This window comes from Rousettus aegyptiacus, unplaced genomic scaffold, assembly GCF_014176215.1.
Source record: "Rousettus aegyptiacus isolate mRouAeg1 unplaced genomic scaffold, mRouAeg1.p scaffold_m13_p_16, whole genome shotgun sequence".
NCBI classification, from domain to species: Eukaryota; Metazoa; Chordata; class Mammalia; order Chiroptera; family Pteropodidae; genus Rousettus; species Rousettus aegyptiacus.
The window spans coordinates 11016663-11075183 of record NW_023416291.1 but is presented as its reverse complement, the minus strand read 5'-3'; the positions used below and the strand labels follow the sequence as shown (position 1 = coordinate 11075183).

Below are 58521 nucleotides of genomic sequence, written 5' to 3'. Positions count from 1 at the left end.
AGGACCGCGTGGAGCGCTCGCAGCGCACGGAGCCGCCGAAACGCCACGCAGCACCCTGCTGGGCCGCGGGGCCCGCCGGCGGGGGCGCAGGGCCCGCGCGGCCCCGGAGCGCCTTTCGTGGGAAGGAGCCTCACTTCTGGGAAGGGACAGGGAGCTGTCAATCAGCGAGGGAGGGAGCGCACCGGCTCCGGGTGATGTCAGCGGATCAGCTGCTCGCTAACAAAGAGGGGGGATCGCAGGAGAAAGTTGCGGCGGCGGCGGCCTCGGCGGCACCGCGGAGCCCCGCGGGCGAGGGGCAGGTGGGCGAAGGGCGGCGGGGCGGCCGCGGCAGCCGCCGCCGAAGGCCGAGGCACTGAGAGGGCCGCAGGGGGAGGCAGCGGAGCCAGCCCCGACTGCTCCTCCTCTTCCTCCTCCTCCTCCAAACTCGCCGGGCTCAGCCCCAGCGCTCGCCCAGCCTCCGGAGCGCCCGGAGCGACGCGAGGCAGCCGCGCGGCCGCGAGCCGGACAGGGGCCCCCGCCGCCATGGACAGCGACGACGAGATGGTGGAGGAGGCGGTGGAAGGTACAAGCCTTTCTCTGGGGCCGGGAGCAGGCGCGGAAGGAGTGGCGCGCGGCGACCGGCGCGGCGCCGGGCCCCGCGGCCGCCGCCGTCCCCGCGGCTCCGCCGGGGGCCCGACAGGCACCGCCACGCCGCCGGGGGCGCGCTCGGCGCGGCGGGGCGCAGGCCGGGCCGCGGGGCGCACCGCCGCTCCGCGCCGCCGGCCGCAGCCTGCATCCCGTCCTCGGAGTGCGAACCCTGCGCGCGCCCAGGCCTGCGCCCTGGCGCGGGGGGAAGGTGGGGGTGCGCAGGCGGGCAGCCCCCCGCGCCCCGCGGTCCGCGCGGAGCGGCGCCCCCGCACGCCTTTGGCAGCCCCGCGCCCCGCTCCGGCCGCCGGCCCTTCCCTTCCGCTCGCCCCTGCGACCCGCGGCGACCGCGGCCGCGTCCGGGCGGGTCCCCCCGGCGCGGGGCGCGGGGCCCAGCCTGGCACGTGGCAGCCGCGGCGCGGGCGGCCGCTGCTCCGAAAACATGAAATCATTGCAGGGCAAGGGACGGCGCGCCCGACCCGGGGCTTGAACGCGCGCCGGCCGCGAGCGGGGCCCTCCCCGCCGCTGTCCCCGAGCGAACTCGGTCGCAGCGCCCCCTCCCCCTCCCTGCTTCCCAGCCGGGCGCCGCCGCCGCCACGCGGTGCAGGCGCGCCGCGAGCCCGGACCGAAATTGCTGGGTGACACTTAACTTTCTGAATTCCGTGCAGTTGGCTGTGGGTGATATCACCGCCTCGGTGTCGTGTTTCTCCGCCCCTTCTCCTCTAGCGCCCCTCCCCCGACTTTTCTCGCCACTTTGTTTTGCTGAGTTTCTCCACCTTTTTTTTTTTTTTTTTTTTGCTAGTTCTAAAAAGCGAGGTAGGGACGTTATACAATCTCGTTGTTTGTATCATGAGATGATTTTGTAACAGCGAACGCTGGAAAATACTTTTTAGGGTATTTATTTATTTTATTTCACCCAGACAGTGCGTCGTGATGTTTTGCAATGTAGTGTGGTATTATTCCAGAATATTTTCAGTTACGCATCTAAGTAAACGATTTTTAGCTTTTGGTTGAATCTGGTTTCTCTCTCATTTGCATAAACAAGTTCTTATAAATAAATGGTAAAGAGAAGCAACGTGGCAGCGCCGTACAAATGCATAAGCATACGTAGTTATTGCTACATGGGGAGAAATTGTTATCTTTTCATAAAACCTAATTGACTCCTTTTGCAGTGCTCCAGAGGGCTTAGGATGAGATTAAGTGGAATAATATTTCTGAATTCTCTAAAAGGTATCCATTATAATATAGCTATTAAAACTTTTTTTAAAATCCATCTTCGAAGAGTTTTTGCTGTCGTTTTAATTTTGCAATATTGTGAACTCACCAAACTGTTTACCTTTCGTAAGTAAGCCAATTTGGGGGGGGGCGGGGAGGAGGTTTCCTGAGCCCTCAAGATATTGAGTCTATCCTTTAGAAGTCTTTTTAAAATTTAAGTGATTGACTTCTTGTGCTTTCACATTGTAAAGGATAAATGGAAACAAATGCTGTTCTCAGACTGTCAGGGCTTACTCTCATCCTTCAAAGTTTACTTTTACTTGTGCTTGTAAAATTTTAATGCAAACCCTTGATCGTGCTCAGTGTTCCCCAGATTAAACTACTCTCCCCTTTGAGGCTGTCTGGAAATATAAGGGCCAGTTGTCCATGGTCGCCAGGCTCTTTACAGAATGTAAACAAGCAGGTTTAGAAATGTATCAGTGTTGGTTTTGAACTTGTCCAATTGATAGAAGCAAAGACTTTTTTATATAAACAAGCAAAGTTCTGTTATATAGGGTGACCGTATACATTGTTGTCCAAAATCAGAACATGTGTCAGAGTGAGATCACTATAATACTTATACTGATAAAACAAAAACAAACTCATAGATACAGAGAACGGATCGGTGGTTACCAGAGGGGAAGGGGGTGGGAGGTGATGGAGATCAATTGCAGAGTAATAGATAGGGATTATCTATTTTAGGGGGTGATCACTTTGTAGTTTACACAGAAAGATTATAATATTATAAACCTGAAACTTTTATATATATATGTTTATGCTGGGACAACTGGCTTAAGCCTTGAGCATCCAGGACACATGATCACTCAGTTATACCTAAGCATAAACAATTAGAATAACACAGAATCTTTAAAAGTCCTTAGAAACATCTAAGGCTCAAACTTAAGCAGCACCTAAAGTATGCGGGTATGCATGCGGTAAACCATCCCAGTGGGCTTTTCTCCAGCCATTCTTGGCCTTTTTAGTGCCATCTGTAATAGCCTGTATTTAACATATAATACATGCATGGAGGACTCGTATAAAGCGAGTCTAAATACCTTGATATTTAAGTGCCAACTAACCTACCTCTCTCCGTAAACAAAGCCTCTGTTCTCAGTAGTTTTATTGTGTTTGCTATTATTATTGTTGTTGTTGTTGTTGTTTAGTTCTTATTTTGTGCAGGCTCTGTGCTGAATGTTTCACACGCATGATCCACTCAGTCTTAGGAGGTGGATACTAATATTATCCTAATTTTACAAAGGATGATATTGAAGCACAGAGAAGTTAAGAATTTATCTAAGGATACTCGGTGGGGTTGGAGACAGGCTTGGGCCTCCAGAGCCCCGCCCTACCATACCCAGCAGTCTCCTTACATTTTTCTTATTTTTGATTTTTAATGAGTCATCAAATATATGAAATTCTTGGTAACCGAGCCTGGAAGCAACAGTTAAAGATTATGTCAGTATCACTCTTTATCAGTGGTAACTCTTTAGAGGTTGGTTCTGATGGGGTTCAGTGACTTTCAAAAAATATATTTGAGGAAAGAGAATTTTAACTTACAGTCTCAGCAGCAGACATCCTTTTTTTTTTTTTTTCTTTTTTTCCTCCTAAGAAGTTTACTCTGGGGAAGTAATGGGTGTGTTCAGGACTTGAATCGAAATGCCTTTTGTCACCTCATATACATTTCGGTTCCTTATCAGGGTGGAACCGAGCCCTGGTAAAGTTCTAAACTCTGGATGAATTCCCAAGGGGAGCTGGGTGGAGGGAGCCTCTGTGTGCACGAGGTCTGAGCTCCTTTGGGAAGAGCGCCAGCCCTGGGCCTGAGCGGCCTGAAACCTCACCTGAGCTCCTGTTGTGTTTTAAAAAACTCTTTGAGGCTCAGCTCATTGGTTCAGTGGGAAGTGAGGCTTAGCTTTGGGAACAGAAATATTTATTACTAGATCTATGTCTTTGTCTATCTACACATAGAAAGATGACTACAATGTGGTCTCTGATACAATTTCAAATTAATATAGCATATCTCAACAGATGAATTACAGTGGTTGAGAGGAAGTAAAAATTACCTCCAGCCAGGGGAAGGAGATAGGAAAAGAGTTCCCAGAAGAGATGATATGGAGTTGGGTGCAGGTGACAAGGCAACTTTGTGAGTAAAGACGCAGAAGCATGGAGTTATGCAAGCGGGTGCGGAGGTGAGGCATTTGGTTCTGTTGTAAGAGAGGGCCCAGAAGGAGGGTGGAGCAGGAACAGGCGGCTGTGTCATAGGCCGAGGACAGGGACTGTGTGCTGGAAGCCATGGGAAGACTTGGGGGACGCGAGAGCTGGGAAAGACGGCATCAGAGCTCTGCTCTGGGAGATGAACGGGCAGTGGTGGGCAGGAGAGACCATCACCCAGAAGGCTCTTTGCAGTAGGTCCTGATGTGCACTCGTGACGGTAGGAAAAAAATGGAAAGGCCTGGAAACATGCAGGAGACCCTCGGGAAGAATACTCAAAAAAGGAGAAATAACAAAAGCCCCAGAGCTAAGGAACCGGAATGAACACAAGCATCTCAGTGTTCCCCTTCCCTAAGCCCCTCAAAATGTCAAAGATATTTTCACCGTCTCCCCACTCTCTTATCCTGCCTGTCTCTAATAAGCCTGATTGTGCCCTGTACTTAGGGAAAACGCATGCTAAATGGACCGGCAACACCCTCGTCTCCTGGCCACGCCTTAAAACCATGACCCTTACAGCTCATCATTGAGCTCTTACAAAGAATTATTCTCATGAAATCAAATTGTGTTTTTAACAACCAGTATAAATGCATTATCATGGGGGCGTGTTCCTTGCAGTAAATAGAATAAGCTTGCCTTTTATTATTATTACTTTTTTAAAGCAGCTCTATTCTACGAAACCAACAATGCGTGTAAGAGTCTCTTGTTCTGAAGGAAACAGATACCCACACCCACACACACACACACACTCGGATCTCCTGTGAGCAAGCCGGAGGCAGTAAGCAGCCGAGTGTCTGATCCCGAGGGAATTCACCTTGCCCAGGTGCACAGACACACACCTGGCCCTCGTCAGGTTACGGAAAAAACTCAGCGGTACCCCGAGGGAAAAATGTCACTTTCTAGTCGTTCAGCAGAGAGCGATCTCAGTAGAGAGTGATCTTTAGCACAAAGTGAAAAAGTAGACTTGCGAGACTGCTACATTTTTTTCCCCTTTCTCTATCTTGTATAAATATTTGAAATCATGCTGCGGACAGATAGACAGCACGTGACCTGGGATGGCAGCATCAACAGAGCGGTCATTCCAGTGAGTTCGCCTTGAAGTTTGACCTGGTGTTCAGCCTCCAGTGAGTGAGAACGGCCCGGCTGTTTGCTGATGGCGCATTTTACGGATTGCCCTCACTCCAGTTGGGTAACACTCGGAAGGGATGGGGATTTGTAACCAGGATACGCCATTGAAATGCTGGTGTCTCTGTGAGGACTGTCTTCACTACAAAACCTCTTGCACTTTTCTACCTGGGTCCTGGGCACACCTACCTGTTTAGAGGTACCTGAGCCCACCGTCAGCAGGGAAGAAAGGGATTTCTGCTGATTTGAGAGAAAGGGAATGGAAAGACTTGGGGCCGGACTTTCAGCATTCGGAAGCACGGTCAGGGCTGTGGGGCTTCCTGCAAGACATGCAGTATCGACTCCCTTGCCTGTAGGATTGGCACTTAGGAGATTGCTGTGTAGTTTAAATTAGAGAAAAGGACGTGTAGCCCAGTGCCAGATGCATAGGAAGTTCTATGTTTCTTCTCTGTATATCGATATCCTCTCCTTTACATTGACTAATACCGACAAGGCAGATATGACATGCTCTATTATCCAGATGGCATTTGAACAAGAGTTGGACCAGAAGCTCTTCTAGCACAAATGTCGAAGGAGACATGAGGGCATGCAACCCAGCCTCTTCTCTACTTTTTTTTTCCTTTGGAACGTCTCTTTGTTATTTTCCTGTCTGGGTTGTTTTACATAGAAGCTTCTACTGCTGTTTAACAGCTCTTGGCTGTTAAACATTCAGAGTGGCAGTCTTGAACTGTTCACCGGTCCTGTTCATCGATCACATTGACCTCCTTTGGGGAGAACACAGCAAACAGGCCAACAAGGGGTCCTGCGTTGGTCTGAGAGAGGAAGACTCAGAACTTGCTCACAACAGAGAACCGAACGCCTTTAGAATGGCAGGGAAGAGCCGTATATCCAAGTACCTCCTTCTGACGTCGCCGGAGACATGGCCATCCGGCCATCCGGCATCAGGCAGCAGCTCTTGTCTGTTCCTCCCTCTTCCAGGGGCCGGAGAAGGGGATGGGCCCCCCTCCCTGCACTTAGAAAGAGGCGTTGAGGCAAGCATCCTTCACGGAGTGAGAGTGATGTTTTTGCTTTCATCTCAGTTGGAATCAGCACTGTCCCTTGCGTGCTTTGGGTGTGTGAGATATGGAACTTTCAGTTTTCTCGAACATCTGAATGTCATGGCTGAGGGTGCACCTGCAGTGCCTTATTCAGAAATAGGACAGGACCGTTGTGACCGGGGGAAGGTGGGTGTGAATTTACACTGGAGTTTCCCCCCGCGCCTCAGTGTTCATGGTTATCATAACATTTCTCTTGATCTAAAGTAGAATAACACATGTCATCCAACATTAACTTTTTAAAGTCTGAAATATGTGAACTGCTTCCTATGGGGAAAGCATTTTCAACGAATTAGTAAATACTTCAATATGAGGCTAAAATGATTATTCTGATATTTATACCTAAATCAAAAGTGAAATGCTAAATTCATAGGAATGTTAATGGACAAATTTAATTTGATCCCAATAACATTTCATAAAAGAAAGCTTTTAGCTATATACTGAGTGATTTTTTTTTTATGAAAAGCAAAAAGAAATTTAATTTATTTTAATGAGAGAAATGTCAGCAGTAGATACTTAGAAAATAATTGTCCAAATTATTTCATATGACTCAAATGTCATTGAATTATGTCACATACAGTTTGTTTTCAAGCGAGAAGAAAGCAATTATGGCCTGTTTCCCTCTTGACCATTAAGTTTCTGGCCCTCAGTAGAAAAAAATTATGTTAAGAGGAAAAGAACTATGTCGGTTGTGTTTTATTTAAGTAGTCATGTTTTATTGCAATATATTCTAGGTAACTCATTCTATACGGTCAGGTGTAGCAATAAAACAGTGTATCTGTTGTTATTTTATGCTTATGTGATAATACAATAAAAAATGAAGAGCTGTTCTGTCCTCCCTGAGAGCATTTACTTACCATCTCTCCCAAGGAATGATATTCTTTTATCCCTTTAGAAGAAATCGTTTTAGGAGACTAAAGAGTTCACGGTGGTGATACGATTTGTGTTTTCTTTTATGTCCGTGAGCCACATGGAAGCCACATGGAAGTGTTAAATGTCATTGCATTGCACACAGCATTTTCATCCATGACCCAGGTCCTTAACCCAGGAAGAAGCCAGCTCTGCTTTTGGTCTCACCCAGCTCTGCAAAATCAGCTCGCCACCACTGCGGTGACTGCTGGGTTTTGTGAAATATGTAGATAATGTTAAAAAAAAAAAAAACCTAAACACTGACCGTAAACATAAGAGTTGGAAGACACCAGTCTATGGACTCGGGCAGAACCAGCAGCTTCAAGATCGCAGTGTACTAACTGCGGCTCGTGTTCAGAAGCATCCCTTAAATGGCCCTGTGGACGCTTCTAGCTAAACTTGAAGCACAAACCCTTGTGACAAGGTGGTAGAGGGTATGTGACAAGGTTGTTACTGAACGTTCAAAGCTGGAAGATTTTGTAAAATAAAGCAGTAAGTTCTGAGTTAAGCTTGAATTCAAGCTTAGAAGGACTCCGGGTTCATGTCTTAGCACAATGAGGTGTTTAAATAGTAGGGCATTTTTAGGGACATGGCTATGCCCCTTGTTCGACTCTAACAAATAGCAGTGGGGATTTCAGAACTCACCTGGCTAGCTGTCCTCTACTCCACACTATATAATAATATGTAAAATTATTTGTATATTAATTTTAGAATTGGATGACTTTTTGCAAAGACAGTGTATCTAACACTAGACTGTAAAGTGGTGCTGTCTCAACTGCATTTCTGTTAAGCATGAGTTTGGGGGGCCTTAATTCCAAATGTGAGAAGAACCACGTGGGGAAGTTCTTGGTAAATTCAAACAGGCACTGCAGATGTTATTATTGATAAGAACTCTCAGTCCCCAGGAAAACGCAAGCTTATTTTTGGTTCGTATCCTGAAATGTGTCTGAGTCTCTCTGTTGTGGACCCGTCCGTCCGTTCACAAAGTGTACAGAACAGTCGGGGTGACACACCGCCCATGCGGGGAGCTGGAAAGCCGCTGCTGCATTCACTGGGCAGGGAAGGGGACCCCTGTGGCTGTTCGGGGGGGTACGCATCGAAGATGTTAAGGTTTGCCTTGTGGTTCCCTTTCTCCAGGGCACCTGGATGACGATGGATTACCACACGGGTTCTGCTCAGTCACCTACTCGTCCACGGACAGGTTCGAGGGGAACTTTGTTCACGGAGAAAAGAACGGACGGGGGAAATTCTTCTTCTTTGATGGCAGGTAGCACTCTTGTTTTGTTTTGTTTTGTTTTTGTTTTGTTTTGTTTCGTTGGGGAGGGGGAGGTACCAAATTATTTGAAGGAATGATATAAATGAAAGAATTTAAGTGGATGTTTTGGTACAACTTACAGAAAATGTAAAAGCAACCGAGACGTGCACGCATGCATCCCTATGGGGACCAGAAAAGTCATCCCCGTGGTTACGGGGAGGCCGGCCTAAGGCTTAGCTCGGTCGTCACTGTTTCCTAGGGCATGGTTGTCAAAGAGATGCTCTGCCGGGCCAAGTTCATGGCCCCCATCTTGCACAATGTGGTTGGGTGGTCACTCACTTCTTTGATGGATTTCACCTGCTCATTCGGATAATGGGTCTCCATGAAATCACACAGTAGGGTCGTCTGTGTCAGGCGCTGGTGCGTGCAGTTCCGGTTGTGGCCGACTCACACCTTTTCCCGAGTGTGCCGCACACGCCCTCGCCATCAGCCCGCTGTCGGTCCTCACGGGCTGGTTTCTTGCCATCTGGAGGGAAGATTCAGCCACCTCGTTGGTTCTGCAGCCTCATCGGTCTCTCAGCACGTTCCCTCTCCTCGCGAGACTGGTCAGGAAAACATCTCGCCAGGTTCTGCAAAGCCACATCACCGCGGTCCAGGTAGACACAGGAGGTGAACGGCTCCGGCCTCACAGGGTCGTCAGGGCTCGCCCCGAGACAGCTGCACTTCTTGTGTGATGCCTTCCAGCCGCTGTCAGCCCCAGCGTTTTCCTCTAGTTAAAATCTTTTCCCCAGCAGTGTTCTTGTTACTTCGCCTTCACCTCCTGTCTGAGGATACTGTGGGGCGGAAGCTCCTTACCCCCTTGGGATCCCCGGAGTGCCTGTAGGACTTTTCTCTTTGCGTGGGCTCTCTTTTCCAACGACGTTGAAACCCTGTCACCTTCAGAAATGAAGCGTGGCCGCGTGGCGTTCTCAAGCATTCAGAGGCACCCAGGGTCACGGAAGGGCCAGCTCCTCTAGGCCACTTGGTTGGGTCATACAGATGTGGGTTCAGCGAAAGCAGGTTACGGAATTTCGTGGGACATAGCGCCACTTCCCAAACTCCTTGCCTTGGTAATAATCTGAAACTTCCTAAACCTCGGAATTCCTTTGGGAAAAGAAACGTCTAAGCTGGCGATTGAAGGGTGGCAATCGGGGACTGGCTTGTGACCCAGAATCCCTTTTCTGGAGATGGAGTAGGTTGTTTTCAAAAATATTAACAGTTTCTCAGGCCGTCAAACCATCTAATATAAGGAGGGGTGAAGAAACGAATAAACCCATCATAGAGCTTTTGTAAAATTTCATTTTAATTATTCATTCTAACCTTCTCTTTCCCATTGTCCCCAACTCCACACCCCACTTTTTATTTTTATGGCAGAGCTTTGCTTGTAAACTGGGCATTTGAAATGGTCAGATAATCTAACACCCCCCCTCCCACCCTTTTTTTTTGGCCCTGCTTTGAATGCCTGCTGGATACCTGAGTTCCACAGAGGACACCTTCAAGATCTGATACCCGTGTTTTCTTCTCGCATGATCCCTTTACCTGTCCAGAGGGACTCTTTTCCTATTTCCATAGCCGTTAATTTATTGCTCTCTTCTGGAAAGTGGCCATTTTTACCTCGCGCTGCAATTATTCTTTGATCCATTCAACAAATACCGTTTATGCAAACGTCTCATTTCCCGTACAGAACAGAGGTTTCCTTGAGGGCAGAATCTGGTCTGTGTCATCCCCTGCGCCTCGCAGCACTTTGCCTTGATTTGACACTTTAAAAAAATTCTTGCTGAATGAGTGTGGGAGCTGAAAGAGAGTAGAATTCACCCAGAACACACACACACACACACGCACGCACAGGGAGTCATGCTTTAAATCTAGCAGTCTGAGGATCAGAGCAAGTAACTGGCTCCGGGAAAACAGTCCAGCAGGTGTGGTCGAATTCAGTGTTGGTCACTTGATTGCTTCACAGCCCTGAAGCACAGAGTGTTGACGGGCTGGACGGAGCTTCGGAACCAGGTGCCAAGCATGAGGCAGGTACGTGGTAGCTCCAAAACGCTGATCCCCTTGGCCCCAGGGGCGCTGCCGAGGGCCTGAGACGTCCTAGAACCTCCCTTCCTCTGTCAGGCTAACCACTTCTGCCTCCAAACAGCTTCACCCAGGCACCCCAGTGTGTCGTACAGTTGCAATAATTTGCTTGTGTGTCAAGACATGAAAAAGCTGAAGCACTAGGCCAGGCTGAGACATGAAGCCAATAACTACCTGTGGGAAAGAAATTTGTGGGTTGTTTTTTTTTCTTTCTGAGGTACCAGTTCACCAGTTTTCATAGCAACCACTCAAAACCCTGCAGAGACTTACATCAAATGGTAGCGTCAAAGAACCATGGCGTTAGTGAGGCCCCCCGAGAGGTCGCCGTTGTTAGCTTTCTTCTGGTAGGTGAGGACCGACGCCTCCGGGGAAGAGAGTGGGTATCCCCGCTTCTATGGCACGAGATGCAGCGAGGTGGGGCCAGGTTCCCATCCCCTTCCTTCTTAAGCCCAGACATCCGTTAAAAAGAGTCTCTGTGAAAATTAGTGGGAGAGTCTGATGACTGGAAAAAAAGGTCGTGCATTTGATTCGGTCTTTCGAAGGGGGATGCAGGATTCGGTCCGGGAGAAGCCAGTTTTCTCTACCTGGAGCAGCACCCTGATTTACATTTGTCTGTTAATTTTTCTCCCTATCACCACTCCCAATTTTTAGGGTCTGATGTGTTAGGTGAAATAAAGTGAGAACTCAGCACCTTTCCTGCCAGTTTGGTTTAAAAAAAAAAAAAATCCCCCAAAAAGGCTGAAATTAAGGTTTTGAAATAAAAAGCGAGGAAACGAAAAGTTTCTGTTAGAGTTTTAAAAAGCTGTTCCACCCTGCAGTGCTGGCTTAGGTTCCCACCGAAGGCTTCGTTCGCAATGGTGGGACCCTGTGTTTGCAAAATCACAAAGTACAGAGACAGAGATGCAGATGGGGTACGTTCTAACCTTATATAAAACCTGAACCCACGTGCACGATTATTTTTAAACCACTTTATTGAAGTGCGATTCACATCCAAAAACCTGTACGTACTGAACGTATACAGCCCGATAAGTCCAGAGTTAAATGTATGTCTGTGAAACCATCACCATAATCTATGCCATTAACTGGTGTCTGATTAGTGGGAAGGATTCAAACAGGTATGAATTTATAGCAAGAAAATTCTAGAATCCATTTTTCCCTCAACACTGATTATGATAAACTTGAGTGAGGATTTCCAGTCTTCAGCTCACCATGAAAAAGACCCTATTAAATTTTTTTTAACCCAGTTTCTAGATAGAAGCAGAATCTTTTATTTTATTTTTAAATCACGTATGTGGCCAGTGGCTTGGTAGAATAAAAAAATCTTCATGAAGTACAGAAATGCAAAAAGTGAATGAGCTCTCGTTTTGAACTTCACCCCCGCATCGCAGAGGTTACCTGATAGCCACACAGACCGGATACGCAGAGTGTTGATGGACTAAACTGAGCTTCCGAACCAGTGTGCCAAACTGAACTACATGTGCACTTCAAAGTACCGACCCTCTCGCCACTGTTGGCAAAGAATTTGAACGTCTTAATTAACTATATTCAGCGCAAAATAACCAACAAGCTATGCATTCCTAAATTTCTAAACTAAGTTTAAATAGCTACATTTTAAAAGGTAAATTTAATTGTTTACTTTTTTACTACTGTCTCAGTTTCGGAAGACGGTTTGCTAGTTTTGAGATCTTAATCAACAGTTAGTCTTTCCTTTATTATATGACAGAAGGTAAAACGGAAGAGTTAAGTTTTACAACCAGCTTATTAAGTCAGACACCCAAAGTCAGGCCACTGTTCTTTACCAGCTAAGTTATCGCGTAAATGAGGGAGGAATAAATGACCCTTAATTTGAAAATTGTCTTTTCAAGCAGCTATTGGTTTCCACGTTTCTTTCTTTTTAAAGGAAAGAAGAAAATTGTCCTAAGATTAGGTTGTTGGGAGTTGACATCTGCTCGGGTCCTGAGTTAGAGACATTTACGCAGCGAGGAGAAAGGAAGTGTGGGCTTCGTTGTCTGGGCTCTGGGATGGATCCGCCGGAGCACTGTGGAGTGTTACGAAAACGTTTAGTATGCAGAATACTTTGATAGACACGTCATTGATCCTACATGTCTGCGATAATATATTTTTCCCTTAACTGTTCTCATCTCATTTCAACCAAAATGTATGGGTATAAATACAATTTAGCAGCGCTTCTCAAAGCCTTAGAATGGTTCCAGGGAAGGGGTATTTCAAGGCGGATTGCCGTTAGGCTGTGTCTTCTTAGGGGACCGTGTGGCTTTTAGCTCGATTATGAGATAGAGATGAGTTAATTCTTTCAGCGTTGTTTGTTTATGTCGTTGCCGCTCTCCTCGTGTGCCAGTGAGAGTCCAAAGTATTATCTCCTGCTCCATGACTTCACTCTCCTGTGGAGTGTTGTGAAAACGTTTAGTATGTTATGAAAACATTCGCTCTCTGTCATTTTCTCATGTCAGTTTGCTGCATTAATGTGTCTGGCTGAGAGAGCTCCTCATAGTTTATCATTGGCCAAATCGCCCAAGCGAAGCTGCCCATCCGATGAGCCGCTGAAGGCTGGTGTGTTCCAGGTGACAGGTCCATGCAGGATTCTTGGGTTCGCTTTTCAGAAAGTGCTCGGTCACATTTCAAAGAAATTAGAGTTCGAATGGACTTCTGGAGTCATGTATTTCAACCTCCCACGCAAGGCAAAATAAAGTCCCTTCTCTGTTCCTGACAGTCATCCAGCTTCTGTTGGAACCAGGCTCAATAAATGTATTCCTCTGTATCCCTAATGAACAGTTCTGATTAAGGCAAATATTTTCGTGACGTGCAAGAAGAAAGGGAGTGGAAAAGCAATGGATACCTCTGAATCCTCGTCGTTCGTTCAACCCCGGAGAGGTTGTCTTCGTAACAGTCCGTGAAGTCATTTTTATAATCCTGTGCTACATACGAAGAGACGCAGGCACAGGGTGGATAGGTAACTTACCCCAGTTCCTCTAGTTCGTAAAGGTTGGAGCTGAGATCCAAGCCCAGGGCAGAGCCACCCTGTTCTCTATCTACTACCCTCCTCTAACCAGAAGCAAGGCGATGCCTCTGATTCTGACATACTTTAACTTTACCTGAGGCCACTCATCAGCTATAATTCCTGGGGTGAATTCAGTGACTTTCTTGTAGAAGCTTGAATAACTTGGTGGGAGTTCTGCATTTGGATGAAAGTTTTTCCTGAGGAACAACTCAGAGGGGCCCTGTTCTGGCCAGTCGGCCTCTTCCTCATTTGTAAAGTGGAGATAATGATGCCTACTTCTCTGAGCCTTTGGGAAGATTGAATGGGAACATCCGCAAAAACCTGGTAGAGTGGAGGCCACCTAGTAGGCGCCCACAGGAAAGCATGGATTTTTTTTCTATTACTCTGTATCTGCATTTTTCCCGTGGTTGAGATATAATTGACATACAGTCTATGCAAGTTTAAGGCATACAGTGCGATGATTTGATACACGTACCTATTGAGAAATTAATACCTTGCATCATGACCATTTGTGTGTGTGGTAATAACATTTAAGATCTATTCCCTTAACAAGTTTCAGGTATATGATACAGTATTGTTACCTGTAGCCACCATGTGGCACATTAACGTCCTACAACTTACTCACCTTCCAGCTGGGAGTTTGTGCCCTTTGACCAATATCTCCCCATTTCCCCCATTCCCCGTCCCCTGGCAATTTCCTTTCTTCTATTTCTGTGAGTTGGGCTTTTTTAGATTCCACACGTAACTGAGGACGTACAACGTTTGTCTGTCTTTTTCTGTCCGACATATTTTACTCAGCATGGTGCCCTCGAGATACAGGACAAATTATCGTTATTACCTTTCATTGTCATCATTACTGTTGTTAGTTGCTAATGATGGCTAGCGGAGTTTTCTTAGGGTTTGTTTTCAGAGAGCAAAACTCAATTTCACTAAGTGCCTCTCAAGCATTTTGACTGTCATCTTGAGCCTTTCTAAGAATTGGAGCCTGCAGACTCACAGGTTTTCTATTAAAGGGCAACACACCTTGTAGACAGACAGCATGTGTCACACGGAAGCATGGCAGTGTGCCTTTCTGCGGCTGCTCACACCTTGGAAGACGTCGAAGCTTCCGATTGGATAGCAGATGGTTTGGGTTCCTTGTTACTGTTCTTCTTTACTTAGTTTTCAATATTTTCAGAGATAATATATGTTGTCAAATAAAATGATTCCTAAAAAAATGTTTGAATTTCATGACTAGAAGTCATGATTTAATTTGGTTAGAGATGGGAATTTAAAGTAGAATTATGCTTGTTTTCGATTTCCTTCTCGGTTCTTCTATTGCTTTACTGCCTGAGACAGGAAGGGAACTCCTTGGGGGAAGGGAACAGAGTTTACGTCCCATGCAGTAGAAAGTTCAAAACCTTCTAGACCCCAAAACTGTGAAGGAGAAGCCGAAGCTGCTAAGTGTCCTAAGACCACTTTTGTGTATTCAGATATTAAAGAGAATTTTAAAAATATAGTAATATTTGAACAGAACGTAGATATGTCAGTCTAGGTAAAAGAGAATGTGACCCATAATTTTTTTCTGAATGTGTTCTCAGGGATTTTAAAAGTTTGGTTACATATGTTTTAAGGAAAGAAGCAAGGAAAACGTAGATGGAAGCTAAGATACACAGCGGCAGGCTTGAGTCCAGTGACTAAGCTAACGTGAACAGCGGGTTCTAGAGCAGGACTCAGCAAAGTTTTTCTGCAGAGGCTGAGGCAGTAAATATTTTAGGCTTTTCGGCCACATACAATCTCTGTTGCAACTATTCGGCTCTGCTGTTGTAATCTGAAAGCAGCCGTGGAGGGTACAGGAAGGAATGTGTGTGGCTGTGTTCCGGGAAAACTCTACAAAACAGGCAGCCGGCCCCGGCGCGCTGACCTCCTCCCCCGGAGGAGGAGGAGAAGTTGGAAAGAAAGGTAGCAAGCACCTTTAACACCGGACTGAGAAGCCTTTATTTTATTTTCCCCATGAAAGAGTATTTCAAAGCCACATCATTCTTATTTATTTATGTTTTTATGGCTCTGGAGAACTCACCGTGATAACATGCCCGTTTGGTCATCGGATCCCACCCGAGCCGCCATAAAAATTCCCCAGGATTGTCAGCACCCTAGGCAAGTGCTGAAAATAATTCAGTTACGTTTCGCTCTGCAGTGCCTGAAGGATTTGAATGTGGGTATCTTATATCAGTTGGGGTAAAAGGAAACAGCAGTAGGTTCTTAGTATTAGGATGCTAATGAGGCCAGGCCCAGTGGCAAAGGGGGATGGGGCGAGCTCCTGGACGTGGTTGGGGGCGGGGGAATATATGCAAGCCTGTATTATTGCTGAATTCTCAAGCCCCACGCCTTGTAGATTTGACCACAACCTTGGGAAACATTGGCGGACGAGTCCATCCGGGGGTCATTCTGCCCAGCATGCAATTCAGCTCTGAATGCCACTGAGAATCCAGTCGGTCTTATTGCCAGGCTTATTTATTAGCAAAGAAAAATCCAAGGCCATTCTGAAGATGGTATTACATATAAACAATCAAAAATATTTTGGTTTAACTATTTCCCATTCAATATATGGGTCATATTTATACTAACAATTTATTTTTTATCTGAAATTCAGACTTCACTGAGCACCCTGCATTTTCCTCTGGCAATCCTAAAACTGAAGGTAGAGGATTAAATAGTGTTTGGGACTACTTAGTGCATCATTATGTCAGTTGATTAGTTATCCTTCACCAGGGCTCCTTTTTTTTCTTAATTGTGGGAGTCTAATGACTGTCAAATCTCATTAATTCCAACCTCACTGATGTAGAATTTTGATCATTTTGGCAAGCGTTCTGCTAAAGTGCACTTTAAAATAAGCCTATTTGTCACTGATAGTACAAACAAAAGAGAAAAGGAACTATTTGTCTCCTTGGGAGACTACCAGTGGTGCAATTATAATGTAATCAGAGGCTATCGTTACTTAGACTGTTTTTTTTTTTTATTATTTAATTATTACAGATCATCCTATCAGTTGTTAAAGCAACACAAGACTTTACCAGGCAGAGTCAGGTGCCACCACCTCAGTCCCCACAGCCTCTTGAGTCCCACCTGTCCCTGGTACAAAGCGCTTGTTTGCCAGTCTCTCTGGTTTGATGGTGTCGGTTTGGGCTTTCTAGGACCTCCCACGATGCTTGCTCCTTGGAAGGCATCCTATAACTGTTTGTTAATTCAGTTATTGAATGAATGCTACCTGCACATGTTAAAATCATCAACGTGTCTTGGTTGCTAAACCTCTTACATTTTAAATTTAAAAAATAATTTGGACCGGTCTCCCCCTCGTTCCAAATTTTGGTCCATAAAGTTAGTTTCATCGTGGCCTTTGTGAGGCTAACACTGAAAACACGTTATTGAAATTCCGAAAGTGTTTGGTGAGGGGAGAGAGAGATGCTTGTAAAGTCACGACGAGCACCCCTCCAAGTGTTCTGTGCTAGGGCTGTGGGTCTCAAACGGCGTCAGGCTGCTGATGATATTAGCAAAGTATAGCCTGCGTTCTTCCTTACTTGCCTCTATTTTCCATGGTCATGCACGCACACACACACACACACACACACACACACACGTATGCACACACTCAAATAAATTACTGTATATCTTCCAAAGAGACGGAAGGGGATTTTTTTGACTGGTATCCTATTATGCCTGTCACTGACAAATTAAGCATTATGATTTAAATCAAATAATGTAGGCATGTACGCATCGTAAACCACATTTGTATTTTTTGGAGACCACTATACACAAACCAACTGAAAGACCCCCGAGTGGACCAGGGGGTTCCGGAGGGCAGCTAGGCTCGCGTGGCTTATGTGTGGAAAGAACGACTCCAGAATCTCTGTCATCAGGAGTGGCCGCGTCTAGTCTTGGAAACATTCGCAGAGGAGCCTCGTCCTCAAGTTTCCACCTGTGGCTTCCTCCTCTTCCGTTTCTTCCTGCCAAGGAGACTAGGAACCAGGACCCTGGGAATGAAATCTCCCTCTCTTCCTAATCCCACCCACACTCCAGTATTTTTTCCCCCCCTAGTAATCTCGGGGGATGCGGGAGGGTGCCTTGAAGAGAGGGCCGCGTTCCTCCAAGCGCCCTTCCCTCCGGGGGGGTCCGGTCGTGGTCTGACAGCGCCCTTGTGTTCTCCCCTTCCTCGCAGCACCCTGGAGGGCTACTACGCGGACGACGCGCTGCAGGGCCAGGGCGTCTACACGTACGAGGACGGGGGCGTGCTCCAGGGCACCTACGTGGACGGAGAGCTGAACGGCCCGGCCCAGGAGTACGACACGGACGGGAGGCTGATCTTCAAGGGCCAGTACAAAGACAACATTCGGCACGGAGTGTGCTGGATATACTACCCAGTAAGCCTTGCGACTGCTCGTGGTGCTGGGAAGTAGAGCGTTTTATGACGGTGCCCTGACTCCTCCCCCTAGAGAGTCAGGTGCGTTCTGCACATCAGACAACGTGAAGCTGTGAAACTCGAGAGCCGCAGCGGCTGAGTCGAAGCCAGCTGTGCATGAGCTCTGTGTCCTCACTGTGGTTCGCTGCTGGCTGGGCTCGGCGGTCCTGCGATCTGCTATGAATCCCTTTTCGGTTGGTGTAGAAAGGAATGACTAATCATCCTTAAAACAAGTTGAGGCCAATCGGTTGTATTGTACCACTAATAAAGACAAAAATATATCACTTTTAAAAATATTGCTTTGATATTCTATAGAAAGAGATGGTGGAATATTTCACTGTTGCATTTAATTTTATTCTGTTTCTCGTATATAAGAACTATTCCAGCCCTTCTCCATCTTTTTGGACTTACTACACTGTAGTTACTTAATAATCCTGCTGAATAAGTCGCTTTATGCTTTATATTGCTTAAATCGAGGTGATTAAAATGAGCTTGCCTTCAAGTATTCGATAACATGGAATTTAGTAGAGCAAAAAGATGTGGCAAAGCCCTTGGTTGGGAATCGATGCTCTAATTTTTGTTTGCGTTTCAAATATCCCATCTGTTGTTAGTGAGTTTCCAGAAAATGTTTTAGAAAATAGACCTTAGAAAATATTTTATCTAACATTTTATTTTGTCCAGAGCTTCAGTCAAAATACATGTTGTCTTTCTCTGAACCCTATCTTCTTATGATTAAGAAGTAGTAATAAAAACAAAGTATGTGTGACACGTATAACAAGAAAAGCGGTCCCAGCCAGATTCACTTCCGCATCGTTGTTCTTAAAAAAATAAGTTCTACTCTAGGAATAGAGCATAAGAAAAGAACACTGTAAAACATTTTTGAAATAATGACTAAGGGATGCACACATGCTCTCGCTGGGATCCGCAGGAGGTCAGAAGTCCCTTCAGTTACTGCCTAGACATGGTGGTGGAGGCACTTACTGCTTTAGGAAGACCGAAACTTTCCTTGCTTCGTGGGTACGCAGGGTGAGCGTCTTGCTGCCGATAGCGCAGTGATTCCTGAAGTCGGGGAAGGGGACTGTGTGTCCGGGTGGGTGTAGATAGGAAAGAGGCAAAACACGGATTAGCAGATTCTCCCACCACCTGTCATTGTATTTGTGACCGTGATCAGGTAAGTCCCTAGAGGAGATCAAAGGTGCACTAAGTGAATGGGTCCACCTTACTCGGTGCGGTTGCATTTCGAAACCCAACTGTGCAGCTACATTTTAGTCTTTACCCTTCATTATTATCCCCTGAAAGGCCAAGAGAAGACTTGTCTGCCCTGGGAAGGAAGCACTGGAAGTTACAAGCTTTCAGATGAGCTCGTTTGATGATACTTTATCTCTGCTGTCTCTTGGCAGTGGAGGGTCTCATCCCATCCCTCTGCTCTCTGGACTCAGAATCGACTACGACATGGGAGTCGGTGACAGGGATCATGGTGTTGGTGTTAGTGTGGCAGTGTTGGACCGGAGTTGTGGTGTAGACTTCTCCCTTCCCCTCTGGACACATGGGCCAGCTGCGGACAGAGCAGCTAGAAAGCTGCAGGTTCCCCCTGGGGACGTAGGGCCTGAGGAGGTCAGGTGCACCTGGGGCCACTGCCAGTTCCCAGGCCCCCGGACACAGTGAGCAAGAATGCAGCAAATGTGCAGGACACATGGGAGCAGCAGCCTTTGTCCTATTAACCCCAACCCAGGGGCGAGATGGGCGTCAGTGGGTGTCAGACCCTGCCTTCTCACTGGCCGAAAGAACGAGGCCTCCTCGCAGGAGAAGGAGCCACTGGGCAGAGGGGGGAAAGCGGCCGCCTCTTCCCCAACCCTCCCTGGACGCAGCAGACCAGGAGGTTTTTGTGACAGGGTGGTGGGAGGGGCAGGGGTTGGGTCTGTCAAAGCAGGAACGAGGAGAGAAAAACTTATGATTCTCTCTGTAGGATTTGTAAGCTCACTCCAAAGACACTTTCTTTCAAAATTTTACTTTAGAGCAGTGATATAAAGTTTTTCATTAAAAAATTCATAACCCCTCTTGGATATAAAAGAAGACTCTCTGCTTTATCATTCTAGACAAATAAATTCATTTGCCCCCAAAACCAGAAGTTTAAAATATTTAAGGGGGAAAAAAATATATAAGATGCTAGAAAGACAGAATAAATAGCAATGTCCATGGCTTATATTAGTTTCAGCAGGAAGAAGCATAAACACTCTAAAACCCTTCAGCTCAACAGTCACTGGAAGCCTTAAAGGAAGTATGATCCTCGTCTGTGCTGGGTTATTAGGAATTAACTCGGGGAGGAGAAAGCAACAATAGATCCCTAATGCACTTTCTAGCCATGAAAAAGCCTTCCAGGTACTTTTCTTTCTATGAAGTCCTATGATTCGTTTTTTCAGTTTATAAACTTTTTTCTCCAAAGAGCAGTTAGTCTTCCAGGAAGTTCGTAGAAATCAGGTACCCGGTGTTATTTATTCCTGCTGGCTCTCTGTAAGCAGCATTTGGGATCGCGAAGGAGTCATCCTGCGTCACTGACTTTGAGTAGCTGCTCCCATGAACCTTTGAGTTGGGGACATAACCAGGCCATTAGAAGATGTTCCGGCATCACCATTGCTATATCAAATCCACGAAGGTCTCAGAATTTCACTTGTACCATCAGGATCTCCTGGGTAGGGGCGGGGGGAGAAATATTTCTTGCAGTCTAGATTATATTACTTTTTGACTAGTCATGAGATCTTTTGGGGGGATTCCGGTTCACTTCAAAAAGTATTTCTGGATCCCCTTCTGTGTCTCTAGCACTTACCAGGATACAGAATTCTATGACAGCCTCTGCCCTAAAGCATTTAATGACCCTTAGGGACAAAGTAAATGACAGATCTCAGCAGGAAGCACAGCTGGCTCCTCTCCTGGAAGGAGAAGGGCAGGAGCAGTAAATAAAGAAAAGTGGAGAGAAAGGGGTGGTGGGGAAGGGAGTATAAATGCGTTGATCTTTTTTCACTTTTTCTTCTGACTCTAAAACAAGTGATGGTATAGGATTCTCAGAAAGGCTGTTTCCAGAAACTTTTCTGTTTATCTCTTAGAGAAAATGCAGGCGACGTTCTTTACTCGTGTATGCTAAATTAATTCTTAAGTACGTTTGAATGGAAAATTTTCCTAACAGACCAGAAATCCAAACTCCGACATTAAGAAGTAAAATTGCATGACCAGTGGGTAAGACTGCCTTGCCACAGATCCTCGTCACGTTTGATACTGGCTCGAAGTAACGTAACTACATTTCCTATAAATGTGTGGAACTAATACTACAAATAATGACATATTTCTTAGGTGACAAACCAAGGTAGAGTATCAGGAACGTGTCCAGGATGATAAAGTGCAGCTGAGTCTCTGGCTCTAAATCAGGCTTCTGTGCCCCAAGCTTGTTATCTACCAGTCGTTTATTTGCATGCGGCTGGATGGGGAGATACGTGTCCTGCTTTTCTCACTCGCGTGAAAACCTCTGAGTTCCTAAACTGTTGCAATCCACATTAGTGCTCTTAACAATGGGAGTGCACGAGGGTAATTTCTTGACGCTCATATCGTAGAGATAAATACTATATATAATATTTCCTGGTTCTTGGTTTCTCCCACCAGGATGGAGGCAGGCTTGTAGGAGAAGTAAATGAGGAAGGGGAGATGACCGGAGAGAAGATAGCCTATGTCTACCCGGATGAGAGGACCGCGCTTTATGGGAAATTCATTGATGGAGAAATGATAGAAGGAAAACTGGCTACCCTTACGTCCACCGAGGAAGGAAGACCTCACTTTGAACTGATGCCTGGAAGTAAGTTGGATCTGCTTCGGACGGGCTGCTCAAATTCTAGAACAGGTTGTTAGGGCTTGTTTGAGAGAAGTTAATTTCTTTGTCTAATTCACTTTAGTGGTGCATTAATCAGCTTTGCTGCATAAAAGACACCTCAATACCTCAATGGTTTTTAACAGCAAATGCAGTTCTGTTTACCAGCTGGTCTGGCCAGGGCTTGGCTGGCTCAGGTTGAACGTGAGGCTTCTAATCAGGTTTCAGCCTGCTCTGTATGTGTGAATTCTGGGGCCCAGTCTAAAGGGACAGTGCAGCCTGGGTCAAGATCTTAGGCGGGTCCCAGGAGGCCAGAGCACGAGCAGACATCTATCGTGCCTCCTACAGCCTTAGTTGTAACTAACACAATGTCACTTCCACCCACTTTTCATTGGTCAAAGCAAGTCACATGGCCAAGCCCAACATCAGTGGGACAGTGAAATACATACCACGCGCCTCCACGGCAGATGCTGAAAATCCCTGACAAAGGAATAGCCGGCTGTATAATTCAAAGACAGGGAAGGAGGGAAGAAATGACGTCAGTAATGCAATCATTTTCAAGCCTGATAATTTCAGGAAAAAACTGAACTACGGTTTAATGAGATTAAAGAATCAAATTAGGTGGGTCTCCAAGTTGGAACGAATTATAAAGCTGCGTCAGCCTGAGCTCTGAGTGGAAAAACTAAGTGCGTGTTGGCGTCTCCACCCTCTTCAGAGCCTGGCACCTGCTTGCAGTACACATCTGATCAACGAGGGAGCCCACCAGAATCCATATTAGGAAAAAAATCCTGTTTCCTTTTAGAAGTACAGTGCGGTACACAAAACATTTTTTTTTCTGATTGTAAAATTATTTATTGTCGAAAACCTGGAAAATATGTAGGAAAAAAAAATTTAACATTTTTTTATGTGTATGTGTTAGTATTTTGAGTGGTCCAGCATCAGAAAGCTGTTTGAATTGGTCTGGTTCCCTGAAAACAATCGATGCTTGTATTTCTAATCCAACTGGAGTTAGAAGGAGAAAAAAGAAGAAAAGGTAATCAATGTAGGTGTTAATGGGTCTAAATCATCTTTAGCTGTGTGTGATCTGAAGGAGATTCTCCAAAGCGAGGTTGTCCAAGAGTAGAAAATCTAGCACTTTATATTTAGGTCCAACTTGGGTTGTTTTAAATATCTCATTTTTGTTTGTTTGTTTGTGTTTTTAAGCTAGAAATTGAGGCCATCTAAATGCAGTGTGGAGTTCTGGGTTGGCTCTTGGAACAGAAAAGGGGCATTAGTGGAAAAACTGGTGAAATCTGAATAAAGCCCAGAGTTTAGTAATGCAGTTCTACTGGTTTCTTAATTTCGACAAACCATGTAACATGAGAAGTTAACATTAGGAGTTACAGCTGAGAGTATTGGGAACTCTATGTACTGTCTTTGCAACTTTTCTGTAAACTCTAAATCATTCCAAAATCAAAAGCGAAATAGTCATCTTTGTACTTCAGACTCTAATATCTATGCTCTTCACATACGTTCTGAACAGAGACCGTGTTTTAATGTTTAGAAATGAAGAGACTGAGGCCAGGGGAGGATCCCAACTGGCGATGCGAATTTTAAAACTTCAGAAGTGACAGCATTTTTAGTGGCAAGACCCTTGAACTGAAGTCACCTCCTTTGCGAAGGTGGTAAAGGGGATCAAATATACGTTCACAAAAGGAGACTAGACTTTGTGTGGTGAGCAAATAATGGAGTATACAGATGATGTATTATAAAGTTGTACACCGGAAACTTATGGAAGATTATTAACCAATGGCACCACAATGAATTTAATTAAAATTTTTAAAAAGAATAATGACAATGGAAAAAAAAATGCATCACCTAAGTTGAGTCTTAGCTCCAGCATTTACTGCATTATATTCTTGGGCAAGTTATTGTTATTTATTCTTTTAGAACCTATTCCTTCATTCTGAAATACAGGCCTTGGCACCCCCCCACGAAAGACCATAATGAAAGTTCTTGTTGTTATTACATTCTTCGTGGTATTAGTAAGAAACAGATTTTGGGAAGTAAGAGTGATCATTCTCAGGGGAATGATGGTTTTTCTTAGAACTTCTGGTTGCAAATAGCCAACACCCTCTTCGAGCTAACTTAAGGCAAAACAGGGGGAGGAGTTGCCGGAAGGGCAGTTATTGGCAAGGTTCGGTCAGGCTGAGCTGTTTTCAGGAAGGCCGAACAATTTGGGTCTCAGAAGGGTCAGGAACCATGGCTGCTCTGGGGACTTGAAAGATCTTTAGGGTCATGACCTTCGTGTCTCTCCCCAACTCCCTCTTTCAGTCACACTTACTGAACTGCTGACTGAGCCCCTAGATTGGGTCCTGTGGGGTCATGTGGCCGTCTGGCCCAACGGTTTGGGGAGGAGGTAAACAGAATGCAAATATCTCGCCTGAAACACTTCAGCTGTCACCTCCCTGACCCCTCTCCCGGCCTACGCTTTCTCCTTATGCTTCTGTAACCACAGACCACTTCTAAAGCTCCGCATTCTCCTTGATGACTTCTGTATCGTGCCTCTGGCTGGAATTTCTTCTCTCTCCATCTCCTCTCCTCTCTACATGGAATTCCTGTCCCTGGCTAAGTCCTATTCCAGCTTTAAGGCTTGGCTCCCCTCTTAGAATTAGCATTGTCGAGTGAATGAATGAATTCTAGTTCCAGGTCCTAGTGTCACCCATAGAGGAAAAGCCTCTGTTTGCCTGGAGCGTCGGGAGGAGCGGAAGGGACGGCAAGCCTTGGAAAAGGTGGCGTCGACTCCTCGAACGCGGGAAGAGATGCTGCTCCTCGTAGTATCTGCACAGCCCCCAGCACGGCGCTTTACCTGTGCTCGATACGTTTGCCATGCAAGTGTTACCTACGGAAAGGCGATGGGCGTTCACGGGAGCGTTTCTGCACACTTCAACGCGTATTCCACAGAAACATTTGGTTAAAAGGGTGGGTTTTTGCTATATCTCCTCAGTTAAGGCAAGCAAAAGAAAAAATAAATGGGACTATATCAAACTAAAAATTGTTGGGACAGCAAAGGAAACTATCAACGAAACAAAAAGACAGCCTACTGAATGGGAGAAGATGTTTGCCAGCGATACATCTGATAAGGGGTTAATATCCAAAATTTATAAAGAATTCATAATACTGAACTACAAAAAAAAAAAAAAACAACAAAAACAAATAATCCAATTTAAAAGTGGGTGGAGGACCTGAATCAATGTTTTTCCAAAGATGACATAGAGATGGGCAATAGACATGTGAAAAGATGCTCAAGGTCACTGAACATCAGAGACATGCAGATTAAAGCCACAATGAAATACCATCTCATACCTGTAGGAATGGCTCCCATCAATAAACCAACACACAAAAGGTGTTGGTGAGAAGGTGGAGAAAAGAGAAACCCTCAGGCACTGTTGGTGGGATTGCAAATTGGTGCAGCCACTATGGAAAACGATATGGAGGTTCCTCGAAAAATTAAAAATAGAGCTACCTTATGACCCAGCAATCCCCCCTTCTCGGTATTTATCCAAAAAAAAAAAAAAAAAAACCCAAAACAATAATTTGAAAAGATAGATGTACCCTGCCTGTGTTCATTACAGCATTAATTACAATAGCCAAGATATGGAAGGAACCTACGTGACCATCAATATACGATTGGATATAGAAGATGTGGTGCATATATACAATGGAATATTAGTCGGCCACGAAAAGAAATGAAATGTCTCCATTTGTGACGGCATGGATGGATCTAGAGGGTGTTATGCTAAGTGAAATAAGTCAGACAGAGAAAGACAAATACGCGTGATCTCATATGTGGAATCTAAGGAACAAAATAAAAACAAAACAGAAACAGACTCATAGAAACAGAGGACAAACCGATGGCTGCCAGATGGGAGGAGGGTTATGGGGCTGTGTAGAAAAGGTGGAGGGATTAAGAAGTACAAATGGGCGGTCGCGGAACAGTCACAGGGATGCGAAATACAGCACAGGGGAGACAGTCGACAACATTGTAATAACTATGTATAGTGCCAGGTGGGATCGTTTTGTAAATTAGACAAATGTCTAACCACTATAGGGGACACCTGAAACTAATATAAAATAATATTGAATGTCAACCCTCATCGAAAAATAAATAAATACATACATACATACATACATACATACATACATACATACATCAAAGCCAATCCCATTAAAACAAAAAAAGTGTGGCTTTTTCTTCCTCTGAACAAACCTCCCTCGATGGGGTGAGCGCTGGTCCGTCCCCAGTGCCCTCGGATGCGCACCGCGGCCTTCCCCTGCCCTCCCGTTACTGCAGGGCAGTCTGCCCCTCGCAGACGCCTGCGCCTCTGGCTTCTGTCTGGGTTTGGCCACGGGGACGCACTGGCCAGGGACACGCGAGGGAAGGGAGAAGCCCTCTCGTCTCCAGCAGTGGCCTGTCTCCTGATTCCATGTCCCACCAGGAGGGTCCCCATGGCTCCAGCTTCCCCAGGCTACCCTGGCTGAAGAGCCCCAGGAACCCCGACTCCGCCTTTGTCCCTCTGGCTTTGGGGTGTGTCTTCCTGCTCTTGCTAGTTTCTGGGCTCCTCGCTGCCCCATCTGCCTCCTCAGGGCTTCCATCTTCTGCATCACCAATTCCCCGAATTTAATTCTCTCTTTCTGAATTACTCAAACGATCCGTTTCCTGGTTAGACAATGACTGACTGGATTGTTTTCTAACTTGGAGTTTGAGACATTAATTTGGGTTTCGATTGTATTGAGAGAGAGAGAGAGAGAGAGAGAGAGAGAGAGAGAGAGAGAGAGAGAGAGAGAGAGAGAACCTGGTACCCACTGGGAGCCGCTGAGAAACTGCTTAATGGAATTCTTTGTGAGGCCCCAGTGCCCACAGTAATCGCCTTCGCAGGAGCGAGCCCTCCACTTCCGAAGCGCATTTGCTTTTAGCCTTCAGGGCCACTGTCTTTTCACTGTGCCCTCAGAGGACCCTCCTAGGCCGGCCCTTTGCAGAGAACCAATGTTATTCTAGGACGGTATTTCTGGAATAAATTACTAATTGGCTTTTGAATCACTTTAATAGAAATAGGATGATTTTGTAAATGCTTCATCAAAAGCAGTTCTGTTCTTAATCCTGGTGAGGCCAAATGTTTGTTTTTAGGGAAGAACAATCTTTGGAGCTGGGTGGTTGGTTTCTACAGACTGGGTCTCATATGACAAAAACCACAAGAAAAATTTTAAAACCACTATCCAATCTGATCTGACCAGAGAGATCCCGAAATTTCATGACAAAGCATTTTCTTGATTAAAAATTTTAATTACACAAGCATCTTTTAAACCATTTGAATAAATAAAATTCAACAGCAAAACTAGAGTTTTAAGGGATACTTCTGATGGCTGTTTGTTAAGACCTGAAACTAAAACTCTCAAGAGGAAATCTAAAAACTGTCCCGTTATTTTGAAGAATTTTATCCTAGTTGGTATAACTTGAATAATACGTTTCACTATGTAACTCCTCCTGAGCCCATGGGTAGAGAGGAACGTTTTAAATGCTTTTTCCAAACTCTGTACGTGGACTGAAATTTTTGTTTGCTTTTCAGGCTCAGTGTACCACTTTGACAAGTCAACGTCATCTTGCATTTCTACCAGTGCTCTTCTTCCAGATCCATACGAATCGGAGAGGTAATTTCCCCCTTGTGGTTTTAACAGCACTGTTTGTGTGAGGATAAATCACCCTAGTGGTGGGAACTCATGGTCCTCTGTGGCTCTCTGCTCAGGCTGAGTTCCTGACCAGAAAAAAAATATATCCTTATATTTTCAGGAAGGATGTTTTTATTCTCGTATAGAACCTGCCTCTGTAAGAGAGTTTCTCTACCAAGAAGGCACAGAACAGCCTGTGTGTCCGTTCTACAATGAAACCTCTGCAGAGAGAGGCAGTCGGGCCAGGCGTCCGGCTATGCCCAGCCTGGTGTCCCCTTTCTTGGGGCTCTGGTGCCACAATTTGTCCTGTAGCCACATGCTGGCGTCTGAGGGAGTATGTCACATTCATTAAAGCTCTAGCCTGGGCAGGGACCAGAATGCCTTCTTGTCTACTCAGCCCAGCTGAGGGGGTCTGGAACACAAGACAATTTATTCACTAAGGGAGAACAGGAGTGAAGGGAAAAATATATATATAAAAAAAAAAAAACGTTTAAAAACATCCCAGTTTACAAATTACAAGTGTCTGGTTCTATAAGCCCACTCCCAGAGTGTCAAGTCCTGTTCCATTTCCCATGCTATCAAAACTCAGCTCCTGATTCTCGGTGTGGCTTCCCTGGTACCCTGCCTGGGGTTCTTATTCCCTAGCAACCGGCCTATTGATGAGTAAGAGACCATCTGCAGGTGGTTTTCTCTTGGCCTCAGTCTTTGTAAGCCTGGCTTACAAAGCATGGCTTTTGTGCCCTTTCTGTTCAGTTCTTATCTGAAAAATAGGCCCCTTCCCTGGTTTAACTGACAAGGTTGGCCCTACAAGGTCACAATGAGTAAATAGTCTCTTTCTTGACAGAAGGCTTTGGCCCCTTTCGAAAGGGAAGGGATTGGTCTCTTGTTAGTCCTGTAACAGTGTGTGTAGTATCACTGTATGTATTAAGTCTTTTCTGTTAACTGTGGCTGTGATGATGCTGCCTAACGATATCCTCAAAACTATCAGTGGCTTATGAATGCAAACCTTTTATTTTATGCTCATGGTTCTGTCCGTTGGCTGAGGTTCAGCCAGTTCCGACTGGGCTCCTCCTGGCTCAGCTGTACTGGGCCGGATTCCAGGTTTCAAGTTGGGTTCGAGTCTGTTTCACAGGTCTTCATTCCAAACCTCAGCTAAAGGAGCAACGGTCCATTGGGCCATCTTCTTCTCAAGGGGATGAATGAAAACTCAGGAGGCGCCTGGCAGAAACTCGCCATGCTCCTTAACCAAGCCCGAGGCCTGGCACGCAGTCACCCTGCGCACATTCTAACAGCAAAGCAGATCACACGGCCGAGCCCCGGGTCATTCGGGCAGGGATGTACCCTCTGCCAGCTCTGAGGAAACACCACGGGGTCACATGACAAAGTGGCAGGGCGTATCATTCTATCACATGGGGGGAATAAAGAGTTGGAAGCGATAATTCAGTCTTCCGCTCCATAAGATCCATGTAATAAAAATTACAGATGGCCACTTCCGCCAGAGCCATGACATCACAGTGCCCGAAGAACTGAAATAGTCCTTGGTAGAGCGGGTACTCTTTTTAAATCCAGTTCGATAATCGTGAGTGCTGTTTGCTTATAAAATAAGTGGTTGCAAACTTTTTCTGTACAGAGCTATATTTTAGGCTTTGTGGGTCTCTGTTGCAACTACTCGACTCCTCCTTCATAATATTGAAGCTGTCATAGACACTACTAAACAAATAGTTTGTGTGGTTGTGTTCCAATAAAACTTTATTTACAAAGATGAGCTGCAGTCAGATTTGGCCCCTCGGCCTCCATTAGCTGATCTGTTAAGAATTCCTTTGTTGGGGAAGTGCTTACTGGACGGATTTTATAAATTACTTGTCACTCTTTCATGTACGAGATTCATCTTGGGGCTTAATTAAAACAATCTCACCCTCCTATTTTGGCATGGACAAACTTAGGTATAGTTTTAAGTAGCTTTGGAAGATGTTTTATTTGTCCAAGAAGACAGCGAAATTGATTTTAACTAAAAACATAAAAAAATCGTTAAACCTTATATCAAGCACTGAGTTGCTTTATGAATGTCTTGTAATAACCCCCTTTTTAGAAAGCAAATTTTAAACACCACTCTTAAAAGAGACATAAGTACTAGTTCTTCAGTTTCCAGTGCCAAAATATTTAACTTTTCTTCCTTGTTTCCTTCTTCATTGGATTATAATGAACTGATATTTCGGGTTCGGTAGCCATAATGGTATTTTGGTGGTTGATGTCAAGAGGGACATACCAAATTTAAAGAATCGTTATTTGACTCTTTTTGCCGTTTAGGGTCTATGTCGCGGAATCTCTCATTTCCAGTGCTGGTGAAGGACTGTTTTCAAAGGTAGCTGTGGGACCTAGTACTGTTATGTCTTTTTATAACGGAGTCCGAATTACACACCAAGAGGTGAGTGAGGCGGAGTGGAAAATCAACTCGATTACAGGGCTTCGTTTCACACGCTTCGTTTTCTCACGAGTCCCTTTACTTGAGTGTTTACTGGAAATGTGAAGGAACAAATGGATAGGCTTTTCTGTAAAATTGGATATTGTCTTATGGCAGTCTGCAGAGTGTCTGACGAGAGCCTGCTTCGCTTCCTGGTCATAGGTGGCCCTTTTTCTTCGTACCCTCACATGACAGGAGGAATGAGGGAGCTCTCTGTTGTCTCTTTTATAAGGGCACTAATCCCATTCGTGGGGGGGGGGGGTCCACCTGCCCTTGTGACTTAATTATTTTCCAAAGGCCCCACCTCCAAATACCATCCCAATGAACTTTTGAGGAAAGTCCCAGAAATGCAGCATATGAAAGGCGGCTCGGGATATCGATGTGCGATTTATTTATTAAAACATCTCACGGTTAAGGAAACCGAAGCCCAGAGAGGTTAAACGGTTCGCCCAAGGTCACAGGTGGAGCAGCTCGCAGAGCTCCAGCCGGGTTTCCCGCACTGGGATCTGGCTCTGCGCGGACTCTCGCTGTGCTGTTCTGGGCAAGTGGACGAGGCGACCTCCCTGTCCTCATGACATCAGATTCCGTTAAGGAGATAAGAACACACGCCACTAACGGCAACACGAGGTACAGGGCACCGAGAGCCCTATGTCAGTATGACAGTCCGGAATGTTATGATCCGTACAGAGTTTCTTCACTTTCGCCCTATTTCTGGTTCCACTCGATGTTCTCACTTTCGTTTTCCTTTTGCCGCCTCTTCCTCACTGTAGGAATTAAGGAATTTGGGGGCCAATCAAAAAAAAATATATATATATATATGTATATATATATATGACCACGAGAAGCAGTAGCACAGAGCAAGCTTTGGGCGGGGCTTGGGCAGGGTCGCTTGAGAGGGGACGTCCTCTCAGCATGGACCATTCGGAGGTTTGCGGCACTGAGGCCATCAGCTAAAGGGGAGGAGGGCAGGGAACTCCTGAGAGGGGTATGGGGGTGGGGCCTACACATCTAGGTGACTGCGAGCATGCTGAGGAGTCTCTGGGCCAGAGAGCCCTGAGGAACAGCAACTGTCTGAGGGTCTTGGCCGTCCTGGGTTTATCTTACCTATTGCTAACAGATGGGGATTGAAGTGTCCCTCGAAAGCAGGCTCTAAACGGCTAAAATTCGGCTCTGTGCTATTTTAAAAAACAATTGGATGTGTAAAACTTCAAACTTGGTGCTGGCTGGGCTTTTGAGGTCTCAGCCTAGTGAAGAAATAAACAACCTAGGGACATCTGGTTACATTTTTGGGTGTCTCTGTAAGGCACTTTAATCCTTGTTTTCACATAAGACAAGGAAAAATCATAAATCAACAGGACGTCAAGCTGCCTAGCGGTGGCCACAGGCGCCATCTGCAGCCGAGGGATGCCTTAGGCCCTTTCGTGGCACTCCAACCATGAAGTTTCAGGACAAGTGAGTTACTATATCTGATGATGAGAAAGGTCCTCTCTGACACTCACTCCGTTATTTTTGCAGGTTGACAGCAGAGACTGGGCCCTGAATGGGAACACCCTCTCCCTTGATGAAGAAACGGTCATTGACGTGCCTGAGCCCTACAACCACGTGTCCAAGTACTGCGCCTCCTTGGGACACAAGGCAAATCACTCCTTCACTCCAAACTGTGTCTACGACGTGTAAGTGTGGCACCCAGCCTCTGCAGGGTGGGGTCTGCGCCTTGGGAGGGGCCCTGGGATGGAGGAGGGCATGTGACAGGTGTCACATGCCGGTCCCTCAGGAATATCCAGGGGCCCCCTGCCAGGGGCCTCACAGGCATGACTTGAAACTTAGAATGTAAACAGCCCCGCTCTTTGGCAGGCTAAGAAATGGAAAAGTGCTCCAAAGAGTAAAAAGGCGATGCTTTGTGATTGCTGTTTCGTTGGGGCTTTTTTTTTTTGTCCTTCAGTTGCCTCATTCTGGAAAATTAAGGAGAGCGATATTTGAAATAATAGTAAAAATTGAAATTACTCTGCATAATGGAGATTAGGGAACCCTTTTTTCTGATGTGAAAGGAAGGAGGAAAACAAAATCTCAATCATGGGGTCTCAGTATTGGAAGAGACCTATAAAATCGAAGAACCCCTATTATTTGACAAGAGGAATGAGGTAGTGACACAGGCCACCACGTGGATGAGCCTCGAAAACGTTCTGCCAAGTGCAAGAAGCCAGTCACAACGGAACGTTAATAAGAATCGTCCACGACAGCCAGATTCATAGAGACGGACTGTAGATCAGGGGTCGCCTACTGCTGCGGGGACCAGGGGAGAAATGGGGGTTGACGGCCCATGAGTGTGGGGTTTCGTCTGAGGGTGACACGAGGTTCTAAAATTAGGTGTTGGTTGCACACACACAAAAAATCACTGAATTGTTCACTTTAAAAATGGATGAATTTTATGATAGATGAATTACATCTCGACACAGCTGTTATTTTTCAAGATCGAATCATCCTACCTCTCCCTTGGAACTTGAACTTTCTCGTTGAACCTCGTCTTGGAAACCCCCAGTGATGGGGAGCTTACTGTTATCCACAGAGGGGTCTGTCTGAACAAACCGAAATAGATACTACGAAATTAGCTTTCGGGCTCTGATGATTAGAAACCTTTTTTTATTGAACCCAAATGGGTTTCTCTGTAACATCCGGCCCTTGGTCCTAGGCAGCTCCCCTTCTGGCGGACTATTGTCAATCTCTCTTCCACACGGTAGTCCTACAAATATTTTAGTAGTTTTCAGGTGCCCCTGAATGTTCTCTTCCCAAAATAAGCATCCGACTGAAGGATGCAGTTGGGATTCTTTGTCTTACCGTTGTCGCTGCCCTCGGCTCAGACCGGGAACACCATTTCTCCCAGGAGGCCGTGTGCGGCCGTGCCCACTCGGCGGCTGCTCGCGGTCCCTCAGTCCTCTAGCTTGTTGACATAAGCAGGGGAAGGTCATGTGCATTTAATCTGTAGGGAAATTGCCCGGATTTGACTGTCCCTTCTTGCCTCCCCGAGATGGCTTACGAATTATTCTGGCAGTGACTTGCTCTCCTTGGCAGTCAGTAGCAAGTACTCAAGCTACAACTTCTGTTTAAAGGGCGGGTAGAAATGGCAAAGGACGTGTGTCATGTGAAATGAAACCGACACTGTTATTAACTCCAAGGCTTTCGCGGCCGATGCGAATCAGGCCAGAGCCTCGTTCTGAGCCGCACACAGCTTAACAACAACCCTTCAAGTAGGGACGATGGATGGTCATAAATGCCACATAGACCGCTGTTTTAAAACAAATCAGGTCAGTGATTTTGCTGCAAGACATGATTCTTCTCACCAAAAAGGAGGGAGCACAGGACACAAGAAAAGGAGCCTTTTGTGAAAAATCAAGTCCCTGTCCTGTTCAGGGTTATTTTTTTCAATGTGACCAATCAGTTATTCGGGGCGATGGGAAGACTACCTGAAGAATAACCTCATATAAAATGCAGGTACCAATTCAGAGCATTCATTCGTTTCCGAAATCATCGGTATCGTCATTCGCCCCCAACACAAACGAACCGACGCCTCTGTAAACTATTACAACTGTCGTGGGGTACAAGATGCCGCAGGGACGAACAGTCAAGAGCTACTTTCCTACTCGTAAATATAGGTCACGTGTTGACAAGGGGCCAGACCACGCGGCGCAGAGTTGCGGCCTGACAGCTAATAGTGCCGCTGACGTGTGCCGCGCACTGTCTCCAAGCCGGCGAGGTGCCAACGGCCTCGCGGGCATCACCTCATGCAGGCCTCCCAGGACCTTCCCTTCACGGGGCATCTCCCGGCTCCATCCCGGGCCACAGACCGGAAACGCAGGTGCAGGTCTCGCAGTCAGAAGGGTCACGTGCTCCTAACTGCTGCGTCTCAGCACCGCCCTCAGGAGCAGCACCTGACCCTGAGCTCTTCCTCTTTGGTCCGCTCATCTTCTACTCTCTGAAAATAACGATCCTGAGCAGGAAAAATGAAAATACGAGAGGATTATAAGAGGAGTCTTAGGGTTCTCATGGGATTTTTTTTTTTTTTCTGTGTACCAGAAGATGAACTAGAGCTCCATTTTTCAACGAAATAGTTTAATTTAGAGACAGAGAATCGTGATTTTAATAAGGAATTCCTGAGCCCCTGGTCCAGGGCTCGCCTCCGCGATGGAGCACAGCCCGTGAATGTCCTCACACGTGCACACGCTCTCGGCATCGCAGCTGGTGCGAGCCGAGTCCCCACGACATGCCAGGCACCGTGGGGGGCGCGTTATCTCTGTGACCCTGTTTGGTCGCAACGACACCTCTCGTCCGTCCGTTCAATAAGGATTACTACTAGCATTGCAATTTCGCAGATGAGGACAGTGAAATTTCCCAGAGGGCGTGGTAATCGTGGGCAGAGCCGGGACTCGGGGAAAGTCTCTGACCCCAGCTCAGGTCTGCTTTCCAGGAAACATGACCCTGGGGAGGGCAGACGCAGAGGCCCCTGGAGTAAGGGCGACGCTGACCCTTTTCACTCCACGTGAAGATGCCCCTAAGCCACAGACGTGCCCCTTTCCCACCACCAATAGAGGGAACCAGCCAAGGACTTGACTCAGTCCCCGTGAGCCAGTGTCCTTTGGGCCAGAACCTTTTCCTTCCATGTCTCCACGCCCTTGGTTCAAAATGTGACAATGCATGAATGAGACTGATTCAAACAGGCGCATATGAAAATAAAGCGCATTTATTTCTGGCCGTCCCAGGCATATTATACCTTTTTGGGGTTTTGGCAGCTGTTAGGTAGCCGCGGCCACTAATTTGCTTCCTTTCCCTGGAAGGGAGCTGGGCAGGTGAGCCGGGCTGCGAGCCTTTGGCAGAGGGTCATAGCACAGCGATAGCCCTGCCTCCGTTTCCGAGAGGACTCCTTACAAGACGAGAGGGTGCTTCATGGGGAAATAGTAAAGAAGTGGGTTGGCAGTGAGGTCTAGACTCTTCCCTCTTGGAGAGAAATCTCCATCAACGTTTCTGCCGGGAAAAGTTACCTCTGCCATTGGTATGGGGCGGGATACGGAGCCTTTCGCCTTTGCGCGTCCACAAGGCTCTTCTTACAACTCCAGAATCAATCCTGCCTCCCCCCAGGTACAGCCAGGTGGGCTACCCGATGCAGCAGGCCAGGTGAGCTGAATGCTGACAGGCAGCTGGATCTGATTTCTCATTAAGGACAGCATTTTGTCGTTGACCACGTGGCCATGGTGTCAGGGAAGAGCCGGGGGCGGGAGTGGGGGGGGGGGGACACGATTCCTGCACCCGCCCCCCTCCCCCAGTCCTCGCTCCTCACCTGCCTGGGAATGACCCTGCGCATCTCCCCGTCTAGGTTTGTCCACCCCCGCTTTGGGCCCATTAAGTGCATCCGCACCCTCCGAGCCGTGGAGGCCAATGAGGAGCTCACTGTGGCCTACGGCTATGACCACAGCCCCCCGGGGAAGAGCGGCCCCGAAGCGCCCGAGTGGTACCAGGTGGAGCTGAAGGCCTTCCAGGCCGCCCAGCAGAAGTGAAGGACCTGGCGCTGGGCTCCGGAGACCCGGAGCGGAAACTTGGATCTATGCACTACGTTTATCCGACGACCGGACAACCAGGGACTGCTCGTGCCGTGACGTCATCCTCTCACTCCGCCTGCGCAGTGACTTTCTCGCATACTAACTAGGTTTGACTGTGTTACTCATACCAGATCTAAAATTAGCTAGCCTCGCAGCAAAGTCCTACTGAGAGGTATTGTCGAGCGCTTGACATAAGACGGCGTGATATTCTTGGGTGGTTCACGTCTAAATCTGTACCACACTGACATGCCAAATGATCAGACCGAAAAAGGGAAAGGGAGTTTTTCAGTCATTTTTAGTCAGTGGTTTTTCCATGATGTTTGTTTGGTATTTTTTCCGCCCCCCGTGGCCAATGCAAAGTGTGTTGTTATCACACTTGCGCATGTGCCGCATGGAGGAGAGAATCACTGCATTTTTATTCTCTAAATGTAGTAAAATTCGCCTCTTAACCTTTGATCTGTATCTTGCGGTAGAACAGCTTCGTGTTTTTTTCCTTTTTTTCCTGGCGCGCAGAGCCCTGTTCGCCCCTCAGCCCCCTCCTCCGCCGCAGGCGCCTTTGGCGAGAGCAAACGTCCCCGTGGACTTTGCCCGCGTGGGGGTCTCTCCGGCTCTTCCTGTGTCACTGTCTCCTCATTACGTCCTGCTATAAAGGACCGGCTCCTGGAGCTGGCGCGTTATTATAGAATTATTATTCTCGCATGTACCCCAAGATATCTTTGCTTTAAGATGCAAAGAGAAGGAGTTTACTTCGTTTGCATCAAGTTTATGGAAGAGTTGTAATATATACTTTAAGGGAGGAGAGAGGGAACTTAGTATTTCTAAGCAGTAACTGCGGCAACTTTGCAATAGCTTCAGTAATGCTAGTAATTTTTTTCTCCTGGCATACACATTAAATGTACATAACAGAGCAGTCTGGCTTGTGGCACAGTGCATCGAATTCAAAAGTTAAATAGCAAACTTGAATTCTAACACAGAATTCACAAGTTGGTTTTTTTTTGTTTTTTTGTTTTTTTTTACAATCGCTACTATTAAGAGAGACATACTAATCACTAGGTACGAATCGAACCTTAATGCTAAAACTCTTCATCATTGTAATTTCAAAGCACTTATCTGCTTCAGAGCATTGTGAATTAAGAATAACACCTGTATAGTTTAAAAGCAATGATATCAATAGCATTTCAGCCATTTTGCAAGCCATATGTAATCCCAGCTGCAGAAATAAGGAGAAAAGCCCTGTTTTTAGTTTAGCTGATTAGATCCGTAACATTACTGGGATTGCTCTGAATGAATTCTGAGAGTTGGGGGTTTGGGGAAGCGCCCTCACCGCATACCAAAGCTGTGTCTTCTTTAGATGCCTGGTTGAGGCAACTGGCAGCCTGGGGAGCAGCAGCTGCCCTGACCTGCAGCTGTCGAGGGCAGCACCTGTTGCCTGAGCCACTTCGGCCTTGAAAGCTAAAGCCTTCCAAGCTGTAGCCTGCAGTGAGCTCTGGCTAGTAGAGAGGGCTTGCTGGGAGTGGGAAAAGAGTAAAGAAACAGGCAGGGAAAAAAAAAAAGTGTTTGCTATTTCTTGTCAGTTACATCTTGCTCTTAGGAAGAATTTAACAGAAGTGTTTGATCCACGGCTGTCCACGACTGTCCATCCAGGCGGCCTCTGGGCACAGGATTCGGCCCTCTCAACACAGCGCTTCTCTTTTTTGCAAGGCCAGGTTTCTGGAGCCCCACTCCCCAGCAGGGCTGGAGCAGGTGACGGTGGCTTCAGCGTAGACGCTGAAGTTTCCCACGTGAGAGGGTGTCAGAGCAGCCAGAAAGATCGCCCACAAGGGAACCGAAGAGTGTTACCAGGGTAGGATCGCTTCTAGTCGGTAGAAAGAGACCAATCTGTACACTGTGACAGATGGACAGTCTTGGGACTTGTTTTCTGATAGGTGCTTTAATCCAAATGGGTCCCAAAGCAAGTGACTGTTAGCAGAAGAAAGATGGCTTTAATTAACCCCAGTCGGTCGGGCTGTGGAGTCAGGTCAGGGAGCAAGTCAGGGAGAGGATGACACAGGTCACACCTCCGATGTAGCTGCAATCAAAGATTTCATTCCTGAGGGCGATATTGCTTTGGCTGAGGCTGCAGTAGGGTGTAACTTCTGTCCCAACGGGCCACTCAGATGGAACCTTTCTTTCTTTCCGTCTTCCTTCCTTCCTTCCTTCCTTCCTCCCTCCCTCCCTCCCACCCTTCTCTCTCTCTCTCTCTCTCTCTCTTTCTTTCTTTCTTTCGTTCGTTCTCTCTCTCTCTCTCTTTCTTTTTTCTTTCTTTCCTTCTCTTTGATAAAAAGGATTGAAGAGTTGTAAGTAATGCTTAACCAACTAATACATCGTTCAAATTAGATACTGGATGATAACACTCTGAGTTTAAAACCCAGCGGAGTGTCTGTGTTTGACCTTCAGACAAATCAGAGGCCACGAGACACCGGAGCGGAGCCTTCCTCTCTTTCTCCCTCCTCCCCTCTGTGCGCCTTCTGGCTCTTCCGTCCCCCGCTCGGCCTCCTTCCTCTCTCCCTATTGTCCGTGAGAATGCCTAGCCGGGCGTCCGCGTGTGACAACACCCCCAACCGGCCTCTCCCACTCCATGCCCCTCTCTCCTCCACGTCCCGAGCTTCTGTCCTGCTGGTATCCCCGGGTCCCTGTGCCCTTCAGACCCTCTCTCTCTCCTTCTTTGGGGACCCCTCTCCATTGGCGCTGTGCCTGTGTCTAGCGCTGTCCCCCTGCTCTCTCCCTGCCCTCTCCCTGCCCCCACCCCGCCACACACACACACACACACACACACACACACACACACACGGAAGGCTTTGTCGCAGGGTAGAGTCGGAGTGGGACTTGAGAGTCGCTGTGTTCTGTAGGTAGGAAGAGAAGTCGAGGGGGTCGGCGTTCCCGAAGGAGGAAGCTGGCGAGGAAGTAAGAGTAGGCTCCTTGTGTCAGGCGAAGTCTGAGCTGGGGACAGCCGCGCGTGTATTTTTCTGCCGAGTCTTTACATCTGCTGTGGAAGGAACTTCGTCAGGAAGCAGCCGAAGCCGGTCGTTTCATCAGCATCATAATCACTACAGAAACGAGGAGGATCCCATGTGGTGGGGAATCGAGACATCCCTCTTTGCTCACCCCCAGAACCAGCTGGTGCCTGCGAGTGCGCGGGACCCCGCGGTCGCAGCGAGATTCGCTCAGAGCCATCTCTGCCCAACTCCCGCATGCCTAGACCTTCCCTTCTTAGCAGCTTTCCTAGGATGAAATATTATCTTGTGTTAGAGTTAGGAATAGGGACTGATCTGTAGGAGTATGTCCCCAGATGGACATTCGAATCGACTAAAACAGCGGTAAGGACTGAGTTTCCGGCAAAGGGATGACGGCATTAAGAGCAGCAGGTCAGGACGACTCCGGCTTGGCAGGGCCTGTTCTTAGGTGAACCCGCTTCACCCCGGTCTACCTGAGAAACTCCAAAGGAAGGTCGTTTTTCAGGACCTCTTGGAACCTGACCGGGGCTGTGGTTAAACTTCTCTGCCCTCAGGGGGGGTTCTTCACACTTGAAAAATCACCAACAACCTGAAAAGGCCAACACAGGTGGAGGCCAAGTATAGCCATTTACAACATTTCCTCGTAACTATTGAAATGACAGTAACTGTGAACGGCGAATGGAAGGGTTGTCTTCTCAGCGAGACAGTGTGCGGCACAGTAGTGACTTTCCTTCACATACAAAGAAATTTTAAATCACTCACTGCAAAATGCATTTAAGGTCTTCCAAGAAGGTATAGTTTTCCATTTTGCTTTGTTTTAAAAACAGTTGCCCCAAGTTTCTGTCTAAGGAGTAGTGACTTAGAATCCAGACCTCTTTTGTTTTAGAAAAACAAGCAAAACTGCGTTGCAAGACTGATAGTTGTAGTGTTTATTTGCCACAGATCAAAGGTTCACAAACTATATTAAATTTACATCTACCTGAGGTACCTTGATGGATCATTTTTTCTTTGATCTTTCCTTCAGGAATCGGAGCCTCGGTGTCACTTTTTTTTTATTTTAAAAATACTACGTTTTAATCGTTTTATTTTGCCAAACGTGCGCACACATATTCAGAGCAATGAAACTATTTCAAGCCATACAGCCACCAGAGTGGAAACCCTTCTCACAAATTTTAATGTGTTTGTATGTAAATAGATGTTTGTATGAAATATTTTCATGGTAGAGTGAATATATTTAAATGAAGTCGAATTACTCCAGTGCTATTTAAACAAATTGCGAAATTTTTGGTGAAGAATCATCTGAGTCTATTGAGATATCACGCAGATCAATTTTGATTTTTAAAAATCTAAAGCCTACAAATAACTCTGACCCAAGGCAACTTCCTGGCGTCGTTGCGTCTGGCATGGAGAGAGCTCGTAGGCTTCGCCAGTGCCTCAGCCGCTGCCTGGTGTAAGTTAGGTGCTCGTGGAGGCGTGTCCACCTTCCAGTGACCTCGCTCAGGGCCTTCGGGGGCCTGCGAGCGAATCTGAGGCATTAGAGACACTGGTGCATTCATCCGGAGCACAACTTCTTTGCAGGGCAGCAGAATCAGAAGCCAGATGCGGCCGCGTGGCCCTCGGAACCGGGTGTTCCGGCCGCATCCCCCGCCACCCTTTACTGCCTAGTCACACATGTCAGGGAGGCTGCCCTCAGTGGAGTTGGGGTTCAGACCCCAGGGTGGGACTTCACGGTTTTGCCAGCAGTGCCTGCCTCCTGACCTCCACCTCGCAGAGAGGAAGGAGGAGGGCGCAGCTGGCAAGGGGCCCATTTGTCAGCACAGTTCATTTCCTGTCTCGGCTCTGGGAGACTATGCACGTTAGCACCAAACTTCCAACCAGAGAGAGACGTCCTCGGATAACGCCAGTCCGTGCTTCCTCTGTCTGTGACTTTAATACCAAGACCAATCACACCCCTGGGACATACCTCCCAACACTCCTGACCTTTCTGTTACTAGAACACTCCTTTATAATGATATTCAACTTGAGCGGGGGTTTTCTTTTTTCCACTTTGGTCCTGGATATAATGAAATGATAAATTTTATGACAAATTTTCACTGTGTATACTAGCAATATGTACACACATGCCAATGTATCTTAACATATCGATGTGGTTACATTTTGGGTTACTATAATTAATCTTGATTCACGTATTGGGAAATATGGGGACTACATTATGCCTGCTTATAGAAGAAATTAGGTTTATGGTTCTGAGCTCCCTAATTCAAAAGTTCTTCCTCCTGGGTTTTCTATGTTCTCTATTTATCCCGAAACGCATTTATGAGGTTGTGAGGTATGTTTGAGGATTGAAAGCCAGGGGTACACTTTTAGCATTTATTGCAGCCAAAAGTTACCCCCATCACAGTTAAGAGCACCTTTGATTGGTCTTTTGTGGAATTTGAACTAAATCTATGAGCCTTATTCAATATCTATAATTCTATGATTTTTTTAATTATGGGAAATTAATGAAAGATGTTTACATGAATAATGTTTGCCCTTACTGTGTTATGAATGAGTTTTTTGTAGTGTGTCTGGGTGCATGTGCAAGAGAGTAGGAAAAACGTTTCTGAAACAAAACTTGACAAATATTTGTAATGAAAAGTAAATAAAGATTGCTATAATTGCGCTATAGAAACAATGCAAGTATTAAACAAAATATACAATCATCTGTCATTGTCTTCCTTTGGTCGTCAAGGGCAAAAAGGTAGTAACGTTTTTGCTATGATGCGTCCACCTGTATATTTAAGTCATTGAGCAAACTTTACATTTTAAGTTGTTTAAGAATATCATTAACCACTTTCCATTTTCACAGCATCGTCGTAAGACCCGAGGAAGGGTACAGAAAGATTAGGGGCTCGCTGCTTGTTTGCCATGATTCACACACACCCGTGAATCCAGAAAAATTAGCAAGATCAACCAAAGGTGTCTAATTAATGACACAAATGTTAGTGGTATTGAACGTAAACGATATAATCAGGGAAACTAAGTGGAGGGTTGGAATGCAAAACTAAAACAACGGCCCTCACCGGCCCCCTTCTCTGCATGCATCTCGCTCACCACCAGATGACAGGCTTGGGCATCCAGCAACTGCATCTTACAAAGCATTCTCCAAATGTTTGATGTGAGAATGACTGAACTAGACTATCTTTAAAAAAAAAAAATCATGTTCTCAGTTCGCTCATTTATTCAACCTGTATTTCCTAAGCTTTACCATCCCGCAGTCACTCTTCTAGGTCATTAACAAATCTGCAAACAAAGACAGAGTCCCTGCCTTGGGGAGCTTACGTTTCCATGGGGACCCTGGTCGTAAACCAGCCAGGGGGTGCTGCATGCGCCAGGTAGGTGCTGTGGCACTGGGCAGGGGGTACAGAGTGTTGGGGGAGAGGAGCAGGGCAAGACTGGGGAGACCTCTCCACGAAGGGAGTCTGGGGGAAGCTCGCGGGCCAGGAGGGGATTCAAGGAGCCAAGCCCCTTCAGGGGGCTTCGGGGAGCTCGTCCAGGAAAGTGGGGCTCCTGGCATGCAGGGAGGTCTGGGCGATGTACCCAGAGGGAGGTCAGAGGGAATCGGTTTTTGTTGGGCCACTTTAAGGACTTTTATTTTTAACTTGGAGTACGATGGGAGGTCAACCGGCGCTGTAAAACAGATCGGCTTCGTCCAACTTAGTTTGCTACAGGTCCGAAACACGCTTCTGACATCTGGATTGCTCTTAGCCCTTCTTCCACCGGTGGGCTCTGAACAGAAGTGCGGGAAGACCTGCCTTCCTCCTGCAACGAGATCACTCTGGCTGTTAACAGGTAGGGATGGACTGGAGTGGGGGCGGAAACAGGTGGATCCAGGTGGGAACAGGAAGTACTAAATGGCAGTGGGGGGGGGGCTGGGGAGTGAGGGTGACGAGAGCGGCTGAATTTCGGATATACCAATAAAGACAGAGACGGTAGAATTTGCCAAGATGTGGGGTTAGGTATTTTAAAATGTAGGTTTTATTATTCAGGTACAGTGAGACCAACAGACTAGGAGACAAGATAGTTACTGAGAGTTCTGGTTTGCAAAAGGAGGGGCACATCGTGCGGGGGTGGGGGAGGGGCTGGGGGGGCACACCGGGACGCACCAGGGACAGCCGGGGAGGGGGAATGCGGGTCAGAGCCTTTACTGTGGCTTCTGGGGGAAGGCAGGCGAGGCAGGGCAAGCAGGTTTGGGGTTGAATAGTTTCAGTGGTCCTGGGGTACAGGTCCTGCCTTTAGAGGTCTGGGACCCGACGCTGGGGCAGAGTGGCCCCAAATGTAAGAGCCTGTACAGGAGTTTGTTGCCACACGGGCTCTGGATTGGTTGGTTTGCATATCAAAGACAAGATGTGTGCTGTCTCTAGGGACTGGTAGCCCAGGGTCAGCAAGACCCAGGTGTCAAAGCGTCAGAATGAAAAGACGAGCTGCATACATTGGGAAATAAGGAATCGAAGCCGACTCCGAAGTTTGATCTGAGCAGCTAAAAGAATGGAGTCATCACTTGTGAAAATGACTTCTGGCACTGCCAATGATACTGATGGTCTCTCCCCAAATTGCCCGTTTTTATTTCTGGGTCCAGAACAACTGCTTGATGTCTTCACGGTCCGGCTCCCTCTGGTGGTGAGGGTTTGTTCTCATCCCGCTGAAATGACGCTATCAAACAAAAGGAACTTCAGCAAATGCGTGATTCAATACATCTGGAAAACAAACATGAACACCGGCCGATGTTTATTCCTATCATCAGGTGGCACTTGAACTAGCCAGATGAAGACACCATTTCCAGGGCTTTTATATTTTTAAATAAGCCCAAATTTCGAAAGGGCTAATAGCACTATTGGAGGCTGCAGCCAATTACAGTGAACAAAGCTGATATATCGTTTAAAACAAACAAAAGCATTTTTATGTCATGTAGCTCTTTAAAACTGATCTGGCTAGAGCATAGTTTTTTGCAAAACATGGGCTATGAGTCCATTAGTTCTAAATTAATCTAATCTTGTACTTCTCCGAATTATCACTTGTTTTTCTTTTTTTTAATGAGTCATCTGTGGTGCGGTCAGAGTCGTGAATCACCAGGGGAAGTTACCTTCCGATGAACCGCATGCACAGACTACGCAGACTCACATGGAAGGACGCAGAAACTCCACAGACCAGCAGGTTCTCGATTTTCTTGTAGACTCTAGAATCCGGCTCCTAGCCCAGGCAGAGGAACACAGTTTCTCCAGAACTAGGAAATCTTAAGTAGCTCAGAATAGAAAGTATGGGTATCTTCAGGCCTCCCGTGTGAGCAGGATGCACACTGAGAGGAGTCATGTCCATCTCATGTTTACTAAAACTGGTCCCTAAAAGGAAACTAATTTATCCCAATAGAATGAGGATATTAGAGAAATTTCTAGAAAATTTTTTACATAGTAGATCTATTCAAAAGAAAGCATTCAGCCAATGTGTGTATGTATTGTGTGTGTGGTGTGTGTGGTGTGCGTGCATGGTGTGTATGAGTGTGTGGTGTGTGTGTGGTGTGTATGAGTGTGTGATGAGTGTGTGCATGGTGTGTATGAGTGTGTGGTGTGTGTCGTGTGTGTGTGGTGTGTATGAGTGTGTGATGAGTGTGTGCATGGTGTGTACGAGTGTGTGTATGAGTATGTATGTTGTGTGTGTGGTGTGCATGCGTGGTGTGTATGAGTGTGTGTATGAGTGTGTGTGTTGTGCGTGTGCACGAGCACCACTTACTAGGTAAGACTTGCAGCACCCGCAGCTCCATGGGACGGGGCCGGGACCCTGAAGGCAGCGGCTGCCGAGCAGCCGGGAGCTCTCCGAGTTTGTGCGCTTCTCCCTGTGGAACGCGCTGACCCCGCTGACCCAGCCACCGTGGAGCATCAGATTCCAGTGTCACAGTCTCTGGCCCAGTGAGATGTGAGAGCCAGCAAGAGCGAGGGGCGGGAGAAGAATTAGAAAAATGCCGCTGGTTTTCTAGAAGTCTCTTTTCCAGTTTTTCAACACCGTGGCTTAAAAGCAGACCCAACGCTCTGCCCAGGTTCTTGGCGCGTGCTTCCGCAGCTTCAGGGGGCAGAGTCACCTGGGAACCTGGAAACTACGCAGGTCCTCGGACCCCTCCAGAGATCCTGCTTGTGAACCGAGCCCCCAGGCAGCACACAGAAAGCCTGATATTTCTGCTCTCCAGTGCAGTCCAGTAAGCGATGTTCAGAATGATATTCCCGAATAATTAAGATCGGAGTAGGTGGAATGTGTTCTGCCTAATGGCAATGGTTAATTGTTGGAACATAAGCTTTCCCCGAGAACTCAGAAACAGCTCGCTGGGAGCCGTGTTAAGATCAGGGCAGAGCTACCTAAAGTCACCAGGGGAAGAAAAATATGGCTCTCAAACCAGCAGGGCTGGATTTGATAAAATATCTTTTAAAATAATCAGGATGTTTTGAATTTTCTTCAAATCGCGGTACGGGAAGTGGGGGAGGTGGATGCGGGCGTGCAGAAAAGCAGGCTGGCCTTGTGTGGATAATGATCGAAGTTGGGCAATGGGCACGTGGGGGTGCATTATCTCACACTGTGCATCTTTATATGTTCCCAAATCTACATTAAAAAATGTTAGAGAAAAAAAGGAAATGAAAAAAGAGAAAGTCATTAACTTGTAAACATATCAAAAAACAAGTGTCACAAAGGCAAACATTACCTGTCCTAATTCTGTCCAAGGGATTGCCTTCCTTGGATTTCCTGGGCTCATTGGCAACCTAACCTCTACCGTGAAATGGATCTATTAGGTGGCATGAAATGTTACGTGTGTGTGAGTGGAAATCCTGTGTTCTCGTTCCTGAAGAAAATGCTCTCTCTGATGGTGCTCACACTGCTCCTCAATCTGCAGTCATAGTCTTCAGTAGCTGTGACTAGGCTAGAATTCTGGCTCTAATTTTTGTCTAACAAGTTTGGTTAAAGACTGTCCTGAAAGGTGAAGCTATTCACACCGCGCTGACCAGATATCCAGGTTCTGAGCCTATCAAAACCAGGAGGAGCACTAAGCCAAGGACAATTTCCTAAAATAGCGAACGTCTCCTGATGTAACTAACCTCTAGAGAGAAACCAGCGAGGTCAACAAACACACCCCACCCAGCTTGTGGTCGCTTCCCGTGAACTTCTAGAGTAACAATAGCATAATTTTTTGAATGTTTACTATTCAGCAAGCATTGTACTGGGTCCTTTCCATTAGCTATGCCACTTAATTTTCATAGCAGAAAACACTGCATGTATGTAATTACTTGGGAAAGAATTCCATCATAACTGGTTAAAAGAAAAAATGCAAGCAAGAGTTTTATTAGTCTGAAAAAAAATGTATCTGTTGAACATTCACTGCATATAATCTATAATGGCATAGTCATGCTACAATGCCATGTGAAAACATATATATATATATATATATATATATATATATGTAGAGAGAGAGAGAGAGAGAGATACATAAACAATTATTAGGCATTGCTTTTCTAAATAGAATTTCATTGACACTCCCATCTCGTTAGGAAGAATCACAAAGAGTTGACCATTTAAGATTGTATTACTACTAAATCCACTTAACCAGGCGCCTGTAAACCCGTGTTGTCACGATCCACTGAAAGTGAAGGAACGGTGAAGGCGCCGCTTGCTGTGAACCTCCCCGCAGTGTAGACTGCAGAATCAGCATACCTGAATGCCATCTGCGAAAGGCACGTGTCTGTCCGGCAGCCGATGCGAATTCATGTATTAAATATTCGCAATGCTGGACTTCTTCTCTCTGTGTCTACGTCATGTTCTCAAATCCCTCCCACGCTCCAGTGGATTGTCTTCCACATCCTCTGGGGTGTGTGCTCGGATTATTCTGTTTGGTGGAATGACGTTTCTTAGTATAACAAAAGACATTATTTTTTATTTTTTTATTCTCATTTTTAAAAGCCTTCTTTCTGTTCCTAAATCTGGTCCAATAATCCTGTCACACACACACACACACACACACCCCAGTGCCCTTCAGCTGTGGTCATTGCCCAGGTACACTGGACGCTGAGCACGCAGTTGGAAGAATGGTTCACCAGTAGACACACCAGGACACGTGTGACTGGGGTCCTCCTTTAGCATGGTCCAGAATAATGAAAGGTCGTGAGAAGAGCACCTTCGATTTGAGGCCGAAAGTCGGGAGTTTGTGCTCTTTAACTCTGTTTCCCCATTATAAATGAGTCCAATAAAAATTCCCCCACCTAGTTCACAGGCTCGTTTTAAGAATCATGCAGATGACCTCTGGGGCAGACGCTGCCAAAAGTCACTCAGAAGCCATTTTTCCCCTTGGCTTCCTGTGCCTAAAATATTCACCTTCCACGAATCCCTTGCAGCTAGGACTGGCCACCACACCCAGTGCTGGCCGATGAGATGTCAGGGGAAGGGGCGGGCGGTGACGGAGTGGAGCCGCTGGGGAAGCTACGTGAAAGGCAGACACTCAGCGGCCTTCATCTCTCACTCTCCTGTCCACTTTCCACGCAGCAACCAAGGGGGGTCCTTTAAAACAGTAAAGCAGATCACGCGCTGCCCTGCCCAAACCCTTCGATGGCTCCCCACTGCAGTCGGAATAAAACCCAAGCTGTTCGCAGTAGGCTGGCTCCCGCTCCCTCTCCAGGGCCACTGGGTCCGTCCTCCCCCACGCGCTGCAGCCCGGCCAGACCTTCTGTTCCTCAAACGTGCCAAGCGTTGTCCTGGGTCCAGGATCTGCTGATTCCTCGGCCCGGTGCGCTCCCGCGGCTCCTTGCACGGCTTGCTCTCTCTGCTGTCAGCTTTTGGCTCACACGGTCTGTGTTAGAGACGCCCTCTGACCATCCTGTCTTAGGAGGCCGCTGCATTCGCCCTCCATCTCGTCACCCGGCTCATTTCATCGTTAACCCTCACCCTAACCTGGCTAGTCTGTGTATTCACTTACTAGTTAGTTGTCTTTTACCACTCGAATACACATGAGCACCACTGGGCTACAGACTTTGCCTGCCTTGTTTATTGCTATATCCTCAGCCTCTCTCATGGTGACTGAAACATACAAGGCGTTCATTCAATATTTGCTGAATAAACGAATGAGTCTTCTCGATGGATCTCTATCTTCTATTCATCACCTTTCCATCAAAGGAAATGAGAGGCCAAACAAGAGTTCATAGTGGGAATAACAAGTGCCTAACACAGGACATGTAAGAGGGTTGGACGACTCCCAGAAAGGGGAAATCGGGGAGCAAAAAAAAAAAAAAAAAAGAAAAGAAAGCGATCGCGATTGGCTGAAAATGGAACGTAGTGGAAAATACTGTCACCATCATCGCCCAATAGCTATTTGCATTGCCACAGCATCAGGCATCTCAGGAACTCTCGGGAAAAGACATTTGGAAGTGAAGGTGACCCTGCCAAACGAGGCGGACTCCCGCTTCCTGCCAGCTCAGCATCACGTGCCGGGCCCAACGCGGCTCCGCTGTCCACTTCAACTCCCAATTCTCTTTCCTTTTCTCCTCCCAGGCCACCTCTATCCAAACCAGCTGTTCTGACTCATTTCCACGGGGTTCTCAAAGCACTTGTTAACATCGCACATTTATCCTCTCTCTGTATACGTGTGTATGCACAGATGCTCCTCGACTTAGAATGGGATTGCATCCCCTTTAACCCATCGTAAATTGAAACTATTGTAAGGGGAAGTACATTTAGTACTTCCCCTAACCTACCCTACCGAGCAAGATAGCTTAGCCTAGCCTGCCTTAAACGTGCTCGGAACACTTAACTTACATTAGCCTACAGCTGCACAAAACTGTCTAATGCAAAGACTATTTTATAATACAATTTTGAATATCTCATGTAAATTATTACATGTCTCCCTTTCAGACCATTGTAAAGTCAAAAAATCCTACGTAGACATAAACACACACACACACACACACATACATTTATTATCATTCTACAGAGGAACTTTTGAAAGCAGCTGACGTGCTGAGTGATTTTCAAATGGCAAACGCTTGAAGGAAGAGGATGATCACGTAGAAAACAAATGATGTTTACATAGAAGGTACTGACCGCAAAGATGTGAGAAGTATTATCCATAAGGCTATTATGAGCAAGAGAAATGAGACCAGACCCTCCTCCTTTCCACTACATAGCTGTTATTACTTTGTAGAACATTTTGAAAGCAAGTTGCTGACAAGACAGTTCATCCCTAAATACTTCTGCATGCATCTCCTAAAATTCTCCCACTTAATCCCAATACCATAATCACAACTAAGAAAATAAACAGTCATTCTCTGATACCACCTGGTTCCCAGTCTGTCTTCAAATTTCCAAGCATTCTTTTGGAGGGCTCACCCCGCATCATAGCAAATATGTTAAAATGCACCCACAGCACTGTTTTTCTGAAAAAATATTATTTCGTGATTTAGCTACAAGTGAACCATTTACTTTGTGATCCGTTTCCCAGTAAGCATGGTACATGGTCCTTTTGAAGGGAAAGAATCTAACCTACTAACTGATTTTAAATGTACTATGTTTGTACTGGTTATGAATAGTAACATTTTAGCAGTTGATGTCAGCGTAACTTTTAGTTTGTAGACATTTCATTGTTTAATTTTTACTTTCATATTTCGGGGTCAATCCTTTTATTTTCTTCAGGTCTCTTTTGTACTTTTGGGTGCTTTTTGCTCATTGTGTTTCTGCTGTAGCTCAAAGCGGGAGTATCTAACTTTGAGTTCAATTCATAAGACCAAAAAAGATTCCGACTGTATAAGTTTCAGGATGATGGCCCCTGTTAAGACAAAATATAATAGAAAGCAGAGGTTGTATTAGAAACGACCTTGTCAATTGAAGTTCTTCATACTTCTAAGAGGATTTCATTTGTATAAGTCAATCTAATAATAACTATCTTAAGGTATAAACAGGGGCAGGTACTGTTATTGGTCCCATTTTGCAGATGAGGAAACTGAGGCTTAAAGAGATGGAACATGGCTTACAGAGGTCTTGCCAAGATTTGGCTGGTAGAACTGGACCCTGCTTGCCATTCTGATACAAGTGAAAAAGATGAGGATTTCATTATTTTAAGTTCATTATCTTCTTAAAATTAAGAATTGCCGCCTTGTTTTTTTAAGCTTAGCAAAGGAGTTTAAAGAAGTGACTTCGTTTTCACTTTCATGTAACAAAACTCCCAGAAGACACATGTTCTCGGCAGTCTGAATGCAATATTGCTATAGCATCGAGCTGGGCATGAATTGCTCATTTTCACGAAGCATGACTCAACCATCACATCAGGAAATTTTTCCTCTTGAAACCTCCTGGAGCCAAATTATTGAAGAATGGAGAGGAGTCACTTAAGGATATGAGTGGCTGTCAAATGGCACTTTGGGAAAGAGGGTGACTGTGGAGGAGACGAACGGCATTTAAATACTGGAGACTGACTGCGAAGATGAGGAGACTATTATACGAAATCAAGCCTTCTACAAGCCAAATTAATGCAAGCAGGTCCTCCTCCTCCCCCCACTGTAATAGTCTAGGGAGGAATGGAGTAAAATGATGGGATTAAATATACTTCATTATTGTGAAAATCTTGATTTAACACTTCATGATGTTTCTAAATCCAGTTATGTTGATACTTGCATTCAAGGGCTGTCAAAGTTAAAAAGAAAAAAGACCTCACAAAGATCCTTGGGTCCAAATAGAAAAAAACGTCATGGACCAGGTTCATTAAACTTGGAGCCGAGTTTCAGCTCTACTCACCCATCTCCCCAATTCATTTTTGCAAACTGGATGCTGCATTTACATTTTAACTAATGGATCAAAAAACTAAGCCTTATTTTGGAGAATTTTTAAACAGAACAGAAAATTCTTTTAAATGCTCAGATAGGGGCATTTTTATAGGTGACACAGACTTTAGGAACAAAGCCCATCAGATAGAAACATTTCCGAGATAGATGTGTTTCTTTTCCTAAAAACCCTTTAAGGTAGCATATTCCCAGACATGTGTCATTATAGAAATATTCGATAATTAGAATGATGTCACCATGTAAAAGAAAAACGTGTAGCATATCTTTCCGTTTGAAAAGTCTTCTAATTACTCTGCCACGAGCTCCCCAGTGAACCATCCAGATGGCACCAATCGAAAAACAATTTCTTAATGGCAAGGCTGGTTTATTGAACTTCATGAGGGAAATGTTACAGTGACACTATTCCACCACAAAATTATTTAACTTTAGTGCAGATTTCAAGAGGAAACAGAGCAGTATACTGTCAGTAAAGCATCATCATTAATAGCTAACTACATTAGATTCTCGATTAGCTTCCTTTGGTGTTCTCAAATTAAGACTTCCCCAAAACGTATCTGATAGTTTAAATTAAAGGTCACAGTTAAAATAAATTCACACAGGAGTTACAAAATGTGTGATTTGTGCTTTAAAAATTAATAATTAGTTGTTTGATAGCCACCATTTTGGAAGTAACTTCTCTCAACAGTCAACGAATTATTTTTATAAATATTTTAGAAAATATTTAAAAGCTTTATCCCTATTTCAACTAATATGTATGTTCTTTTTAAAAATAAAAACACACATAGAAAAATATTAAAACAAATCATTACAAATGAGATACAAATATTTCTAAATTAATAAATATTAAAGTGAAAAAGATAAGTCCTTTCACAGAACTGTAAAGGACTTACTAACTTCTTACGAAAAGAAAGTTAAATTCCTTTAAAAAAAAATCATTAACAATAGCACTGAAAAAACATAAATGTGCTTGGAAAGTCTGTAAACTTTCTTCCCTTACTTTAGGAAATGTTTTGAAAAGCAATAAACAGATTCCCTTCTTTAAAAAACTGTTATGCCCATCACGATTACAGCTGTCGCTGTTTTACTATAAAAATGGTTAGAAATCACACGTTAGTCAAATCATTTTTAATTCTAGCATAAGAAAAGTGGGTGAATCTCCGTGAACACAAATAAAGCCCACTGTTTTCCCTTAATCTCTAACATGTAAAACTGAATAATTACTTCCTATAATTATTACTTTCAGTTAGTTCGCTTACTAATCTCATTTTTATAATTAAATTACCCAGTTAGGACCACCATGATGATAAAACAAAAATCCTAAACTAGATTGATATACATTTAATTGATTTTCCACAGTCTGAAAATACATAAGTACAATGATGATTTGTCTTAATTTCCTCTAAAATTATCAAGGACAGTAATCTATCAGAATTAGTCAATGTGTACACTTCCGATAAAGTTCATGGCTTACATTCCATTCATGTAATAGTTTCATATGCAAGCTTACCATTTTCTCTGTGCAAAACTCTTAAATGCAAAATAAAAGTATCTAGGGTAAAAAACATTTTGAAATATTCTTTCTACCACCTAGAGATAGACAAAATATTTTTCAGTATCTAATTTGTTTTTCAAATTGAGGAGGAATTTCAAGTCGTGGCCCTAAAATTTAAAGATTTTTGTACTGTAACACAATACTATTACAGAAATATACGTAGACTCAGAGCAATTAGAGGTAAGCCCTCGGTGCTACAATCCAAGTGGATGACTTGTTAATTCAGCCTTTACTTATTAAGTTGATTGGGGGCGGGGGAGAGCAGGAGAGACTATGCCAGATCCACACCCAGGAATCATAAAAGCTAAGAACAGGTCTCCTGTGGTTGCCAGACACTATATTTACCTATTTTCTCCCAAGTTACAACTCCTCACATCTCTCAATGTTTTTCGCCATTTAAAGATACAATAAAATATAAAACACCTTATTGTCTTTTCATTTATATTAAAATTTGATTCTTGCATATTCAGTATAATTTAGTAAGAAAACAATTCAAATTACTCTTCTAAAAAATAACAATTTTTGTAGACCTCGTTGATACTGATTAAAAACATCAAGCATCCAGAACTAGTTGGAAAGGCATTCTTTATGAACTTGAGAACCAGAACACATTCTACGCCTACTCCTCCCACTGCAACTCCAATCTTGGCTCTAAAATGTACCAATAATAACGTCATGAAATCCATTAATAATACAGAGAAAGAACTTTAGGGAGAGGCGAATGCTAGTCTTTATCCTACTGAGAACACTTCTCATTCAAAGGACACACCATTGAGTGTGTACTAAGCGCCCGGTAGTTTTTTCGGTCACAGGAGCCCAGGACCGAGCAGTCACTGACTCTTGGAACTCTGTCACGCTCTCATCTGAGGCCCCCTTCACCGGGTTCTCAACGGAAACATGTTCTGACTCATCCTACCTCTGCTTCGTTTTTAACCTCACCTGAAAACCAACTGTTTCCTTGTGTTGTCGCAGTGACAAACTCAATTAAGTAGATACAAAATACAAAAGTAACCATGATGATGATAAACGGTAAAGTGTCAGGATGACCCATTATACTCGAGATTCAATTTTATGACTATCACTGTCATACTTCAAAAGTATTTCTTTAGTCAAAATTAAACAGCATGGTAAAGACTGTTATTTAGCACCAGCACGTCATTGCAGGCTTTGGTTCAGGCCTCAGAATAACTCCATTATCGGGGGGTTGACTAAGCATTAATGGTTTGTGGCTCTTAAGCTTATGAGCCAAGGTCATGAATATAGCTTCCACATGGTCGTTATCATTGGGGTTTTTAGCAGAGGTTTCAAACAAAGGCATACTGTGTGTGTCAGCAAATTTTTGTGCCAAGTCTGTAGGTACCTGAATGGCACTTCTTAAGTCACATTTATTTCCTACGAGAATCCGTGGTATGTCATTGGCTAGCAAGTGCTGTTTGCATTCTTCTATCCAAGACGGCAGGCTATGAAAACTAGCCATGTTGGTCATGTCGTACACGAAGACTACAGCATGTACATTTCTGTAGTAGTGCTGGACCATGCTCTTTCTGAATCGTTCTTGTCCCGCAGTGTCCCATAGCTGGATCTGAAAATGGGAAAAAAGAAAAAAAAAAAAAGGAACAATGAAAATTTCATGCAAATTATTCCTATGGAAAAGCTGCATCACCTTGGCGTGGTCTTCGGTACATCTTCACTCAGGGCACCACTGTTTCCTTCCATCAGGCCTTTGCAGTATTATTTATGGGATCCGGACTTCAAGATGCTAGTCTAGATACCTCATAATTAGTGAAAGTATCAGAATGAATATTTCGATTTAGCATTTACATTTCAGTAAATCAAATTTGGATGAAATTATGCCTCGAAAATTGGTTTTAAAATATTTAGAGAAAACTATATCAGGTTTTAACAAACGTAAGTGTCTAATTCCTATAAACTTAGTTACTATATGCCTTTCTCTACCTTTCATAGGTCTAATTTAAAACCACAGATTCAGGACAGATGTTGAGTCATGAGATGAAAGTCTAGCCCCCAAACCAACATTCTATGAAATTCAGGCCCCCTTGAAAATTTTAAAAGGCTAGAAAATCACTTACGTATCCTAAACATCTCTACCAACAAAACTATTACAATATCTCCTAGTTGAAATATGGGGGACTTGAGGGAAATTATATCTAAAGCTAAATAAATATAAGTCATGTCTTGATTTTCTTAAAATACTGAATTATCCTGCCTTTATTTCCTAAAGAAAAAAATTAAACGATGAGAGTGTACTGGTCACAACAGAAAAGACTAGAGGTATATTTGTTTAGATAACTTTTAACTGAAAGACTTGTACAACTTACAGATATTCAAAGCCCGAACTAGACACGTAAACTAGTGACTTCTCAGAGAGCAATATAGAAATAGAGGGAAAGAGTAATTAAATTAGTAATTACTTTTATGGCTCTCCAATAAAGTATGACATTATTTCATACTTCCTGTTTCCGGGAAGTCTTGATGTGATTAGAAGGCACAGGATTTTCAGCAGGATTGATGGGAAGAGGAGTATGACTGAGTTCATCCCAAAACAAAACCAACAAATAGTCTCAGGGATAAACAGCCTCATCACCACCACTTACATTTACTGAGGACTTCCACAGTTCTTTGAGGCAGGTCTAAATTCTGTATAATTATTATTTTACAGTTCTTTGAGGCAGGTCTAAATTCTGTATAATTAATATTTTTTTAAGTTTAGTTTTTATAAAAGAAATGCACGTTTGTTATGGAAAACTCAAAAAAGGAGAAATAAAGGAGAAACTGCCTTAAAGACAACCATTGATTGTTTTTGGTATATTTCCTTTTCGTGTTTTTTTTAATTTATAAATATATGTTAAAACATTATACATTTGCGCTTAAAACATTATAAATCATTCTTCACCAACAAAATGACTTGTGAATACCTGAGCTACAGGACATGTTATTAAAAGAGAAAAGATCGGCTCTACTTTATTTGGGCAGCTTTTATATGGGTCATCCAAATTACTCCCAATCTTTTAAATGTTAAAGATACAGTTTGAAGTGACTTTTTTTTTCATAAAAAAAAAAAAAAGATTTAATTCACATAAGATTTACCCTTTTAAAATAGACAGTTCGGTGGTTTTTAGTATATTCCCAAGGCTAGCTCTTCAATTTGCATTGGATTCATCCACGATCTTAAAAGTATAAATGGCAACCAAGAAGCAGATAAAGGGCCATTAAATTTCAACTCCTCTCCTGTCTCTCTTTCCTCTATCTGTTATTTTTATATCCTGCTCCCATTTGGGGGAATTTCTCTACCTTTCGGCTGCCTGCCTGTGCCCTACTTTGTCGCTGCTTCACTCTCTGCAGCCATGGAACTGATGGTGCCGAAGAGGAATAATGATGTTAGGCCACCAGGGAAGAGCTGTCTGAAGAGTACCAACGACTAATCTGGTGCTTCCTATACGTTCTTATCGAATCCTCGCGCCAGCCTGATTTGGTACTATTAGCCCAATGTTTCGGAAGAGAAAACTGACGGAAAGATTAAGAAACCCGCCTAAGGACTAGAAGGAGCAACAACCCTACTTCCTCTGAGGCTGAGGGGTTTTCAGGAATGTGGGACTTCCAGTTTTACAACTGCAACACTCTCAGGCATTACTGGTCACCCTACTAAGGACACTCACTCCTGTCTTTACCGTCCTAACCCTTTCATAGGCTCAGATTTGAGCCAGGTCAGTTGGGCTCCAATGTCCATGCACTTTCTCCTCTCCCAGAATGGTTTCTCCCAAACTAAACTACCTCTCAAACCCCAGAAGCCCCATTATTTTCCTTGCCCACTGGTGTCTGGGCCTAACTTAATTCTGATGAAAATATTCAGTCTCTTCTTGTTCTATCTTTTCCTCTGAAATGAATATAAATCTTTCTTAACTCCCTAATATAGTGCACCCAAAAGACCACCACTGGTAGGTCACTGAAAAAGACAATGAAAAATTGAAGTGAAAATTAAAAGGCAAAAGGACCTAGAGCAGGTTGATTCCTTTTCAACCCAATTTCTCCTTTACCGTCATTAGCATTTAAACCCCTTTGCAGTAGGGTGAGGGGTAGGGTGGTGGTTAGGGAACTAAAAAATAAACTGTTCCTGCCTCAAGGATGTGAGGTTAAGAATAAAGCAATGAGCCTGTTTCTCCCCCACGGAGTACTGAGGTAAAGATGAACGTCCTAATTTAAAGCAAAAAAGTACACACGTAATAAGGAGGGCAAAGCAGTTCCTAGGGTCTGCACGTTTTAAGGGTCTGTGGTAGCAGATGGCTGAGGAGTTAGTGGTGACTCGAAATGAAGAAGTGTGCCTAAGGTTTAAACCGTCAGGAGGACTCGGCCCTCTCACCTCTCACCGATCCTCATTCTTCAATGCCCCATTCCAGCTCCTCAGAACCCCAGCCTTGGCCTTGGGCTTACTAGTCTCTGGAGGTAGCAATAACTAAAGAACTGGGAGACAATGGAGCCAAGAATGTCCTTCTGGCAACCCAAGCAGGAACTGTTGTGTATAGAATGTTTGTGCTAGAAAACAGACTTTTCTAAACAACCCAGTGTCATACAGAAAACTGCTGAAGCAAAACTGGATCCAGAAGAATACCTAAGCACTTCCTCAAAGGCAAGAAGGCTGCACCGCCACAATGCCTAGGCCAGTGAGTGCTCGGATAGCTGTTTAATAAATAATATTTACTAAATATATTTTCCATGCTTGAGAAATTTCGCTGTTTTTCCTTTGGTCTTACTTCACTGACTCCCAGCACATGAGACACTGCTAATGAGTCAGTGGAGGCCCCTACACACTTGGTACTCAGAGTGTCATCCACGGACGAGCTGCACTGGCATCACCTGCGACCTGACCAATTCAGAATCTGCCTTTAAAAAAATAAAAACACAAAACAAGATCCCTGGATAAATCGCATGGCATTAATGATGGAGAAGCACTGCCTTAGAAGTTTGCTATATACAAATTCTTCTAATTCCCAACTCTATTCTCCACATCAGCGTGAGGAAAGACGGAGCACACAACTTGCACAGGGCCAGGTTTAACCCACGGTGGGCTTGGGACGCGTGTCATCCCGGGGCGTCCTTCCTCGCTGTCAGTGCCCCATCCGCTCACCTTGATGCGCTCCCCATCAATCTCCACTGCTCGTTCTCGGAAATCCACCCCGATGGTAGCCTCGGTGCGGTCCGGGAAGCGGCCCGCGCAGAAGCGGTAGGTCAGGCACGTTTTGCCCACATTGGAGTCGCCGATCACGATTATCTTGAAGATGCGGGAGCGTGCCGGCGGCAGCAGCACCGAGGTCCCTGACAGCGCACCGCTGGCCGTGAAGCTCGCCTCCAGCGACGACTCCAGCTCCGAAGCCATCGTCCCGACCCGCCCCAACCTGAGGCAGAGGGAAGGAGACGCGGACCGGCTCGGGGCTCACGCCAGCGCCGCCGAGCGCGCCCCGCCGCCGGCCGCCCCGGCTGCGCAACGCCGCCGGAGCCACCGCCCTCCGGGCCCGCGGCGCGCGTGCGCACCTCCGGCCGCGCCCCGCCCCGCCCCGCGCGCGCAGGTGAGCCGCCCGCCCGCCCGCGGGCTCCCGGCCCCCGGCCCCCGCGCCGCGCCGCCCCGCCCGGCGCCGCCGGGGCCCGCGCCCGTCTACCTGGGAAGGCCCGGGCCCTGCCGGGGGCCCGACGGCGGCGCGGACGGCCAGCCCGCCAGGCGGCCAGGCGGCGCGCCCCAGGCCCGGCACCCGCGCCGGCACGGCCCCGCCACGTCCGAGGCTCCCGCCCTCCGGAGGAAGCCGCGCAAGCAGCCTGGGGGCGGGGAGAGAGAGACAGCCGAGAGGAAGGAGGTACCACCGGGCGCCCTCTCGCGAGACGGCCGCGGAGCCGCCCCCGCCGGGGCCGCGCGCCGGGCGGGGGGGGCCGAGGTGGTCGGAGGCCTGCGGCGTGGGGTTGGGCGCCGCCGTCGACGTCTGCGAGCTCCGGACGTGGAGGTGCAGGCGTGTCCCCTGGGCCTGCAGCGGGGCGCTGCGGCCTCGCCGGCGCGCTCTGCCTCCTCCGGGCTCTCTGGACGGCGGGAGTGGAGACAGCGACAAGGGCTGGAGGGGCTGGGACGCGGAGACCTTGGAAAAGAAGCCGGCCCGGCGCGGGAGAGCCCCGGGGGCGAGCTGCGGGCCGCGCGGAGCTTGGCTGCCTTTGTTCTTGGCAGGCGCATGGTTGTCAGGGAACAGGCGGGAGTTCGAGGCCGTCCATCCCGTCGGCAAGAATAATTTCCTTAGGTACCCGCTAGGCCATACGAGGATATTCGCGGGACTCCGGTGCCGAGGGTTCGTTTGGCTAATGCCCCCCGGCCAAGAAGTAAAGATCACATGTGGGCCACTCGGGGGCATTGAACCTGGGAGTTGTTTCTAGACGGCCTCTCTGATGAGAGTAAAACCCATTATGCCCTAGCTGTGTCTTATGCCTGGGTGACGATGGTGTAGCC

At 45.9% G+C, this 58521-nt stretch overlaps 2 protein-coding genes across 4 annotated transcripts; one reads left to right on the top strand and one right to left on the bottom strand.

Annotated features, from left to right (window-relative positions):
- Positions 1 to 204: 204 nt before the first annotated feature.
- On the top strand, positions 205 to 41335 carry SETD7 (SET domain containing 7, histone lysine methyltransferase). Of its 2 annotated transcripts, none has more exons than XM_036233495.1 (8): positions 205 to 562; positions 8349 to 8478; positions 17793 to 17994; positions 21684 to 21873; positions 27492 to 27573; positions 29899 to 30016; positions 31568 to 31725; positions 35418 to 41335. In XM_036233495.1, the coding sequence occupies exons 1-8, from the start codon at positions 523 to 525 to the stop codon at positions 35596 to 35598; spliced, it is 1101 nt and encodes a 366-aa protein (XP_036089388.1). In that variant the 5' UTR covers positions 205 to 522; the 3' UTR covers positions 35599 to 41335. The 2 variants fall into 2 exon arrangements, with proteins under 2 accessions (XP_036089388.1, XP_036089389.1); XM_036233496.1 differs by lacking the exon at positions 205 to 562 and adding an exon at positions 2019 to 5267.
- A 7471-nt stretch (positions 41336 to 48806) lies between these two features.
- RAB33B (RAB33B, member RAS oncogene family) lies at positions 48807 to 57831 on the bottom strand. 2 transcript variants are annotated; one of them, XM_036233497.1, is made up of 4 exons: positions 57695 to 57831; positions 57166 to 57433; positions 53383 to 53604; positions 48807 to 49458 (listed from the first exon to the last, which is right to left on the bottom strand). In XM_036233497.1, the coding sequence occupies exons 2-4, from the start codon at positions 57412 to 57414 to the stop codon at positions 49444 to 49446; spliced, it is 486 nt and encodes a 161-aa protein (XP_036089390.1). In that variant the 5' UTR covers positions 57415 to 57433; positions 57695 to 57831; the 3' UTR covers positions 48807 to 49443. The 2 variants fall into 2 exon arrangements, with proteins under 2 accessions (XP_036089390.1, XP_016009529.1); XM_016154043.2 differs by lacking the exon at positions 48807 to 49458 and having other exon boundaries at positions 50818 to 53604.
- Between the last annotated feature and the right edge of the window lie 690 nt (positions 57832 to 58521).

Bases quoted from the DNA above. Each gene is read 5' to 3' on its own strand.
- SETD7 (XM_036233495.1), top strand. From the start codon at position 523: ATGGACAGCGACGACGAGATGGTGGAGGAGGCGGTGGAAG. The intron at 8,479-17,792 runs GTAGCACTCTTG...CCTTCCTCGCAG, and splicing joins TTCTTCTTCTTTGATGGCAG to CACCCTGGAGGGCTACTACG. The intron at 21,874-27,491 runs GTAAGTTGGATC...TTTGCTTTTCAG, and splicing joins CTTTGAACTGATGCCTGGAA to GCTCAGTGTACCACTTTGAC.
- RAB33B (XM_016154043.2), bottom strand. From the start codon at position 57,414: ATGGCTTCGGAGCTGGAGTCGTCGCTGGAGGCGAGCTTCACGGCCAGC. The intron at 53,605-57,165 runs GTGAGCGGATGG...TCCCATTTTCAG, and splicing joins TTGATGGGGAGCGCATCAAG to ATCCAGCTATGGGACACTGC.